At 43.4% G+C, this 71,942-nt stretch overlaps 2 protein-coding genes and 1 long non-coding RNA gene across 10 annotated transcripts in view; 2 read left to right on the forward strand and 1 right to left on the reverse strand.

The window, feature by feature from the left end:
• Cdc37l1 (cell division cycle 37-like 1) overlaps positions 1-23,756 on the forward strand; it is a 28,898-nt gene extending 5,142 nt beyond the window's left edge. For 2 of the 7 annotated variants that reach the window (XM_017589034.3, XM_039108842.2), the window contains 5 exons: positions 3,099-3,189; positions 9,898-10,013; positions 10,475-10,597; positions 17,931-18,095; positions 20,645-23,756. In XM_017589034.3, the coding sequence (XP_017444523.1) occupies positions 3,099-3,189; positions 9,898-10,013; positions 10,475-10,597; positions 17,931-18,095; positions 20,645-20,656 (507 nt within the window). In that variant the 3' untranslated portion in view covers positions 20,657-23,756. Of the gene's footprint in view, positions 1-3,098; positions 3,190-9,897; positions 10,014-10,474; positions 10,598-17,930; positions 18,096-18,877 lie in introns of all 7 variants that reach the window. The other 5 variants (XR_005503952.2, NM_001011941.1, XM_017589033.3 and 2 more) reach the window with 5 other exon arrangements.
• A 3,484-nt stretch (positions 23,757-27,240) lies between these two features.
• Positions 27,241-54,918, reverse strand: Ak3 (adenylate kinase 3). Of its 2 annotated transcripts, NM_013218.3 has the most exon segments (5): positions 27,241-29,569; positions 32,904-33,022; positions 33,835-34,007; positions 44,081-44,200; positions 54,130-54,412. In NM_013218.3, coding segments are annotated over 5 exon segments (684 nt in total). In that variant the 5' UTR covers positions 54,281-54,412; the 3' UTR covers positions 27,241-29,448.
• A 14,675-nt stretch (positions 54,919-69,593) lies between these two features.
• The window catches only part of LOC120100015 (uncharacterized), a 15,485-nt gene continuing 13,136 nt past the window's right edge, over positions 69,594-71,942 (forward strand). Inside the window, exon 1 of the long non-coding RNA XR_005499635.2 lies at positions 69,594-71,942. This exon is cut by the window's right edge and continues 1,624 nt beyond it. This is a non-coding gene — a long non-coding RNA (uncharacterized LOC120100015).

A 71,942-nucleotide genomic window follows, 5' to 3' on the forward strand; every position in this document is an offset into this window, starting at 1 on the left:
AGCCTGACGAGTGAGGACTTCCTGATGTTGTCGGCTTCGTGTTGATTTTGTAACACAGGACTTTGTAAATACAGCCCTTCAGTTTACCAGCTTGAGTTTAGTAAACTCAGGTAACAGTCTGTTTTGTTAATTTAAATTTTATTATACTGGATTACATAAAGCCATTTTCATGCAAGTATACAGTTTACTTTGAATGTCCGGCCCTCTGCCCTTCCATTCTCCTTTTCCCACCTATTCTCTTGTTAGTTGCCTTTGTGCCCCTAGATAGTGTCACATGTTTCTATATTGTCTGTTCTTAGTGACTTTGTGCATCTATAGAAACACGATTGTGTCCAGGTGCAAATCACTTTTTTTTTTTTTTTTTGGTTCTTTTTTTCGGAGCTGGGGACCGAACCCAGGGCCTTGTGCTTCCTAGGCAAGCGCTCTACCACTGAGCTAAATCCCCAGCCCCACAAATCACTTTTTTGAAAATCATAATCTCATTCTTTTTTGTGGCTACAAAATTTTGTGTGTGTGTGTGTGTGTGTGTGTGTGTGTGTGTATGTATATATAGTGGTATATATTTAATCTGACTTTATTCATTCAGCTGTTGGGCATCCCTATTAGCCCCTTAACTAATAAAATAATGTTGCAGCAAATTCTGATGTGTGAGCATCCCTGATATGTCAACTGGCAGTCTTTCAGGTAAATACCCGAGGAGTATAAATAGCTGGGCCATATGGTGGGTCTATTTTTAGTTTCTTGAGAAACCTACATACTGACATCCACAGTAGCTGGGCTCTCTTACATTCCGTTAGTGTGTAAGTGTGCCCTTCGTCAGCACCCTTGAGCATTTGTTATTTGTTTTCGTAGTGACTACTATTCTGATTGTGGTAAAATAGAATCTCAATGCAGTTTTGATTTGCATTTCTTAGGTGGCTGGTATTAGACATTTTTCCATATATTTTTGGCCATTTGTATTTAATTTTTGAGGGTTGTCTGCACACTCCATTAACATCCATTATTGAATGGATTGTTTGATTTCTCATTATTTAATATTTTGATTCTTTGTATCCTATAGTTAAAGATATCAGGGTAAGTGAGGTGGTTCAGCAGGTAAATATGCTTGCCACCACGCCTGATGACCCGAGTTTGATCCTGAGGACCCACATGGTGAAGGAGAGCTGCTTGCATATTGTCTTCTGACCACCACACATACTCTACGGCATGTTCACACTCGCATGTTCACAGAGAAAGGGAGAGCGCTCAAGAGGAAGGGAGAGCGAGAGCTGCACTCACATGCGCATACACATCTGTACTCATGCAAACTAAATGAATAAATAAATAAAAGTTTAATCTTAAAATAGGTACGAGACATCTGAGGTACAGCTGACAAGTTTTTATCTCATTTTGTAGGCCGTCTCTTTGTTTTTGCTATGTAGAGACTTTGTATAGTCTCTTCGGTTAATGGCAAGTGTCATTTTTTGAGTGACTGGAGTTCTGTTCAGCGTCCTTGCCTATGTTGTCATCTTGAAGTGTTTTCTGTACTTTGTCCTTTAGTGATATCAGAGTGTCAGGTCTTTGAGGCATTTGAATGAGAGATAAAGATCTCGATTCGTCTATGTGTGGCTATCCAGTTTGGCCACTACCACTTGAAGAAGCTGCCTTTTCTCTGATAATTTATTGTTGATATCTCTGTCACCTGTGACTCTCATTCTCATTCACAATTGAATTGGCGTCACACACAGTGATGCTTCTAGTGTTTTAGCTCAGCTTGTGTAGGCTCTCTGTGGTGTTTTGTGTTTCTATTTGAATTTTTTTCTTCCTGGTTTCTAGAAGAAACACATTGGGATCTTGATGGAGATCACATTGGATCTATAATTGGTTTTGGTATCATAGTCATTTTCACAATATTAGCTCTTGTCCATCAACAGTGGAGATCTTTCTATTTCCTATTCTTTCTTTGGGTTTTTTCTATAGATGTTTTTCACGTCCTTGCTAGAATTAGGTTTATTCCAAAGTCTTTTGTTTTTGTCTCTTTAAGGCAAATTATGAATGTGATTTTTTTTTGTATTTATTTCTCAGCATGTTATTAGTTTATAAGCTACTCATAGAGATCTGTCTATCTGCCTCTGCTTCCCTCCCAAAAGACATGTGACACTGTGCCCAGGGATACATGCCTGAATCTTGTAAAATATACACCAGATTCCATTACTCCATACCAAACATACCAGAAGTGAAGTACTTTGTTAATTTTGTGTGTGTGTGTTTCTTCCACATTGAATAATATGTTCAATATTCAATCTATCGCAAATTTTGTCTGCACCTCTGCTTTTTAATGCTTCTACTATTGCACGTGTACATTTGTGGCTAGGGCAGCATTGACCTAGGTAAAAAGTATAAGGTACTTTTATTTTGAAATACAAGCTGGCAGGGAGCTAGTTTATTTATTTCATTTCTGGCAGTGATAATGTCAGAGAATACTCTGGAAAACTGTTGTGTTAGTTTTGCTGGTTAGATGAGAAACTTCTTGGTCTGTTTTGTGATTTATTTATTAACACGTGCAAATTCTTCCTTACTAGAAGTTTATATTTAGTCTTAAGGAGAATTAAACTAGCCTCCCAAGAAAACATTTTTTTAGAAATGCAATCAGGTGTATTTTTTGTTGTATCTCATCTTGAAGAATTTATAATAAATCTCTGACTCTTATGTGCTTGGATTGCTCAGTTTGCTTCTGTCAAGAAACTCAAAGATTAGGCCACAGTTGCAAGTATTTATTGGTAATGAACAATGCAGATATAAATTACACAATGCAGATATATAAATTACACATGCAAAAAATCTTTCTATTCCTGTCTTTGATAGGGTAATCAGGTTAATAAAAAGATTCATTCAGATGTTTTTCTGTGTGATCTCTAGATAAATTTGTATTTTTAAATAAAACTAATGAAACTACCAAATGAGAACATTTAAATTGTTAGTGATGAGTTTAGCAGATTAATTTCCTGATGTATAGTACTATGCCATATTCTTATAGCATCATGTCTATAGGAAAGATTGTTAAGCATTCATTATTTGAAGGGACTTAAATATTGATTTTTGTCACTAAATTTTTCCAGAGTTTTATTAATCAAGATAAAAGAAAAACAGAAGATGAAGATAAATCACAATCATTTATGCAGAAATATGAGCAAAAAATCAGACATTTTGGTAAGTCCACTACTTAAGTTTCCTTCTTTATCGTGTTAGGTATCATTGGTATGTAATAATGAATCTGTGAAGCCCCAAAACTCCATGTGCCAACCCCACTTCTTCTGTGCTTCTGGTAGTGTCGCCAGGTCTGTTTCTGACCTTTTTGTGTCAGGTTGTGAAGAGAATCAGTTTGTTAATGCCGCTCTCTATAATGATATCACTTCTTTGTATTTCTTGACTGTTCAGGGATTTTTTTTGATATTTTTTTAAACATTAAAAGTCTATGTATCTGTCTCTTGTGCAGTGGTCATGAGAGGTCAGGTGCACGTGTGTGGAGGTCAGGGCACAGCTTGCTGGAGCTCTTTCTAGGGATTGAGCGTCTGTCATCAGGCTTGGTATCAGGTGCCTTAACCACCAAGTCATTGCTCCAGCTCCGAGTCTCGTTTTCCCTTTTTGCAGGTTTGCATGCGATGCTAGGTAATTCGTAGTTCCTTGACATGTTGCTCGGATAATAGAACAGAAATTATACACAAAGATGTAAAGCTACATCTTCATTTGTATGTGTTTGTGGCTGTAAAAGTATATGCCACATGTATAGAGGCCCATGGAGACCACAAGATGGTGTCAGATCCCCTGCAGCTGGGGATCTGGGTGGTTGTAAGCCACCCAGTGTGGGTGCTGGGATCTGAACTCAGGCTCTAGGAAAGCAGGAAGCACACCTGATGGCTACACCACGTCTCCAGTCCCGGAGCTACTGTTTGTATTGGGTAAGGAGGGTGAACTTGACTGAGTGAAGGATTCCCAGAGGAGGTAATGTCTGAGCTGGTTTAGGAGGGGCAGATTTTCAGATTTTCCATAAAGATGAGGCAACAGCATGAGAAATGCAGAGTCAGAAAATATATGCACGGTGTATCTGAGACTTAAGCAATGAGATAGTGGGGTTGAAAATGCTTCTTGGAAGTGCGAGGAGTTGAGGTTCACACTGTTTCTTATTCAAGTATTGTGTGAATGTGTGACGTGGTTCTTGTTTATGCTTTGTTAATCAGTGGCATGTTGAAACCTTTTTCCATCTGTGCTCCCTCAAAGAATTTCCGCTTCAAGGAGAAATTGCACATTTAACTCAAGAATAGTATCCAAAGAAAGTTGGGCATGTTGACACATGCTTGTAATCCCAGCATTGAAGAGGCTGAGGCTGGGGGAATCTCAAGTTCAGGGTTAGCTGGACTATGAGCCTCTGTCACAAATAGCCAAACCAAAACAAAGACTATTGCCGGAAACACACACATTCACATTTCTACATATATAATTGTGTTGTCTCATATATAGAAATAAAAGGAATAAGCAGCCCTCTTTTGGGTAGATATTAAAGTCTTTAAACCAGGAAGGGCAGAAGGGATAGGAACAGTAATTTGCAAATGAGTCCTGTGTTGTCAGTTGCCATTCCTACCTAGGCCTTGTCACCAAGGCCCCTGTGCTCTGCAGGAAAATGATGTGCCTGCCGTCCGTCCGTTTGCTGGTGCTTCTTTCTAGGTACACATGACATTTGATAGAAGAGTGGCACTAGTGCTACTGTGTTTTGGGTTTGATTGTTTTTTGGGTTTTTTTTTGCCTACCTGGCATTCGGTATGCCAGTTGTTTTGGAGTTGTCCCCCCAGTAAGTGAGAATAGAGATAGTGCCTGTAGTACCTTCTTTCGTTGTAGAATGAGCACTCCCGTTAAGTGGCAATTCTGTGTGGGAAGACATTCCAACTTCACAAGATGTTATAATCCACCTTGACACCAGGACTTTTCTCACAGTGTAAAACTGAGTTTGAGTATTCCATGGTAAGACCAATGAGTGCCATGAGTTTGTATTTATCATGGATGTTGATATAAAATAAGTAAAAATAGTGTACACTAACCAATTCATCTAGTAGATCAAAAAAAAAATGTATTACTGGTAGAAGCATGGTAAGGAAAGAGGACCACTTTCAGCTCTAGAATGGACTTGTTCGTGTGAGGGATTATTGATCCTTCTAAGAAGAAATTGGATCAATATACCAATATATTCAAGTTGCTATATGGTGGCAGAATAACTAATTTTGTAGAATATGGTGCCATATTGAAGTTTTAGCTATTTTTTTCCCTTCTAGACTAGGCTACCGAACATCTCTGATGAGAAGAGCCCATGCTTTTGAGGTTGTGCTCACCACAACCCCTTCGTTTATCAAACTGTTGTGTGTTTAATAAGACGGCCAGGAGACCCACGGATGATCACTAAGCGCTTGTTTACCACTGCACATTGTGAGCTTCCAGCATCTCACCTTGTAATACTAACCAGACCCTTGCTGTCTTCAAATCCAACCAGACTTTAGCCACTCCCAGATCACATTGTGCCTGTTTCTTAGTGGAAATGCACATGGGCTTTTCACTGTGGAGGAGATAACCTACTTGCTGAAGCACATTGGATCCACAGAAATGTTCCTAAGGTAGTAGGCTGCCGAACTTTTCATGTGTTTTACTTTCCACTCTCTGGCATGTGTGTATCATATGAATAGACATCTGGGGGACCTGCTATTTCTGCTTGCCAAGTTCCATCCACAGAGTGGACTAGTTTCCAGTTACATGGGATGGTGAGGCAACAAAACGTATGTTTACAAAGTGGTAGCACATTGATAGAGGTCTGAGGCAAGAGTCTAGGGTTTGATGTTATCTGCCTTTGGATAAAGCAAATATTTCTTGCTAGTGTGTGCATATTAGGAAAGGAGAGGAGTGTTTGCCAGACTGAGATATGTTGATGAACTCTTTAAAAGAACATCTGTAACGGCAGCTATAATTAAAGCTTCCAAGCGAAGCTTTCCAAACTTGGATCCCATTCTCATCTCTTGAAGGAGAGGGCCTGGTGCATGGGAACTGTGTATGTCAGCTGCAGGGACTTCACACCAATGTCCCGTTGTGCCTGTGTTCTTCATAGTTCTTCCCAACTCTCCGTTATGCTATTGATGACCCTTTTTCCTGTTCTTTACCCTTATACATAGATGAGATTTACAGTTAATGGTCAAGGTATCACTATTGCAGTGTTGTGGATGATTGAGATCTGATTTCCCTCCACATTTGTGTTATTAGTTGACTCATGCTTTAGAAATACAAAATACTGGTGCAGACACAGAGCTCTTTTATTTACTCTTAAACAGTTCCCACAGTTGTTTGTATCTTTAACATCACTGGTGCTGTGCTCCTCAGAGCTGCCTTTTGAATCGTGCAGTGGTTTTTCGGAGCACATCATTTTCCCTTTCAGCCATAGTTAGCTTTGATTCCGCATTTTCTGAGTCTGTGTAGGATGGTCACTGACACTTTATCAACCACTGCAAACATTTGCACAGAAGCTGTGTTCTTCCTCATTTATAATACCTTCTTTGCATTCTAAAAGCAAGTAGTTTTTAACCATTTTTTTATAAAAAAAAGTATGGAGTACTTGGATAAAATATAAAGTGAAATGAATTGGAAATTAAATGTATTATAGGAATTAAATTGCCTCTGATAAAATTGCAAATTTTTTTAATTTGAGAACTTTCCAAATTCTTTACAACAAATATACTTCATTTCTTTTTTTTCTTTTTTCTTTTTTTTTTTTTTTTTTTTTTTTGGTTCTTTTTTTCGGAGCTGGGGACCGAACCCAGGGCCTTGCACTTCCTAGGCAAGCGCTCTACCACTGAGCTAAATCCCCAACCCCATATACTTCATTTCTATTACCTGAAAAAATATTTAAGGTCTTATTCTAACAATTTCGTGATACCTTAATATTAAGAGATATGTTTATATTTTTTCTTCAGAGAAATGGAAATGTCAGAGAAGTTTGTAGAGAATACTTGATAGGGTAACCTGAAACTTGAGAAGCATGATAAGGTGACAGAGAAGGATGGATTTGGTTTTAACTAACCTGACTTTGTATGTAGGTATGGAGGGGGAAAAAAAAACCGGTTACCTGGTAATAGATGATAGAAACATGAGAAATATAGGGTTCAGCAAGTAAGAAATAGTCACAGTCTCCCCAGGGACCTTACAGCCTAGCTAGGGCAGTTTTAGCAGGTAGAGTTAAAGTAGGTAGTATAAAGTATCAAACTATAATAAACTTAATGCAAACCATGTGTGCTGGGAGCAGCTTTAAAAATCAAGTAGACTATTGAGAAATGATGACATTTAGATGTTTACCAGAGAGACACATGGTTTGAAATATATAATTTATTTTAATTTGTTAAAGTAAGCTATTCTGAGCATTCAGAGGAATTGGTTGGTAGTCTTAATAAGTATTTGTTATATGAGTGAGTTATTCACTATTGTTTCAATACCTGCTTCCAAGTATTGACTATGAGAGGCTGCACTGTTCTAAGTGCTTTTTATGAATGATGTCTTTAATTCATAAACATTCTTCACATTGGGGACTGGTTCAGCCCTACGCTATGGAGGACGGCACAGACGTGTATGAAGGACTTGCCCAAGTGGAAGCTGAGGTTCAGAGTGAAGCTGTTTAGCTCTAGAGTCTGTTTCCCTTTCTGTCGGCCTCAATTGTGGTACTCTGTTTACAGATTTCAAAATTATGGTAATTTCAGATATGTTCTACTCCTGTACCTGGATTCTCTTTAAACATTTCCCTATAAAATCCCACACAGTTTCTCTTAAGACCTGTACGGACCACTTCTCAATTTCATACTAATTCAAGATCTAATTTACTTAGTTAGATGCAGTCCTTGTCCAGTCTCAAGTGTTAAAGTCTTAGGTATTAAAAAGATAAAACCAAGGGGTTGGGGATTTAGCTCTGTGGTAGAGCGCTTACCTAGCAAACGCAAGGCCCTGGGTTCGGTACCCAGCTCCGGGGGGAAAAAAAAAAAAAAAAGATAAAACCTCAGTGTGTAATGTCACCTCTGTGGCTGTTAACAAGTGTTATTCATCTTTTTCATATTATCTTTAATTCAGAATCCAAACGGACAGGGTGCTGCCACAATGAGGTAATGGATGAATGTAGATAGAAATAGAAGGGATTACCTCCTCAGACACAAGCAAGCCAGCAAAGGGACTGGGAGATTGCTCATCAGTGCTCCACAGGGGTGCATGGAGCCCTGGGCTTCATCTCTCAAACTGTGTAAATCAGGCCCAGTGGCCCAAGGTCCCATAATCCCAGCAATGGAGAGATAGGAACAAAGCCAGCCTGGGTGCCATGTGACCTTCTCGAAAGAGAGTATGGGGAAAGGGGGTGGGTCAAGGCTGTGGGTCAAGGCTGTGCATAGGAGTCATTTATGTCTTGCCAGCTCTGACTGTCAGCATTCATAAATTCCTGGAGAAGTAGTTTAAAATAAATTTGCATAATCATTCTGTGTCTCAAAATCTTAAATGACCCAGTTGTCAGAAAAATATGTTGCAGACTTAAAGTCCTGGCACTTGGAGCTGAAGCTGGAGATGTTTAAAGATTGAAGGATTATTGAGTTGTATAGGGAAACTCTGTCCTCCTTGGGATTTTTTCTTAATTTAAAAAATACAATGCTGAAACTGCCTACAACCCTTTTCTAAAGACAGTGTGTTTTCAGTTGGTTCCCATATGTTGCTGTGTATTCTCAAGTAAGGTATTTATTTGTCTTTGGTTTTGATCACATGTGCGCATGTGAAATTTAGTATGTAGGAATTCATTTTGTGCTGAAAGCGAAGTTTTATTGTCAGACCCTCAGGACAGTCCTGTGAAACTTACATGATGTCTTAATAGCATTTGTACTGTTTGCTGCTATGTGTAGATCTGAAGCCTGGAGCTTCTGGCCTTGTGATACTCAGTGCATACAAGGGTAATCCTGAACAGCATTGCCAGTGCCGTGTTACTTGGTCGTAGTGACTTTGTAAATTAGCTAAAGATGCAGATGTACTACTTGGTACTATTTGGATTCATTTAATATCTTGAAATAAAATGGCAGCCTTTCAAATATGTTCAACTAATTTTTAAAAGAATAATTGTTTACTGTCTGAACAGACAGCATTAGTAAAGGCTAGTATGACTAAAATGACAAGTATATCAGGGATGATAATACTGACTTACTGTTTCCAGTTGATAAAGTTTCCTGAAATGGTAAATTTTACCATATCTTGGATACTTTAAAAAATAAATTAGAGATATATAGTATTCTGAATTTTTAATAAGCCCTTATATTTGCCAAGTATAGTTTCTTGAAATCATGCTTTTTAAGATTTTTGTACTGGAGATTGAGCCTCAGACCTGATGCATAATAAGCAAATACTTTACCCCTGAACTATGTCCTAGTCTTTTTGTTTTGTTTTTGAAACGGTCCTGGATGGGGCTGTGTGGCCCAGACAGCCTTGCCTTTGCAGTCTTTGCCATAGCCAGGCAATAGCAGACATTCTTAGTCATCGCTTTAATCAAACCATCCTGTTCCCTCACTAAACGGTACTGACTTATACAAGCTTTAACCTTAAGGGAAGATCAGGGTCTCAGTGTGTGTGAGACTTTGGGTATTCCCATAAAAGACGAGACTTGAACTGGCTACTCTTCATAAGCCAGACTCATTATCTGAAATAAATCTTGCTGGCCATTGCTTTCAGAAGTTCAGCTCTCGGCTTGCCCTGTCATGTTATCACACTGCTCTGGAACTATGAATTGTCTCTGAAGAGTAACATTTAAAATCCGTTTCTTGCCTCACTGGAAGAAAGGAAATATTTGACATTTGTGATTCAATTCTTTTTCTACAGGTATGTTGAGTCGATGGGATGATAGTCAGAGATTTTTGTCTGACCACCCGTACCTTGTATGTGAAGAAACTGCTAAATACCTTATTTTATGGTGTTTTCACCTAGAAGCTGAGCAGGTATTGTATGAACCTTGAATGTCTGGAAGCCTTAATAGAATTCTAGTTTTTATTGTATTTTCTTAGATTGTTTACTTTAAATGGAAGGAGGAAGGTTATTAGAAAGAATTGTAAAGTTGTATTGTTTGTTTCCAACCTTCGAGCTCCCCCAGGGGTTGTGCTTGCTTGCTTTGCTGCCTCTGATCATCCTGCTCTCAGGACTGTGATCACTCCTTGCTTCATTACTAGTTAGAAAGTCAGGTTTTAAATTTTTCATAAAGCAACCGCAGTATGAACTCAGCCTAAAGTATGTATTCTGGTCCATGTAGCAGTAAGATGTTTACTTCATGTTCATATAATATTTTACTTAACAGTAAAGAGAATAAAATTAAAAGTACTCTAAAAACTCAAAATTTGCATCAGTACCAAATCCGTGTCTTTACAGGAGTGTTTCCTTGAACTTAGGTGCATGTCTTTTTCAGAAAGGCGCTCTAATGGAACAGATAGCACATCAAGCTGTTGTGATGCAGTTTATTATGGAAATGGCCAAAAACTGTAATGTGGATCCAAGAGGCTGTTTTCGTTTGTTTTTCCAGAAAGCCAAAGTAAGTAGTAACTTGGTATCGTTAAGTGAGAAGGTTGGGCTGTGCTGAGCTTTGTTCTGGGTGCATCAGGAGGCTGCTTAGCCAGTAGATTGCTAAATGCTGTAGCTTTCTTGTGAAAGGAAATGTCTAGTGTTCGTACTTACTTAGTATATATAAGCTAGTAAAGAGATTACATAGTAAAAGTTAGTATTTATAATACAACATAATTGTATTAGTTAGGGTTTTCTTTGCTGTGAAGAGAGGCCATGACCACAGCAACTCCTATAAAGAAAGATATTTAATTGGGTCTGGCTTACAGCTCCCAAGTTTTGTACAGTATCATCATGCTGGGAAACATGGCAGCATGCAGGCAGACATGGTGCTGGAGGAGCCAAGAGTTCTACATCTTCATCTGTAGTCAACAGAAGAAGACTCTGTACCACGAGCATAGGACACCTCAAAGCCTGCCCATTCAGTGACGCACTTCCTCCAACCAGGTACAGCTCCTAAGAGTGCCACTCCCTATGGGCCAAGCATTCAAACACTTGAGTGTCTGGGGCCATCCCTATTCAAATCACTACAATAGTATTGAAATTTTCATGTTGATTGGCACTTAAAGAGTAAGAGGCCATCAACTTGATCCATTATATAAACAAACTGAAAGAACAAAACCACATGATCATTTCATTAGATGCTGAGAAAGCATTTGACAAAATTCAACATCCCTTCATGATAAAAGTCCTGGAAAGAATAGGAATTCAAGGCCGATACCTAAACATACTAAAAGCCATATACAGCAAACCAGTTGCTAACATTAAACTAAATGGAGAGAAACTTGAAGCAATCCCACTAAAATCAGGGACTAGACAAGGCTGCCCACTCTCTCCCTACTTATTCAATATAGTTCTTGAAGTTCTAGCCAGAGCAATCAGACAACAAAAGGAGGTCAAGGGGATACAGATCGGAAAAGAAGAAGTCAAAATATCACTATTTGCAGATGATATGATAGTATATTTAAGTGATCCCAAAAGTTCCACCAGAGAACTACTAAAGATGATAAACAACTTCAGCAAAGTGGCTGGGTATAAAATTAACTCAAATAAATCAGTAGCCTTCCTCTACACAAAAGAGAAACAAGCCGAGAAAGAAATTAGGGAAACGACACCCTTCATAATAGACCCAAATAATATAAAGTACCTCGGTGTGACTTTAACCAAGCAAGTAAAAGATCTGTACAATAAGAACTTCAAGACTCTGAAGGAAGAAATTGAAGAAGATCTCAGGAGATGGAAAGATCTCCCATGCTCATGGATTGGCAGGATTAATATAGTAAAAATGGCCATTTTACCAAAAGCGATCTACAGATTCAATGCAATCCCCATCAAAATACCAATCCATTTCTTCAAAGAGTTAGACAGAACAATTTGCAAATTCATCTGGAATAACAAAAAACCCAGGATAGCTAAAACTATCCTCAACAATAAAAGGACTTCAGGGGGAATCACTATCCCTGAATTCAAGCAGTATTACAGAGCAATAGTGATAAAAACTGCATGGTATTGGTACAGAGACAGACAGATAGACCAATGGAACAGAATTGAAGACCCAGAAATGAACCCACACACCTATGGTCACTTGATTTTTGACAAAGGAGCCAAAACCATCCAATGGAAAAAAGATAGCATTTTCAGCAAATGGTGCTGGTTCAACTGGAGGTCAACATGTAGAAGAATGCAGATCGATCCATGCTTATCACCCTGTACAAAGCTTAAGTCCAAGTGGATCAAGGACCTCCACATCAAACCAGACACACTCAAACTAATAGAAGAAAAACTAGGGAAGCATCTGGAACACATGGGCACTGGAAAAAATTTCCTGAACAAAACACCAACGGCTTATGTTCTAAGATCAAGAATCGACAAATGGGATCTCATAAAACTGCAAAGCTTCTGTAAGGCAAAGGACACTGTGGTTAGGACAAAACGGCAACCAACAGATTGGGAAAAGATCTTTACCAATCCTACAACAGATAGAGGCCTTATATCCAAAATATACAAAGAACTCAAGAAGTTAGACCGCAGGGAGACAAATAGCCCTATTAAAAATGGGGTTCAGAGCTAAACAAAGAATTCACAGCTGAGGAATGCCGAATGGCTGAGAAACACCTAAAGAAATGTTCAACATCTTTAGTCATAAGGGAAATGCAAATCAAAACAACCCTGAGATTTCACCTCACATCAGTGAGAATGGCTAAGATCAAAAACTCAGGTGACAGCAGATGCTGGTGAGGATGTAGAGAAAGAGGAACACTCCTCCATTGTTGGTGGGATTGCAGACTGGTAAAACCATTCTGGAAATCAGTCTGGAGGTTCCTCAGAAAATTGGACATTGAACTGCCTGAGGATCCAGCTATACCTCTCTTGGGCATATACCCACAAGATGCCCCAACATATAAAAAAGACACGTGCTCCACTATGTTCATAGCAGCCTTATTTATAATAGCCAGAAACTGGAAAGAACCCAGATGCCCTTCAACAGAGGAATGGATACAGAAAATGTGGTACATCTACACAATGGAATATTACTCAGCTATCAAAAACAACGAGTTTATGAAATTCGTAGGCAAATGGGTGGAACTGGAAAATATCATCCTGAGTGAGGTCACCCAATCACAGAAAAACACTCATTGATAAGTGGCTATTAGCCCAAATGCTTGAATTACCCTAGATGCCTAGAACACATGAAACTCAGGACGGATGATCAAAATGTGAATGCTTCACTCCTTCTTTAAAAGGGGAACAAGAATACCCTTGGCAGGGAATAGAGAGGCAAAGATTAAAACAGAGACTGAAGGAACACCCATTCAGAGCCTGCCCCACTTGTGGCCCATACATATACAGCCACCCAATTAGACAAGATGGATGAAGCAAAGAAGTGCAGACCGACAGGAGCCGGATGTAGATCGCTCCTGAGAGACACAGCCAGAATACAGCAAATACAGAGGCGAATGCCAGCAGCAAACCACTGAACTGAGAATAGGACCCCCGTTGAAGGAATCAGAGAAAGAACTGGAAGAGCTTGAAGGGGCTCGAGACCCCATATGTACAACAATGCCAAGCAACCAGAGCTTCCAGGGACTAAGCCACTACCTAAAGACTATACATGGACTGACCCTGGACTCTGACCTCATAGGTAGCAATGAATATCCTAGTAAGAGCACCAGTGGAAGGGGAAGCCCTGGGTCCTGCTAAGACTGAACCCCCAGTGAACTAGACTGTTGGGGGGAGGGCGGCAATGGGGGGAGGATGGGAAGGGGAACACCCATAAAGAAGGGGAGGGGTTAGGGGGATGTTGGCCTGGAAACCGGGAAAGGGAATAACACTCGAAATGTAAATAAGAAATACTCAAGTTAATTAAAAAAAAAGAAAAAGAGTAAGAGGCCGCACTAGATTAAATTGAAACCCATTGAAATTAATGTGACTATTCTGAGTACCTCATCATTTACTCATTTAATGTATAAGGAGTATTTACTAACATAGAGCATTTCCATTTTAGTTATTAGGATGCAGTGTTGAGCAAAACAGACACGGCATCTTCCACATGTACAATCACTGTCTAAGAAACCCAATTGTATAGCTGGGTGATGGTGGTGGCAGCAATGGCAGTGGCACACACCTTTAGTCCCAGCACTTGGGAGGCAGAGAGAGGTGGATTTCTGAGTTCAAGGCCAGAGAGAGTTCCAGTACAGCTAGGGCTACACAGAGAAGCTCTGTCTCACAAAACAAAATATAACAAAACATAACAAAACAAAACACAGAAGGAAATGAAAGAAAAGAAACAAATTTTTTAATTAAAAAAAATTGTAGAAATGAGGTGAGTGGATTATGAGCTGCATTCTGAGATCAGCTCCGTACGGGCTACAGTAGAGGAGGAGGACAGGGAGGAAGAGGGAAGAGGGAAGCCAGCAAACAACCAGATACTTCACATTCAAGGGATTGTGTTCTCGGAATATTATGTGGCTAATGTGTGTGTATATGTGTGTGTGTGTGTGTGTGTGTGTGTGTGTGTGTGTGTATATATATATATGTGTGTGTGTGTGTGTGTGTGTGTGTGTATGTATGTATATATATCATTCTTAATAGTCTAAGAAAATGTTTGTGTTACAAGTTTTAAAAAAGATGCATGTTGATATAAACATAAGAAACTAGATATGTACAGAAAGATTACTGGTTTTGTGTTTTCTGAATCACTAATAATGAAAAGTTTCCTAAAAAGCAAAGCAGCAAAGCAATGAGAATTGAGCTCCGCCAGTGGAAGTGCACATTAGAGCAGTCCTTTGGAGATACTTGTAGTGGAACTGAGGCCGTGCACATCTGGAGAGCAACACCTGTTTGAGGAATGTAACATAGAGAGCTTGTTCTCAGCTTGTGCTCAGGAGCCCTGATAGTCAGGAGCCCTCAGTAACAGTGCCCTCCAAAATACTGCAGGGAGACTAGTGGCTACATTGACTCCTTCACTCTTGAGGTGAGTGTAATTGATACTGATTCAGACGAGTCACCTGTTATCTTCTCTTGTGGATATCACTGTTCCTGCCTTTGCAAGGAGAGGGAGGGGGTACTTTAAAGAGAAGTTTTTGTCTTTTAACTAGTATGCATTGCATGTATACAGATTTATTTATATATGCACTGTGGAAGCCAGAAGTTGACAATGAGTATCTTCCTTTATCATGCTCTATCCCATTTTCCAAGACGGCCTCTCAGTGATCTTGAAGAAGAGCTCACCATTTTGGCTAGGCTGGCAGGCCAACAAGCCCCTAGGATCTGTTTGTCTCTGGCTTAACTCCCCACCTCAGTGCTGGGGTTACAGATGTGTGCCATTGTGCTGGGATTTTACATGGAACTGAGGATCCAAAGTCAGGTCTTCATGCTCCAGAGTATGTGTCACTGTTGCCCGGACATATCACATTCTTGGACTCTACGGGTCACTTTCTGAGTGAGTTTCCAGTAGTCATGTTTAGCTCTGGCAAAACATAATAGTGTAAAATAAAAGTACACTGCTAGTGGCAACATGTAATAGACTTGTTCCTGGGTCTTTTTAAGTTTCTTTTTCAAAACTTTGAACATAGTAAATATTGACCGATGTTACCCACATAAAGAGAAATTATTGTACACATGAATTTTCAACGTAGATGAGCTGTGAGGCTTGAGAATTATGTCTCAGCACAACTCATATCTCTGTACTCACTGCTGTGCTGTTTATAGATTTGTTTATAACAGCAGCCTACCCCTAAGAATAAATCGTGTATTCATTAATCAATTCATCACCATCATAGATGAAAAACAATGAATGAATGAAGCAAGCTAGGTGTATAGTCAGTATCAGTTGCAAAGATATATTTTATGAGGCTGGTAGTTTTAAATATATTTTATAAAGCATTGATAAAGGCAGAACTAGGCAATCTGTTTTTGAGAGCTGCATGTATGAGGGAAAGTAAGACAAAGGAATGGCTGAGACACAGGGGAGAAGAACTCTTGGGGACTGCTCTCTGCAGCAGTGCTGATAGTCTGCCTCCTGACTTCTGTAGGGACACAGTGGGCTGTTTTGCTCAGTGAACTGCATATACATATATTTTATACATTTTAACATATGTAACTATAAGTTAAAAGGAAATAAACCAGAAATTTAACTTTGATTATTTTTGAGTATAGAATTGTTTTCATTTTTTCATAATACTCTGTGATGAACATTTCCCATTAGAAACAGACAACAAAAAACTAATTTTATTTTTAAGTGTAAAAAAGACAGTTACCTTAAATGCTCTAATCTCTTTGAAGTTGTAATCTAGTCCTTCAGTTTCCTACAATCTCATCCTACAGCTTCCACTAGACTTTGAATGAACAAATGACTGGGTCAGAATTTTAGTTAGGCTTGTGCTAACTAAATTTTTACTTGATTCATAGACGCAATAGAAAGTAGACCTTTTGGTGATGCCTTAATGGATGTGTTTTAACTAATACTTAATTTGGTAATGGGACATTGCCACACTACATTTTAATATTTATCTTTGATAAAACAACTGAAAACTATTAAGGTCTTTAACCTTAACAGTTTTAATATTAAAAATTAGGCAGTAATGTTTTGCAGGGTGTTTCTGTCATGTTTAAAGTATTTTGTAAGGGTTAGCTTATTAAATCCTTCTGCACTGTAGGCTACTTCATTAACAGTACCTGTAGGCCTTAGGGATGCCGTGGAGGGAGCAGTCGCACTGCCATCAACAGCAGGTACTTGTGGATGCAAACACTGCACTTAGCATAGATCACACAAGTACTGCTAGTCCTAGAATATGATGCCACACCTAACTGAGCAAATTATTCAAGTAGACGGGATATCCCAGAACATAATTTCCATTATTTATGTAACCCAGAACTAATCTATAATCTCAACCACGTTGTGCAACTTGAACTCCCTTTACAAGGTCTTTGTACCACCTGAACTGAAAGCCAGCATACTGTTAGCACAGGGCATACACCCTGCCAGCTACACATAGAAGAGATGTCTATAAAGAGGCCTTTGTCAGTAGAGAGGGGCTTTTCATGGAGAACTTAAGACTCCTACATGACTGGAAGCCAGAAGAGTCCTTCCCTCAGCCTAAGTTATGCTTGTTTCCAGATGCCACATGCTGGCTGATAGGGCACTGAGGATACAATAATTAACTTGAATGCTGAGGACATATATATAATATATATATATATTAGGCAGATATATATATATACACATACATGCATGCATGCATACATACATACATACACATTTACAGAGAGAATCTAAAGAGGCCTGAGATGCACTAGATGCTGATGCTCTCCTTCCCTAGTTAAGTGAGAGGGAGTGAGCATGAGAGGCTGGTGTGGTTGATTTGCAATGCTAGGGGCTGAGTAAGGGCCTTGTGCTGCCAAGCAAGCACCCAACCACTGTGGTATGTTTTATTTTGAGGCAGGGTCTCATAGTTGCCCTATTGTTCTTTGTAAATTCACTGTGTAGCCTACCAGGCCTTGAACTTGGCTTTCACCCTGCCTTCACCTCCTGAGTAAGTGGTCTTATTACCTGCACCACCAGGGCATTCCTGTGGTGTGTATGTGTGTGGAGTATTGGTTCCTGTCAGGTAATTTTGTTGAAGCAGAAAGGAGCATGAAGCAGACGCTGTTGTTAGTGTTCCTGTAAAAGAAACAGTGTGCGTACTTTGCAAGGAGACCAACCGTTCTTCACTGCCTCTGCTCCAGCCCTGCTGTGTACTTTTCAGAATTGACTCTGTGTCAGTCGTCCAGAAACATTGTGTTTGTTTGTTTTCATGTTCTAGGCAGAGGAAGAAGGTTATTTTGAAGCATTCAAAAATGAGCTTGAAGCTTTCAAGGCAAGAGTAAGACTTTACGCTCAGTCACAAAGCTTTGCACCTGTGACAGTTGAGAATCATGCTCCCCATTCTGGTGTCGGGTGCATAGGCTCCGCAGAACCCCTACCACAGGTGAGTTGCAGTGGGGAGCACTCATTCGCAGATTAGCACATAATTGTGTGCTTCAGGACTATTGGGACATAATATTTTGTGACCACTTAAAATTTTCTCCCCTCAAAAAGTAAGGGTGGACATGGCAGAGGCAGAGTAATGTCCGAGTTTGAGGCCAGCCTCATCTCTATACTGAGGTCCAGGATAGCTAGGGCTATGTAGAGACCTCACCTTGAAATTAGTTGATTGATTAATTGATTGATTGATAACCCTCAGTCTTATTTCATGCTTTGGCATTTAGTCTCATCTATCTACTAGACACACCAAATTCTCACATTTTAATGTGGAAAGGATGAGCTATACTTAAAAGTCTTTAGGTCAAGTGTCACTATTGGTCATCTCAATTAAAAACTCAAGGTGGCTCCCCATAACATCTCAGTCTAAGTAAAATGACACTGGGCAGTTTGCTTAGCTTGAGGCCGACATGTGAGTGGTAGCTAAAGAGATCTCTTATGTGGTTTTTTTTGTAATTACTACCTTGTTACGGAGCCCTTTTTGTGTGTTGTCTATCCAGTTAGTAGTAGTCATAGTATTGGCAAATATGTTAACCTCTTCAGAATCTGCTGCAATATCAAAACAAAAACTGCCATTATCGTGAACAAAAGTCAGTGAGAGCAAGAGGGAGACGACCACTCATGTCTCTGATAGGATATTTGAGAGCTGTAAGACATTTCACACAGACCCTGCCCAACGTGACTTTACAAGTAGCAGTTTCATAGAACCCAGTTATCTTTCATTTCCAGGCTCCAAGATTTTAAGACCAGCTTTAGCCAGTTTATTCTCTTGTCTACATTGGGACATGGAAAGTATCATTCAGAAGACAATATGAGGAGAGTCCTGTATTTATCTTTAAGCCTCATAAAATGGTAAAAAAAAAAAAATGAGATTTTCAATTTCTTGACCTTATGTCAGTATAATTTACCATTTTAGTAACATGTATTTAAAAGTTATTAAATTTACATTAACACTTTAATCTAATATAGTATATAAAGTAGTAAGGAAAGCAGTTGATCACATTTAACTCAGCCAAAAACATTTTTAAGGCTATAAATATCTACATACTGGCTTTAAATAATTACTAGTGTTCTCCTTTAATTAGACACATCAGGAATAGCACCCTGAAGGATGCCGGCAGATCTCTTCTTTATTTTTATTTTTTTAAGATTTGTTTTATAGGTATGAAAATATTTTGCCTGCATGTAAGTGTGTGTACCACATGTGCACCTGGTGCCCATATAGACCAAAAGAGGGCTTTAGATCCCCTAGACTGTTCCTCGCAAATGGTTGTGAGCTGCCGTATGGGTACTAGGACTTGAACCCTAGACCTCTGCAAGAGCAGGAAGTGCTCTAAACTGTTCAGCCATCTTCCTAGCCCCCAGTCAGTTCTGTAATGTTATTTAAATACAGTATTGAAGCAGCACATGAAAAAGCAGTTTTTCTTAGGGAGTTTTATGATATTGAAAGCAATAAATAAACCTAAAATTAGTCACCTGATGTGTGCAGAGAAGAAAGAGACTTCTAGGATGTCATTGGTTCTTTACATAAAATGAGAACATAATACACATTACAATATAAGCAACCTGTATTATCAAGAAGATGCTTCTGCTTTGAGAGAACTGAGTTAACAGCTGACAACAGTGGCCAGGCCTCCTTGATATTTGTGGTAGAGAAGGCTGGAGTCCTAGAATTTTGTCATTTGCATTATTTCTATTATGGGGAATCTTCGTAATTAATCAAGGATAACAGACCAGTTGTTCCCTGCAGGGTGAGAATTTAAGCTTCCTGACCTAGGTAGCCTCAGGGGAGGCATGCTGTTAGGGGTCTTTCTAGTTGCCTAAAACTGTGCCTAGATGAAGGCAGTGGGGATAGGAGAGGCCACCTGAGGGACCAAGATGACAATTTTGAGGTCTGAAAACAATGTTCTACAATAATGGTATAATGTTTTTATATCACTTTATGGGTTATATAATATGTTGACATGTATCATTTAATCTTTGAAAAACGCTATGATTATATTAACCCATGTTTCAGATAAGTAAGTTGAAAATTACAAGGTTAAATTACTTTGCCTAAAGCCAACACAAGTGAGTGGTGGGGCTGATACTCTAACTTTGACTATTTTTACCCACTCTTGAGTCTTGTGAGTCATAAATGACAAGTAGTCAAGTGCTCTTAGAGAGAACTGTGTACGGGGACCAGGAAAGGGCTGAGAGTGCTGGTGGACACATGGCAGTCAGTGGGGTTTCAGCCTCAGTTAGGGCAGGGATGCTGATTCCCTTTGGTTTTTCAAGTCTCCATGACTGTTGGTCAGTGAGCTCTGGAGAATCTCTTCAGCCAATACTTGATACTCAGAATTCTGTCATGATAGAGTAGTTACAAGTTTGGTCTTAAAGGACCCTGGAATCTATAATGGGTGTCAAAAAAAAAGACAGCGGAAGTAGAGTGATGTCATATAACAAGAGTATTATTGTTTTATAAAGCTTAGAATCTGGTAATGCTCTTGCTTTTAGGGTTTTGTATAGTGAAAAGAGTCCTCTGAAACCCAACCATCACTGCCAACCTGAGCTCTGATGGGCTCAACAGCTGCTTCTTGGGTGAAAGGGGCAGCTGCTTCACCCTCCCCCTCTGGCCTGGCGTTCTTTTATTTTCCTCCTGAGTGACACTAACCCGAAATAGAAACAGAAACAACATAGAAAGGACTCCTGGAGACAAGTCGGACCCAGCGTTTGCCTTTTACTAAAGAAACACAAAGTGTTGTATGGGTTTCCTCCGTAAGTTCTTGTTTGTTTGTTTGTTTGTTTGTTTGTTTGTTTGAAGCAAGTTTGACTGTTGTAATCAAGGTTGGCCTTGAACTCTTGATTCTCCAAGAATGCTGGATCCTCTTGACTGTTAGAATTATGGGAGAGAGCCATTGTACTTGACTTAGAAAGTATTGTATTTTATTAGGATTAAAACAAAAACAGTTCCCCTGTGAGATGAGGTATTTAAGACATCGAGCTCCAGTCACCTTTGTATATGCTTGGGGGAGACTCAGGCAGCTGGAGCTCAGACTAAAGGCCAGCCTGGGCCACACAGTGAGAGCATGTGGCAGCGGGGGAAGGAAAAACCTATCTCATTCGGATAACTTTACTCGCTATTGTTTATTAAAAACAAATGACATTATGTGGTAAAAGTAAAAAAGAAAGAAAAACAAAAATCCAAGTTGCTGGAAAATGTTCAGAATAACAGACTAGAGAAAAAAAATCACTTCAAAACGAGGGCATTGCCATGTAATGTCTTGGGTTTAAAATCTTAAACTCTTTTCCATGGAAAATTTTAAAAGTGCATTTAACTTTGCATTAACAACATTTTATGTTATCTATTAGTTTTAGAAAATAAAATCTGATTTTCCTTCAGTTTATTTTACTCAGGCGGATCTTGCCTTTATACAATACTTTACACTTATAATACTTAACTCTTGTAGTTAGATAGTAATCTTAACATTGCTGGCTAAAAACTATTTTAACAAATGTAGTTTTTGATTTTTATGAGTATGAGTGTTTTGCTGCACATATGTCTGTGCATCCTGTGCATACAGGGCCCACAGAGGCCAGAGGAGGCTGTCAGACCCCTTGGAACTCAAGTTTCAGATGCTTGTGAGCTGCTGCATCTATGCCGAGAACTGAACCCTGGCCCTCCGCAAGAGTAACCAGTGGTCTTAATGCTTTGTCATCTCTCCAGCCTCCTAAAGGCATATTTATTAAATATAATCTCATGAGGAAATTTAACCTTGTATGGTTAAGGAATTAAATGATAGTTTTGTTGCATTAAAAAGGAGGTATGTAACACTTCTGCTCACACATTGCACTCTGTCTTTATCACCTCTCTTGGGATAAAGAATAACATCCTATCTTTAGTTCTTCAGGTTTCAGTCTGTGTGGACTCCAAAAACCCACTTTCTTTCCTAATTTGCCGCGCTGCAGAGGAATAGAAGGTGAAGCCATGTACGCAGTTGCGTGTGTGGTGTGAAGCTACTTTTCAAGTGTTGTTCCCCGTCTGTCTTTCTTTCTCTCTCCCCCAGAATCCAGATTCTCTTCAGTGTTGTCCCCCTGCCCCTCTGTGCAGTGTAGACTCAGTGGTACATAAAGAAGACGACGACAGGATGATGGACACTGTGTGACTCAGCGAGACCGCTGAGCCCAAGGACTAGTTTGTTACGAGAAAGGAAGAGCCTGCCTATTTTTTGACACTTTTATGGGTGCTGCACTTTATTTCTGTTCGGTTTTGATGGGAGGGAAAGAGAACTGAAATGTTTTGCAACTTTTTTTATGTGCTGCTAGGGTTTTTGTTGTGTTGTTGTTTTGTTTCTGAAGGGAAGGTAACCATGTGTTGCAGGAAGTCGAACTGGACGGACTCTTCCCCCACCCCTCAGTTACTAAATTTGCCTTTAACTGTTCTTAGTTTGGGAATCAAAGTATGAAAATGTGCACAATGCAATGTTTACAAGACTGGTTGGCTGAGGAGACATCTGCTACATGGTCTTTTCTACATGGACATATACATGTCCTCTTTCTCGGAAAGAACTGAAGCTAAGAGTATGCTGTGTCCCACTGCAAAGTTCAGCTGTCAAATCTGCTATTCATCCCATTAAAGCAATAAATCAGAGTGGTGACTACTTACCAAGGAGCAGGCTGGGCGGCACGGATGCTACTTTAAGATATCTACATGTGTATTTTCGGCACCACCAGTTAACTCCTTGTCTACTATAAATTTGATATTAAAACATTGCATCTATCCCTAAAGTAATCTTAAAACTATTCGAAGTTGAGTTTGTCCTGATGACTGTTTAAATATTAAGGAGGATAGTGAGTGTAGAAAACAGTGCGGTTTTCTGTTTTTCCAAGAAGATAAAATGCAAGGTTACTCTAATTTACTTGACACAGTCTGGGACCTCTCAGGGAGTAAGTTAAAAGAATAGTAAGGGCTGTAAGAACATTCAGGAAGAGTAACGTCCTTGTTAAGTCACAGTTCCTGTGTTTCTTGTGGTGAAGCCTTGAGAAATGAAGAGCTGAGCTGCCAGCCATGCCTAAGGATTTGATAACAGTCCCTCCCCTTCAGTGGCGGTGATGGTCTCGCTCTCTGCTACTTGCTTCTAGCTTGGTTACTAGAGGATGCTTCTGATTTTTACTTCTTCCTGTGTAATTCATTGCAGATCCTCCAGGATGTCTGATGATTCTTTTATTTAGAATTAGATGACAGTGCCAATTATGATATCCTTATTATTTGAGGATTAATCTTCCAGCATACAGGAGCACTAGCTTTGGTTATTTTCAAGTGTAATCTTTGGCTCAGTGCCCACTTCAGTTTGTAGCAAATATCTGGAAAGTGGGTACCTGGGTTTGGGAATGCAGGTCTCAGTTTGGTAAGGAAATCATGCTAAGCAGCCTTGGGCGCTCAGAGCTGTGACCTCTGCCCCGGATGTCCTTTTCAGCTGATGGGGCACCTAATACTGTGGACATGGACTGGAATTGTTGAATCATGCTCCTGTAATGTCACAATCTTCCTAGTTTTCCCAGAATAAAAGTCTTTTTGTGCTTTTGATATAAATATATATACTCTATAATAAAATGTCTGACTAATTTATATGGCAGTGCTCACTGGCTTGTAAGTTTCTTTTTAATCAGTGACCTAGTCATGGAAGATATTTGTTTTATTTTTTTTCTCTCTTCCTTTTTCTTGTGTGGAGCATGATCTCCGTTTCCGTCTTGAAACCAAATGGACAGAATAGAACAAAATAAATTCCTGATTTCACAGAAGTAGCACTTGACTGACCACTTTCCACTCAGACCTCACCTCTGCTCATGACTTGTCTATGGTCACCCAAGTGGCTGAGGCTTTCATTTTGTCTCCCATAACTTAAACCTCTTAATGGCCAAACAAAAAAAGTGTTAGCAAAGGGAGTATATAATTTTAAACTTTATTTTGGTTTTCTTTCCTAAGACAAGAATTGATTTAAGGAAAACTTTTTTAATACTTGGCTGGAACTTTTTTTACTGAAGGGACCACTAATGGATGTCATAATTTGCACTTAAGGATGGTGACTTAATCATTGGTAGGACTTTAGTGTTGAGGTCGTGTATTAGGCTGTGTGTGGTAGTGCACGGCTTTAAGCCCAGCATTTGGGAGGCCGAGGCAGCTGTATCTTTGAGTTCAAGGCCAGCCAGAGCTACATAGAGACAGTCTCAAAACAAGACAGCTGTCTGCTGGAGCCTTCTACTTCCTTGATTTTGAAAATGCCCTCTTAGTATTGAGCTAGCTTTCTCCAGCAAAAATAAATTTCCTCTCTTTTCTTAAGTAATAAAGAATAGTAATACTTAGCAAACATATAACTCATACTTAAGGTTAGAAAAATTTCCCTAATCTATGAGAAATTCAAACTGATTAATGAAAAATAGTTGACATCAAAGTATTTAATAAACACTGGTGTGGTGTTTTGGTTTTTTTTTTTTTTTAAGTTTTAAATTTAATGTATATGAGCACACTGTAGCTGTCTTCAGACACACCAGAAGAGGGCATCGGGTACCCATTACAGATGGTTGTGAGCCACCATGTGGTTGCTGGGAATTGAACTCAGGACCTTCCAGAAATCAGTGCTTTTAACCACTGAGCCATCTCTCCAGCCCCCAAAGACTGATTTTATTTTAATGAAATACTTAGATTTGGTTCAGTTGGTAGAGCTCTCGCCTAAGATTCATTGAGCCCTTGATTGCATCCTCAGCACCACATAAACTGGGCATGGTGACACATATCTGTGGCCTTAGTGTGGGGATGTGAAGACAGGAGGGTTAGAAGTTCATAGTTTCCCTCAGCTTCATAGCAAGTTTCACAGCCAGCCTTCTGGCTAGATGAACTCTGACTTAGAGACAGAGAAAGAACTAGCCGTAACTACATGTATCTTATTAGAATTATTACTCTGAATTATTACTCGCTTCTAATTAAACCATCTATGGTTCTTTCAAAATTTTTGCTTAAGGAGTTTATAATAGCCTTAAAATTCTCTTCAGAAACATTAGGCCTTTTTTTAAGACTAGCATTCATATTATTTTACAAGAGGGCTGTGGAAATGGCTCTATTGGTGAAGCTGTGTGGTGCCAAGCCTGACAACCTCTGGGACCTAAATGATGGAAAGAGAAAACCAGCTTCCTCAAGTTTCATCCAACCTTCATACATGCATAGAGCATACACATACAAATATTTTAAGGTTTTTCTTTTTCACTTTTTGAAAAATTTTTAAGTAATTTAACATGCTTCCCCAAAGAGCACACATCTCTGTTAATAAGCAGCTTTCCTTATAGTAGAAATATCAGCAAGGTATTCTCAGCTTAACCCTGGGGTATTTTCAGAGATAAGTAAAATCAATTTACTATTCTCAGAGGGAGTCACGTTTCAGTTCTTAAATTGGGGCGGAGCAAAGGTGGTACTTGTCTGAAGTGGGGTTGGGTTTTTGATTTCCATTTTTCCAGCATACCACTCACATCTGAGCAAGAAGACCCTTAAATCCTGCAGCACTGTTTCCCCGCTGTAATGAGTATATTTATACTATCTCATAGGTTATCCAAGAAGCTGTACGGTATTAGTTTGTTTATAGTGTCAGTTAATGGGGAATTACAAAGAGAAATACATTTTAATTATAGATTGTCTATAATTAACAAAAATGAAAATATTCTCATAGGCCTTAAAAACTAAACATTTCTAAGGGTAGATTATTTTGGAGTCCCTGCCTCTTTTACTTGGTTTCTCATGTTACTCTCCAGATACGTGAACTCCTGTGGGAAAGAATAAAGCTGGCCAGTCTATACCTGGTATGACACTACTTGGTGTTGTATACAGAAAAACCCATGGTCATTAGGGAGCTGTTAAATGTATGGGCTATGGGCTGGAGAGATGGCTCAGTGGTTTAAAAACTCTGGCTGCTCTTCCAGAAGTCGTGAGTTCAGTTCCCAGCAACCACATGGTAATGGCATCCGATGTCCCTTCTGGTGTGCAGATGCACATGCATATAGAGCACTCATATATAAAATATCTTTTAAAATATTGAAACAGTGGGGACCAGAGAGATGGCTCATTGGTTAAGAGCACTTGGCTGCTTTGTCAGAGGGCCAGAGTTTGACGTCCAGCACCCCCACAGCTGATGGTTCACACTCTTTCTTAACTCCAATTCCAGGAGACCCATGGCTGTCCTATAGCCTCTGCAGGTACCCATACATGTGCACATAAATAATAAAATCTTTTTGAAAACATTGCAGGTGAATGCTAGAGATTCAAAAACCTTACTGGCTTTTATTAATGCTTTTAAAGCCCAGCTAGACTATTTTAATTGTTTAAAATAAAATAAAATTGAATCCAAGCTGTAGTTCTGAATGGAGGATTTGTGAGTGAGAAGACAACAGTGTTCCTGCCCAGGGACTTCAGCTCCATGCATATTCCATGGGACACAAAAATAAAACTCACTGGCCGTCACTGCATTCTGCTTCTTTTTGTTTTGTTTTGTTTTTTGTCCTTTTTGTTTTTTTCGGAGCTGGGGACCAAACCCAGGGCCTTGCGCTTGCTAGGCAAGTGCTCTATCTGCATTCTGCTTCTTAACAGAATGTATTCAGAATGTTTTGTTTTGTAAATTTTGTGTGTACGGGTGTCTTGCCAGCCTCTGTGACTGTGCATGGTGCCCATGGAGGCAGACACATTGGATTCCCCGGAACTAGAGCTACAGATGGTTAGCAGCTGCCGTGTGGACGCTGGGAACCAAACCCAGGTCCTCTGGTAGAAAAGCCAATGCTCTTTCCTGCTGAGCCACCTCTCCAGCCCCTGCAACGATCTTCTTAATCAGTGTCTGTCTGACACCAGCCTGTCTATCCAGCAGCAGAAGACAAGTTCCCTTTGTTTGTTTTAATAGAAAAGACTGGAAATGGAAAACCTTGGTTGATCTGGTAACAGGTGGGGGGGGGGGAGTGTTTGTTACTTCATGTTCTCTAACCCTCTTTAACCTCCATTATCTTGTAACAGTGTCTCGAAAGCCTTTTGACTATGTTTCAAAAGCTGGAGATGAAGATCAAAATGCAAACAGCCTGAGTAATGTTTGAAGACCATTTATTAGAAAGAAACCAGTGAGACATTGTGGCAGCAGACAGGAAGGGGGTTTAGGGCCCTGTGAAGGGCCGGGGGCAAAGGGCAACAGCCACAGTGCTGCTGCCACCTGCGGATAGTTCCAGGTTTAGGTACTTGACAGCAGCGTTTAGAAAGTGGTTATCAACAATCCAGATAAGGCAGTAGAGAAACACTGACAAAGGACAAAAGGTTCATTGTAATCCTAAGCCTAGTCCATTTTGAAAGATCAACAGTGAAATTTAAACATCAGAGATTCCTTCCCACTCTCAAATATATCAGAACCATTTGTTGGCATTTGTATTTTGAGTGTCTGAAATAAAGTAGGCCAAAATTTCAAAGGCTCGAACAAGGGCTTGATTCTTTAATTTAGCACCAAGGAAAATAAACAGTGGAATTGTCCTTTTATTAAACTTCTCATATTTTGTCCCTTCAGGCCACAATATGTAAGGACAGGTCCTTGTCCCACTAAGGAAACTAAAGTGACTGACATTTTAAAATAGGTTCTCAGAGTTGATTTAGTGGTACACACCTGTAATTTAAGCACTCAGGAAACTAAAACAAGAGGACCATGAATGATGAATGTGAGGCCAGTTTGGACTATAATAGTCTCAAGCCAGCCTGGGCTACATAGTAAGACCCGCTTCAAAAACTAAGGACTTGGGCTGGGTGTCATGCTGGTGCACACACCTTACACCTCAGTACTTGGGAAGCAGAGACAGGTGATCTCTGAGTTTGACGCCAGCCTGTCTACATAGTTCAGGAGAACTAAAACCAAACTGTGTCAAAACAAAACTGAGTCATCACCACCAACAGCATCAACAAAAAGGGCTGGAGAGCAAGGACAGAGTAGGATGTTTGCCCAGTGCACAGGCTGGATTGGATGCCAGCACTGTAGGTAGATGAGGAGGCTGCTTGGATGGCACCTGAGGAGTTGTTTCCCTTTAAGGTAGGGTGGGAAGCTGTAGCACACAGTGATCCCAGCACTTGAGAGAGGCCAAGACAAGAGGATCTTGAATTTAGAACTTCAACCCAGGTATAAAATGTCCGTAAGGGAGTTCCTTTACAGTGCTTTTGAACCCACTGTGCAAAATCCTTCTGTTACTACACCTGTCGATTGGTCTTTCTGTCAAGGGGCTGTCCCCATGCCCCATCTACTTCCGCAGTGGCAAACTGCCATGGGTATTGTGTCTTACCCTTTAGTTTTCTGTTTACTGTCTTGCTCATCAAGGCAGGCAGTCCATTTGGATCAGAGTGGGAAACTGAGAGGTATGTCCTAAAACATGGTCCTCCATCTGAGTGGCATGTGAAAACTTAGGACTTCATTCCATTGTCAGTTGCCAGTGCTCCTCCTAGAACCTAGGTCAGTGAACACAACCACATACCTCAGTCCACACATGTTTGAAAAAGAGGACGATCCAGATCCAAGTCATGTGTTCCTAAGTGCCAGTGGCTGCGTTTTCATAGAAGACTGGGTAAGTAGAGGGTGCACAGCCTGGCCCCTGTGCCCTGGCTCTTGCTGTAAGGCAGCAGTGAGTGTGCGGCTAGCGGCATCTGTAACGCTTGTAGCTTTCTTTCTGGACTCTATAGACAGCATCTCCCAATACCACATCCCCGGGCTAGAAAGCATCTTTCTCGATCGCAGTGGGCACTGCCTTATGCAAAAGCCTCCAATGAGATATTTAGCTGCCTCGAGTGACATGTAATTTTTTTTTGAACTTTTCCAGAAAAACATGAAAATGTGATCAACCACTCTGACTAACTGAACAAAGGTTAGATGATTACCAGTTGCTCTCTCTCTTTTTTTTTTTTTTTTTTTTTTTTTTTTTGGTTCTTTTTTTTTTTTGGTTCTTTTTTTTTTCGGAGCTGGGGACCGAACCCAGGGCCTTGTACTTCCTAGGCAAGCGCTCTACCACTGAGCTAAATCCCCAACCCCACCAGTTGCTCTCTTAATTGTGCTCTGAGTTTGTTTGTTTCAACATGTCTGACGTTTTGAATTGCACATCCATGGAAGACAACTAGATAAACACACGGTCAGCCTTAGTTTCTGACTCATTAGGCAGAGCCATTAGGACTAAATCATAATTTTCAGAGAAGTCTTAGGAAAAGAGCTTCGAAATACAGAGGCGAGGGGAGGAGTGGAGGAGGCCCTGCTTCATCCCGCCAAGTGCCTTCCTCAGGGAGTAACAGAGGCTTTTTGGATGGTTTCTGGAACTTTCATTTGCAGGAAGGAGTATACGTGGGGCCAGATCTTGTTGGTTTCTGTTCCGGAGAATGTTTCCAACACCCCTTTTTTCCTAAAGATGAAAAACAAAATAGGTCGGTAGACTACACAGGTCTGAGTGTGCCTAATGTGCTTTTGTAAAGTTCATGTGAGTTTAGATGTCCTGTGTGTTTAGGTCTCTGATCCAGAGGTAAGAAACTTGGCTGAACATTGCAAAATCTAGACTGCAGTTCATGTTTTATCCTGTGGCGTAAAGGATGTCAGCTGTCATATTGAGACTGTGCTGTTCGTTAAGCCTACGTATACTAATGCCATACATCATGCCTTAAGCCTACGTATACTAACGCCATACATCATGCCAAAAGTCCAGACGCTCCTCCGTGCAGACACACTTGTCTTCTTGGTAGGTACTTAGCCTCAATCCCCAGGTTGGCAGGTTCAAAGCAGAGCCCATCAGCCACCAGGACATCACCTTGGCCTTGTTTTCTCCATGGAAGTCTCTAATACTCATTATCCCACCTTTGACCAAGCTCCCCTTTCCCTCTGCTCCACCTTCCTGACCTGTTTCTTCTGTTAGGGTTCTCCATTTATCCTTGCGGATTGTCTGGCTTGTCACTAAACAGACCAGTGGTTGAATATTTATTTTGTTCCAGTGTTTAGTACGGGAATGGATGAAATGTGGTGCTCAGAATCCCAGGATTTGCTTCTCAAACCTCACAGAACCACCTTAAGGTCCTGAACTCCCGTAACCCACACACATTTCTTGGGTGTGCACACTGGTTTGCAAGTTACCCATGGGGCAGATAACACTTGATTTATTACTTCCAAAAGCAGGCTGTGATGGCTGTGCAGCCTTTCTCACTGGGCTTTCACTGGGACAGAAGGGTCCTTTTATTGACACCTTCTAACATTTGTGTGGTTAACTTAATAATAGCGACTGCTTTCTAAGTAGACAAGCATGTGCTACAGAGAACATTTGCAAAGGCAGTATTTGCATAGTAGAAGCCCTTGAGCGGCTAAATTCACAGGCAGGTAGAGCTTTCAGGAGAGCAAGCCTTGAACAGGAGAGCAAGCATTGAACAGGAGAGCCTCTGGGAGACTCTTTAGTGCTGAGCTACGATACCAGGAGTGCGTCATTGCCTAACTGTTCACTCCTCAAGCTGTGCCAAGTGAACGTTGCCAATTGTAATTTCTCTGTGATGAAATGGAACCAGCTACAAAAATTAGTCTTCCAAAGAATAAGAACATCACGTTTCCAAACAGATGAACATTCCATGGCTGGGAAGAGTAGGACAACTGTAAGCGTTTAAATAACAGTACTGGCTATTGTTAGAGGTAGCTTCTTTTTAAGGCTCTCCCCATTTTCCTGTAAGCCCAGAGGTAAGTCTGTGCATGGGATCTTAGGCAGAAAAGCTTGAATTTCTGGCAAGAAGTAGCAGACACCCAAAAAGGAAGACCCCCGTCTTATCCCCACACTCCCCAGTCCCTGATTTCTGTAGCTTTTCCGAACTTGCCACATTTTGACAGAGCTAATCCCTGCGGGCACTTACTCTCTTCACAGTCCCTTGGTGGTAGTTTTTATCTGGCCAGACACAAAGCATCCTCTGTTTTGTGTCCTGTGGAGCAGTCAGGCTGACCACACTCAGTACACGAGGTTCTAGTGAGCTTTGTTCCCACAGCCTCTCAACAGTGCATGACTGGAGCTAATCACTATCAGCCCCATGGCTTTCGCTGGGAAGTTGGAGGTGGGGCGGAATGTCTCTCCTCTGTTCCGTTAACTGAGCTGGTGCTGAGCTAAAATCAGAAGACATTGCAACCTCTGGTGACTGAAGCCAGCACAGGGAATGGACCCGATAGGGCTGAGTTTTAACTGCAGTGCTTAAACTCCTAGGCCAGCGGGCTGTATTTGGACCCCTCCCCTAACACCATTTGCTTAAGCCGGTGTGAGGGTTTCTGGTAATGAGCATGTGTTGAATCTCATTGCATGATAAATCTTGTTGCCCAGTTCTCCTCATTATCTGTGCAAAGTGAGTTTCGTGGGAGCTCATAGGAACTGAGTCTAATTGTCTGCCCCAAGGACCTGGCACGGTGCCAACAGAGTACCCAACATTGATTCTGTAGGTAGCTGAGGATTCTTCAAGCCCCTACTGGTTCTAAAGCAATATACTATATATATATATATATATATATATATATATATCTTTGACTTAAGTAATGAATCCGTGTCGTAGAGATGAAAAAGCCTTGCCCAGGGTCATAGAGCTGTCAATCTTGAGAGGCAGACTCCATATACAAACACAAACTTAAAAGTAATGGCTGCTGTAGCAAGTGAACTGGCAACTCTTGTAACTCCACCCTCCAGAAATAAACTGTTGGACATATTGGGACAGTTGAGAAGCTGGCTTCAAATTTCCTTGCACACTTAGCCTAACACAGCAGCAGTGGCCACCACAAGAGCAGCTAATATATGTCCAGTGCATATTGTGCATCCAGGACAACTTTAGGAGTTACACACATAGCCTCCAACCTCATCCACTTTTCATGAAAGAGAAGCCAGCCAGAGAGGTTTAGCAAGAGGCAAAGGAGAGCTGGGGTTTGAACCTGGGCCTCTGACTCTGGCATCTATTTGCAGCACCAGGTACCGCTCTGTACAGCACGTGCCGTCTTGCCCCTGAGTCTTTCGGGATACAAGGAAAGCAAAGAGCAGCAGGCATCCCCTGGAAGAAGGAAGGGTTGAGGAGACCAGACTGTTTCTTGGCCCGAGTCAGGTGGCAGCTCTAATAGCTCTCATATTCTCTAGGATCAGAAGGCCTTGAAGGACAGCTAAGGATGTAAGTGAGCTTTCAAAGCTGTCTGACCACACACGTGCTCCTGGGGCTTGGCTGCCATTTGAGAGTCTCTGCTTAAGTGTCCTCTCTTGGCACACTTAGTGGGCACTACTGTACTTAGTACCCCAGCACATGGCAGGATGTGGGTGGAAGTGCAGCCTCCAAGCCTGGATATGGACTCGTCCATGTCAACCCTCCCAAGCCCCACGAGTGACAGTGGAACTGGCAGTAGCCCAGCCCCACAGCAGTATGAGGTTCCCCGACTAGTGGCCGTTCTGTTTCATCTGAGTGATTTGCAGAGCAAAATTTTACTTAATAAAAGGCTTACTCAGTCTTCATGAAAGAGGAAGATACAGCCTTTCTGGCAAATACCAGCAATCATGCAGGAAGGAGGACAAAGTCACACAAAAGCAGGGGACTGAAGCCCTGCCTACTTTCTGGTCTTCTCTTCTTTAGAAATTTCCTTATTGCTTAAGCCACCTGGGATCAGGCCCTCTGATGGCTTAGTATTCTAGCTGTAACGTATGGAAAACTATACGTTATGTATGGCTGTGTAGGCTGAGGAACGTGAGCACTCACTGGTAATACTGCAGGACCGGCTCTGTCTGGGCTTCATACGCCTTCAATCTCTTGATCACCGTCTCTGGTTTGTCGTCCTCACGCTGAATCAGAGGTTCTCCCGTTAGGTCATCGATGCCCTAAGCAGCCAGCAGAGGAATGTCAGCTCAGCAAAACGGTATTTAAGCAGATAGCTTCTACTGAAGCACCAATCACAACACATGCTGATGTCCCAGTAAACAGGATCCAAGCTAAAGGCAGAGCTTTGGCCATTCACATAATGCTGTATGGTGTGGATTTGGAAGCCTCTCCTCCCTCCCCACCCCACCCCCGGCCCCTCCTAGGCCCAGGTCCTCAAGGGTTGGCTCCCAGGGATGGGATACTGGAGGTGGTGGGAATTCCAACTGCAAGCCAGTGTTGTAAATCCTCACTGCCTCTGCCCTTCACTCACTCTGGCACTGAGTAAAAAAATAATAAACGCTTTTTTTCTGTGTTAGGTTTCTTACTGCTGTAACTAATACCCGAGAAATACAACTAGGAGGGGAACAACTATTTATTTTGACATAGTTTCAGAGGGTCCACATCTTGGCTGCTTGGGCTCATGAACCTGGACTTTAGAGCATCATGGTTGGATTGGGGATGCAGGTGGGTAGGTGGGGTTTTTTCACAGAGTGCACAAGCAGCAGAATGGGGAAGGAACTAAGGATCGTGCGTAAGCTGCAGACACCCCAGTGACACACTTCTTCCAGTTGTGTACCACCTCCATCTGGAGACTAAGCAGACCACACATTGAGCTGTCAGGCCCTTTCATATTTCAGCCACAGCAGTTCTGAGTGACTAGCAGTCCTGTTAGAGCAGGAGCACACTCTTACCCTATCAGTAGTCTTGAAAGTATGACAAGTTGACAGAACTATGTCTGTGAGGGTGGACGCAGCTCACTGTAGTCACTCACCACAGTCTTGGGAGGGTTGAATTCAATGTTGTAAACTCGGCCACTGGCAGGATGAATCCAGCGAGCAGTAAGGCGTAGTTTAATGACCTCAAAGGGCACGTTGAGATTTATCACTGTGTCTATCTGATAAACTCTATCCAGGGCTTCTGCCTGTGGAAGTGTCCTTGGAAATCCTTTAGGTGAGGGGAGTAGGAGAGGGAGGGGACGGGAAGGCAAGAAAGAAAAGGTGTTAGGCAAATTGAACCCAAGGAAGGGCAGCAGGCATGTTGATCAGAGCAGTGATATAACACATTTGCTGTCTACTTGACTGGGCTGTCCAGTGCTTAGATATTTGGTCAAACATTTTGAGAGTGCATGTGACAGTATTTCTGAATAAACAGCACATTGCCCTCCCGTGGCTGGAAAGCCTTGGTGAAAGTTGGAAGCCTGAGTAGAGGAGAAGCAAGAGAAGATTGTCGGCCTGCCATCTGACCAGAATCTTCATGCTTCTGAGCCAAACTGAACTCAAGACAGGGTCGATGGCACACCTGTAATCCCAATACACGGGAAGTAGAGACGAGGTCCCAGAGTTCAAAGCCTTGGCTAAACATTAATGGAGTTAAGGGCCAGTAGTCTGGGCTACATGAGACTCCAAAAACAAACGAAAGGAGCTCAAGACATGGCTTGGTGATTTAAGGCACTTGCTGTTCTTGCATAGGACCCAGGACCCAACGTGGCAGCTCAAAGCCATCATAACGCTAGTTGGAAGGATCTGGTTTGACCTCCTGGCCTCCAAGGGCACCAGGGGTGGCACATGGGACACGTACATAACATGCAAGCACAACTGATAAAAATACATCTCAAGTGAAGGCAGTGTGAGTCACTACACTTGGTTCTCTAAAACAACAGCCAAACAAACACAAAGCCAAAATCTACAAAATAACAAAACCAACACAAAGTACCCTCAGTCCAGTGGTTCACAACCACCTGTGACTCCTGCTCCAAGGGATCTGACTCCTGGCTTTCTCTAGCAGCCTGCACACATGGTGAGTTCACACAACACAAATTTAAATAAGGAGGTAGAGAGGCAGGCTGATTTCTGAGTTTCAAGCCAGCCAGGTCTACATTAGGAGTTCCAAGCTAACCAGAGCTGCACAGTAAGACCCTATCTTTTAAAAACAGCAAAAACAAAAAGCAAAAAACAAAAAAGGATGAATCAGAGGACATTTTCGGTTGCACTCAAAACCTCAGGAAGCTGTGCTGAGAATATGACAGCAAGGTACAGGGCAGCATGCAAAGCAGTTCCAGTCTGAACATCCCTAATCCAGACGTCTAGATCCAGTGACATCACAGAGTGTCCGGTTTGGGGTTTAGGGTGCTAAAGAATGCTCAGCTGGCATGTGGTCTGAGATGTTTGAGAAATGGGATACTCAGCCAGCGCAGCTGAAATAGTTTAAACAGTGTTGTTCAAAAATAGAAACGCAACTAGAATGATTACTGACTCCCCAAGTACACTGGGGAATTTGAAATAATATTCTGATCCCAAATTTTTTACTTTGTAATGTTATGACGAGGGACATTCTGTCGAGAACACTTGGAAACGCTAAAACATTTTTTCAAATGTGATAAAGGTTAGAATGCATTTGCAATAATTTGTTGGAGCAAAAGCACATCTTGCTAACAAACATGGAGAACTTTGTTCATGACGTAGACCTTATAATGTGATAAAATGACAAGAAGCCTGGACAGAGGGAAAATAGCCTCCAAATGGAAAGTAATGGCAAGAGGTTCAGCCTGTAACTTTTATATAGCCCCAAGTTGGGGAAAAACAAGCACCTACTATAAATTGTGTGATGAAGTAAGTCATCTGAGAGAAACCATTTTAATATGCTTTATTAGAATTTTAATAGAATATCAATGCACAGAATGCTTTCATGTGCCAGAGTCTGAACATTATGTGTTTTACAGGGACCATTTCTCAAGTGCCAATAGGCATTAGACAAGTGCTGCTGTTACCCCATTTACGAGTGAGGGAGGAGGCAGAGCAAATGCCCTGCTGTGGCCCCTACAGCTGTTCAGCAGTGGCAGGGAAATGTGAAGACAAGCTGCCTAACCCAGCACCTACTCGTGTACCCAAAGAGTTTGCACTGAAAAAACCCTAACCAAAATACCTCGCTATTGACCCAGTTCTTCCTACAGTGTCATACTGCTACTCTTGCAGAGGACCCAGGTTCCGTTCCCGTCACCTACATAGCACCTATGACCACTGGTAACTCCACTTCCAGGAGCTTGGATGTCCTTTCTAGCCTCTAAGGGCATCACACATGTGGTACACATACATAGGTTCAGGAAAAGCACTCTACACAATTTTTAAAAAAAAATGTTTTATCTTTAGTAACTCAGAACAAAACATCCATTAGGATAAAAGACCTGAATCAAAATACCCTAGGACAGGAGAAGAAACATTCTTTTCACCATCATTCCAAATATTGAAAACCCAGCTGCAACCCAAGCTGTAGCCAGATCGGCCTTGGTGAGTTGAAGTACATGTTATTGAGCCTGTGCATAAACTCAGTCACTACCACCATGGCCACTTTGTTCATGTGCCCATTGAGCAATGGCAGAGGATATGGAAATATATATATGGCTTATAGGCAATGATCCAGGTAGTCAAACAATGGTTGTCAATCCACTGAAGGTTCAATAATCTAATAGTTCAGTTCATGAGGCTAGATGTCTCAGCTAGACTTCAGTATATGCCAACTAGGTTCTAATGCCAGTGACAGAATGGACTTGCTAGTGGGAGAGCCAGGGCAAGCAGGCAAAGGAGAGGAAGCTTCCTTCTCCCAAGTGTTTTATATAGGTTGCCTGCAGAAGATATGGCCCAGATTGAGGTGGATCTCTCCACCTTAAATGATCTGGATTAAAAGAGGGTCTTAGCGGGTTGGGGATTTGGCTCAGTGGTAGAGCGCTTGCCTAGGAAGCGCAAGGTCCTGGGTTCGGTCCCCAGCCCCGAAAAAAAAAAAAAAAGAAAAAAGAAAAAAGAGGGTCTTAGCACTTCAAATGAAACAAGGGAAAAAAAAATCCCCTGCAGGTGTACCCAGCTACTTGGAATTTAGTTAATCCTAGATGTCCTCAAGTTGACAACCAAGAACAGCCATCACAAGTCCACCCTTTCTCAACTTGGTCATGTTTAATTTCCAAATGAAAACGACCAAGTCATAATGCCTAAATATAACTATCCCACACACAATCACTAACACATTATATATTTAACCAGGTCCATCATACAACTGCAAACACATTATAAATTTAAAACAGGTGGCAAATGTCCTTTAAGGGACATTCTTTTAGTATCTCAAGACTTTAATATGACAACCAGTGATAATCTCTCGATTGATGGTATATGACAAAAATGGGGGAAAGAAAACAAATATCTGTATAGACACATTCTTAATAAAATATTATGGAAGCATTCGTGTCAGTTATCCTCATTTCTGTAACTGGTCACGTGGCCTTAGGTGGTATTTATTACTACCTTCCTTTGCTGCCCATTCTATTTCCTCCTCACTCAGCAGTCTTGGCTCTTTTCCTGGAGGAGTGACCCATACCTCCAATCCTGATGGGTCTGTGTCCTTTGTCATCCTGCCCAGATTAGATTGTTAGCGTGCCCTTAGCTTTAAACACAGGACATGGGAACACCAAGAGAACCCTAAAGGATCTCCTACATTCCAGACATCATCTTCCTAACCTCTGTTGTAGAGAAGCAATCCAGTTTTCCTGTGGAAATATGGATCAATCATCCCTCCTAACAGTTCTTTAGCCTGTTGGTTTAAGGGCATCAGAAACCCAAAGTGGCCAGGGGAAGTCTGAGCTTCCAGGTCACTGGAAGGCTTATTGTGTCTCCTGGCAGGAGCACTCCCCCTTCTGGAACCACATCTTCTAGGCCAGGAAAACTGAAGATCATGGAAAAAACTTTCCTAGTGGGTCACCAGGGGTGATAGTGGGCCTCTTCCCTTTTCTACCCCTTGATTCCTGGACCTGTGGATCTGGCATGGGAGAAACCATACCACATATTGGACACTGATTCAAAGCATATACTGCCTCTGGAGAACCCTGTCCAACCATCTAGGCTGCTGCCACCTAGTTGGCATTGTTGTGTATTCAAAAGGCCATTCCATCTCTCTATCCTCCTAGTTGCTTCAGGATGGTGGGAAGCATGGATTCCATGGTCATGGACCCACTGTTGCACTTCTCTGGCTGTGAAGTGAGGTCCTTGATCAGAAAATATATTGCCTGGAATACCATGATGGTGGATAAGGGATTCTATCAGTCCTTGGATAGTAGTTTTGGTAGAAGCATTACATGCAGGAAAGGCAAATCCATAACCAGAATAAGTATACTCCACTAAGAACAAAACATTGTCCTTTCCGTGGAGAAAGTGGTCCAGTGTAGTCAACCTGCCACCAGGTAGCTGGCTGGTCACCCCTGGGAATGGTGCCATTATCTGGGGCTCAGTGTTGGCCTCTGCTGTTGGTAGATCTGGCATGCAGCTGTAGCCAGATCACCCTTGGTAAGTGGAAGTCCATGTTGTTGAGACCAAACATAACCCCCATCTCTGCCACCAGGGCCACTTTGTTCATGTGCCCATTGAGCAATGGCAGGGATGTCCTGGGAAAGAGGCTGACTGTCCACAGAACGGGTCATCCTATCCACTTGATTATTGAACTCCTCCTCAGCTGAAGTCATCTTTTGGAGCATTACACAGGACACAGTAGCTTCACATCCTTCATCCATTTGCAGAGATCTATCCATCTTCTTCCCCAGATGTCTTTCTCACCAATTTTCCAATCATACTTTTTCCCAACTCCCTGACCATCCAGCCAATCTATTGGTGACAGCCCATGAATCAATGAGCAATCACTCATTTAGCTACACCCTCCAAATAAAATGTACAGCCATATGTACTGCCCTAAGTTCTGCCCACTGTTTCCCTTCACCAGTTTTAGGGCTGTCCCAGAAAGGGTTGTAATGCTGCAGCTATCCATTTCTGGGTGTGTAATGTGTCCAGTTCTGCCTCTATAATGTGCAGAACCAGGTCCCAGTCTTTTCTTCCTTAGTCAACCAATCACAGGGCACACGCCATGAAGCAACAGATGCATGTTTAGCATTTGGGCAACTTCTTCACTTGATTATGCCTTCAAAACCTGCTTGGGCCAGATGTCATATGAAAAGCACTTTCATTTGATAATGGATTACTGCTGTGCACGTCCTACTTTATGATCTGGTGAGTAAGATAACACCCAACTCATGATGGGCAGCTCAGGTCACATGGTAACTTGGTGGCCTACTGGCAAATGTCCAGTTCTCACTAAGGCACAAATAGGCCAAAAGCGCTCGAACACTCTCACTCTCTCTCTCCCTCTCCCTCTCCCCTGCTCCCCACCCCCAAAGGGAGAATAGTTGTCTGAGATGATGGTAGAGCCTTGCTCCAAAATCTAAAATCTCTTCTGTGATTCACCTATTGGGCCTTCCAAAGCTCCAAACAGCATCCCTATCTGCCACCAGCACCTCAAGCACCATCAGGTCCAAGTGGTAGGGCAGCCTACACACCAGCCTAGTCCTGTTGAAGAACCTTCTCCTGTTCTAGGCCCCACTCAAAATTAGCAGCTTTCTGGGTCACTTGGTAAATGGGCCTGAGAAACAGACCCAAGTGAGAAGTGTACGATCTCCAAAATCCAAATAGGCCCCTAAACATTGTGCTTCTGTCTTGGTGGTGGGAAAGGCCAGGTATAACTCAAACTCCACCTTGGAATATCTCTGCATGCCCCACACCACTGGACTCCTGAGGATTTCACTGAAGTGGAAGGCCTTTGAATTTTAGTTGAATTTATTTCCCTTCCTCTGATATGCACACATATTACCAACAAGTCCAAAGCGGTTTATTGCAGGGTATGTGATCACACTGTGAACACTAAAATTGTTACTCGCTGGGGTGGGGGTGTTTCTAGCTGTCGTGTGGCTCAGCTCTTAGCACACACCTTTAGTCTTTCTGGCTGGAATACACACACACCCTTCGTACACACCTTTAATATCCAAAAATGAAGGCAAGGTTAGTTTGTAGAAGGAAGCACCCATGTTTAAAAATGATGTCTGATTGAGTGGGAGGAAAAGTAATGAATCAGAGAAAGATTTGACAGAATGAGTCAGAGATAGGATAGGTCAGAGGTTGTGGGGAAAAAAGGGAAGCTGTGTAAGAGAGCAGTGCAGAGAGAAAGAGAAAAAAGGGGCAGTTTTACCTGGAGAGTTTTACAGAGACAGGTTTAGGAGAAAGCAAGCTGGACACAGGTGAAGACAGAACAAGCCAGAGAATGAGGAACCAGAAGATTAGATTGCCAAAATTAGTATGAGGCCAAGCAGAGCAATTCAGAAGAAGCCCAGAGAAGCCAGATTGAATCAGTCAGTGTGGAGAGGAGTTCTGAGGCAGATCAGCTGAGTTGAACCAGCCAGCCAGAGATCAGAAAAGACAAGAGAGGGGTGAGATTATTCAGCAGTGAGTCTCCGAGGCTGAAAACATTCTAGGCTTACATTAGATTGTACAGAGGCTAAATGCTACCAGAACTGGGACTAGGTTAGCAGACAGAGGCAGTAAGCCCTTGGAGATGACCATTAACAGGCGAATAAGAGTGGTTGCTACCTCCTACTCACTTGGTCTAATCAGCATACTGTTGTAAACCGGTAGTGATGTTCTGTGGACGGGACATACAATCAAGATCCTCCCAAACTAAGTTAGGACCCATGGCTGGAGAGTTAACCTGTCCAGGAGGTAAAACTATAAAGATAAACGACTGGCCTTGCAAATGACAGCAGATTTCTTCTGCTGGTCCTTGCGAATGGGTGTAAAGAAAACATCACATCTGCTAGATCAAGAGCTGCATACCATGTACCAAGAAATGTCTTACTCTGTCTACTGGCTGGTTTTTGTGTCAACTTACTCAAGCTAGATTCATCAGAGAAGGAGCCACAGAAGAGGAAATGCCTTCTTGAGATCCAGCTGTAGGAGCATTTCCTTAATTAGTGATCAGTGGTGGAGGGCCCAGCCCACAGTGAGTGGTGCCACCCCGGTAGGTGGTACTGGTTCTATAACAAAGGCTGGACAAGCCAAGGGACGCAGGTGAGTAAACACCATCCCTCCATGGCCTGTGCATCAGCTCTGGCCTCCAGGTTCCTGATGTGCTTGAGTTCCGGGTCCTGACTGCCTTTGGTGATGTACATTGATATGGAAGTGTAAGCTAAATAAACCCTTTCCTGTCCAACTTGCTTTTGGGTCCTGGTGTTTCCTGGAAGCAACAGAAATCCTGAGGCAGTCTGCTTGAGTAAGGATACCATATCTGGCACCTCAGCTGCAGTTGGAGTCACTACTTGATCTGGTTTTTAATAGGTGTCATTCTCCATAATCCACCTGTCTTCTGCACTGGCCAGATAGGAGAGTTAAAAGGACATGTAATGAAAGCCACCACCCCTGCATCTTTCTAGTCCTTGGTGGTGGCACTGATTTCTGCAGTCCCTCCAGGGATGTGTTACTGTTTTGGACTCACTGTTTTCCCTGGTAGTGGTAATTCTTTTTTTTTTTTAAACATCTTTATTTATTATATACATTGTAGCTATCTTCAGACACACCAGAAAAGGGCATCAGATCTCATTACAGATGGTTGCAAGCCACCATGTGGTTGCTGGGATTTGAACTCAGGACCTTTGGAAGAGCAGTTGGTGCTCTTAACCACTGAGCCATCTCTCCAGCCCCGGTAGTGGTAACTCTTAAGGCTTCCGTTTACCCTTTCCAACCATTGTACTCCTCAGTCCACAGGTGGGAACAAGGGGCTTCCGGTCTGCAAACAGGCTCACGTCTGGAAACGGTTCATGGTCCAAGACTCCCTTTTGCCATCATCCAATGTAGCCTTTCTTAGTGGTTTGAGAATTTTTCCAGTTATACAGCTCAAACAGAAATGCAGTAGATGTCTTATCTATTTCATGCCTGTAAACCCCGTGATTGATTTGCCAGCACCAAAGGACCATATGAGTCATGCCACCATAAAAATCGCTTTGCCTGTGCTGATCATCCCAGGTCAGGCCTTCATGGACATTGCTTTGTCTGTGCTGCCCATCACAATAACTACGATCACCTTGCTTTTGGCCACTCAGTGCTGCTGCCTGACTCCTCTTACTTTGGGTCCCAGTTAAACCCAGTATGCATTTAATCCATACAACTCAATAGGCATCTCCATCCCTAAGGCCTGGCACAGGGAAAAGGGGTGACAGCAAAGCGCTTTAAATGTGCTGGTGCCCCTCTCACCATTTTGCATCTCTCAGGATTAGTGAGGGGCCTATCTTCTGGCCCTTCCCAATGTGAAGGATTAGGTTTTACACAGCGTACCCACCCTAGCATTCTAATTTTCCTGAGCCTTGAAATCTACTCTTCGACACTGGGCCAAAGGCACCTCTAACTTCCTTTTAGTAAGTTATTTTTTGAGAAATGCTTCAGCCAACCATTCAAATAAATGTTGACATCATTTTCAATTGTGCAAGCTTCCATATTTAAACCTAGAATCTCTCACTCAGCGGGCCCAAGTCAACAAACTCAGCCTGTTTCAGTTTTATGTTCCTTTTACCATTATCCCACGCCCTTAAAATCCATTCCCACATATATTCCCCAGTCTTGTGCATGACTGAATTAGCAAGTTCATTGAGCAGTTTAGTAGTGTGGTGTACCTCCTCCCAGACTACACTTTATCTCCAGAAGCCTTCTTAGCCTTAAGTCTTGTTCTAGGCCTACACTATATTGTAGGTCTAACTCAGCTGCGTGGGTTTTGGTTAATTCCAGATATTGTCAAGTTGGCATGCAAGAATAGCCATCACGGTATGTGTCCCTCTCTGTGTATGTGCCACAGTTTAGCTAATAAGTGTCATTTCCACAAAGCTTATGTGTTGAAGTCTTGGTCTCCAGTTGGCAGATCCAGTCATTGAGAGATGGCTGTGACTCCATTCGTGATTAATCTCTAGGTGCAGTCAATGTGAGAGGTAGGACCTGCTTGCAAGTCACTGGGGGCGTGCCTTTGAAGGGTATACGGTCCCTAGCTGCTTCTTGTCTCATCAGAGTTTCCTGAACACCATGAAGAGAACAGCCTCGACTCAGTCACACTCTCATGAGACAGCGGGCTACATGCCACATAGACTGAAAACTCTGTAGCCAAGGACCCAGATAAATCATCCCACTTTCCAGTTGTCTCTCTGAAGTATTTGTCACACCGGCAAAAGAACCTGACTAACATAATATAGAAAGAAAAACAATATTAGATATTATTTGGTAGGGAGAACAAAACATCTAATAGTGAGTGGAAGTGTGTGTGTGTGTGTGTGTGTGTGTGTGTGTGTGTGTGTGTGTGTTTTCATTTCTATAGAGAATGCTTCTTTGAATTAAAGAGAGGCCATTAAAAGTAGTGCTGTAGAAGGGTGTGATCATTGAAGACTCCCAGTCTGCTTCTCTTATACATTTTCACCCGCTTTAGTTTTTCTAAAGGAAAAGGCATTGTTCCAGTACAACAAAGAAGAAATAAAAAACAAATATTCCACATTCCAGGCCCTTCCCCGGGTGCCTGCCTTTGGCCCAGTCCCCAGATATGCTCCACTGATGGCCATGGGCTGGTCTCTTGGAAAGTATGCCACTTCCCTGTGCTGGGCAGTGTCTATACTCAACCTTCAAGCACCTCGTTCCTTCAGCTAAACAGGCCCACACAGGCTGCCTACCACTGGGAATGCCTCTGAATCCCAGCATCTCAGAGAAGCAAGCCTTCATTTAACCCGAGAATAAGTGTTGACCCATGTATCCATCTTTTCTATGAGAAAAAGAAGCAAGCAGCTACCTGCTCTATCACAGGCTTGGGTATAGCTTAATTGGTAGTGTGCCTGCCTAGCATGCAGGTGGCCCCAAGGAATCACGACACCACATAAACAAGCTTGTCCCCAACCCCTTCCTGTCATCCCAGCTCCTGGCAGACAGAGACCAGATCCAAAGCAGTTCCTCCTTAGCTCTACTGCAAATTGAGGGATGTGTAATACCTTCTCTCAAAAATAAAATAAGTTGACCAGTTAACTAATTAAATTTTAAAGAGACTCATAAGTGAGACTGACTGTCCGTCGTGCCAGCTGCTCATTCTCCTACCAGCACTCATTACGTCAGCTGCTGAGATGCTCAGGGCACTGCACTTACCGTCCAACAGCCAGCTACACTGGGTAAGGTTTTTCAGCTCATGGAGGGCCAGCCGAGTCATGACATCATCCGGGATGAGCTTTCCTTGGTCAATGAAAGTCTTGGCCAACACACCGATTTCTACAACAGAGGGAAAAGCCAGTAAGTGTGTTTACTGTGTCTTGTTCCAGATCTCAGGAGTTAGTTATCTATAGGATGCTTCTGGGCCTCAGGTCCATGGGAAAGTGTGTTATCAACAGCTCTTTTTGCTACAAGCATAGGTTATGATGGATGTGTAATACCAGCAGGCGGGAGAAGGAAGATGAGTTCAAAGCCAGCCCTGGGTACATAAATGGGTTTGAGGCCAGTTTGTGCTACAGAGGACCCTGCCTTAAAACAAGCAAACCAAAGAGAAGCAAAGACAGCAGGATTACCCCACATTCAACACCCACGTGGTCTGCAAGGCCCAGGCAATCCAGAGCTAAAGAATTAGCTCTTATCACAAAAGAACAACAAAACCAAAATGGGAGTGGTGTGGTGGTGCAGTCAGAAGGCCACCACAGGAGGATTTCTGCAAGTTTGAGGCCAACCTTAAATACACGGTGAATTCTAGGCAGCCAGAGATACACAGAAAGACATGTCTTAAAAAAACGAAAACATCAAAAGCCCTAAGAGGCAGGAAAAGGTAAGGGTGTAAGTTTAGCTGAGTTTTAAAAGTGGTTGCTTAGCATGAGCGAAGCCTTGGTTAGCTCTCCAGCACAGACTGACCACAGTGAGTGAACAGCCTGTAATCCCAGCATCAGGTTAGTAGAAGCAGGAGTATCAGAAGTTCAAGATCAGCCTCAGCTATACAGAGAGTCCATGGCCCACCCAGACTACAAGAGACCCTGTCTCAATTTTTACAAAAGTAAGGCTATTTCTCATCATGTAGTGTATATGACAATATAAACGAATGTTTGCATGTTTCATTTTCCTATAGCTTCTAAAAACTTTTTGTAGGAAAAAAACTACAGAAGGGCTTGTGAGGATGGTAGCTTAGTCCGTAAGCACTTTCCTCGGAAGCGTGGGGACCTCAGTTCAGTCCCCAGAATCCACAGAAAACAGGAGCTGCTGTGGTGGCTTGAACATGTCTACGGCAGAAGCAGGTGGATCCCTGGATTTGCTGGTCACAGAGCCTACCTCACTTGGCAGATCTCACTCCAGGCCAGTGAGAGGCCCCACCCCAAAGAACAAGTGGACGATAGCTACACTCTGAATTTTAACCAGGAATGTATCAGTACTGTACCACCTGCCTTTTGACAAGCTACCGTCAAGTTTACAAAACAATGTCCAGGAAAGGACCTGTTTTCTGAGGGTGTTCTCCAAACTCATTAAAGTAACTCTCTTTGGGGGAGGTGGGTTGTGGATCTGCTATTCAGAGCACTTTGCTGCTACTTCAGAGTTCCTGAGTTCTGTTCCCAGGACCCGTACTGAGTGGCTTAAAAAACACCTGTAACTCCAGCTCCAGGGGATTCAACGCCCTTTTCCGGCCTCCAAGGGAATTGCATTCACATGTGCATGCACACACACACACACACACACACACACACACACACACACACACACACACACATGAAATTTTAGAGTAACTAAATAAAATAGCCTTTGGACAGTTTCATGTGCATGACACAGATCTCATATGTCTCTTGACTACTTTTTTTTTTTTAAATAGATGTATGGGTGTTTTTCTGCATGTATGTCTGGGTGCTATATGCATATCTGGTTCCCAAAAAAAGCCAAAGGAGGGCCTTAAATCCCCTGGAACTGGAGTTACAGATAGTTATGAGCTGCCATGTGGTGCTGGGAATCAAACCTGGTCCTCTGGTAGAGCAGCAGTTCTCTTATTAGCTGAGCCATCTCTCCTGGCCCATGAATATTCCTTTAAATCTCACCCTACCCCTACATAGTTATTATAATACTTCACGGTATTGAGTACTTCATGAGAATTACATTTAAAAAAAAAACACAAAAATCTCCCTGGGCCATCGTTCCTCCCTCCCACCACTATAAGCCCTCTCCCCTTGAGGATGATGCAGCTTAGAAGGTTTCTTCTTCCAGACCTATCTGTCCCCAGCTACCTCCTCGCTGTGCTTCAGGACAGGATTTCAGCCCAGTTCCACAGGTCTGCCAGTGGCATGATGCTTGCCTAGCATGCACACGGTCCACACGGTCCACACGGTGTGTCTTCATCTTACCTCTTCCCTTCTGCGCTCGCCCCTTCCCTCCAGGACACTCACACGCTGTGACCCTCCTAACCTTTGCACAATTCCCTTGCTCCTTCTTTAGTTAGATAATCTGATTCATAACTGTGTGGTTTGTCCAGAATAAACAAATCGAAAGATACAGATGTGTTGGGTGGCCAGACGTTCATGAGCCAAAACTCATTATAAAATCTGATGCCCAGAGAAACAGTGTTGAGAGGCAGGAAAACCTTTGAGAGGTTTGGGTCCTAACTCCACCCTCGTAAAGAGATTTATGATGTCGGATGAGTTCTAGGTGACTACTTATTGTGGTTTCTCTCTTCTTCATGCACACATTTGCCTGCAAGGTATAACATAGCACAAACCCAGGTACAGCCCTGAGACTGTGGGACTTCCAATCCCAATAACTATGTGCTCCATAAACTTCGTTTTTTTATATATGAATTATTCAGTGTCTAGTCTTTGATTATAGCAATGAAAACAGACATTATTTTAAAGGACTCTCTCTTAGCATTTCCATTGCTGTGAAGAGACACTATGACAATAATAAGGCAATTCTTATAAAGGACATTTAATTGGGGCTGGCTTACAGGTTCAGAGGTTCAGTCCATTATCATCAAGGCAGGAAGCATGACAGTGCCCAGACAGGAATGGGGCTAGAGGAGCTAAAAGTTCTACATCTTGTTCTGAAAGCCAACAGGAAAAGACTGTCTCCCATGTGGCTAGAAGGAGAGTCTCAAAGCCCACCCCCACAGTGAGACACTTCCTCCAACAAAGCCACACCTAGGAAGGTCACACCTCCTAATAATGCCACTCCCTGGGGCAAGCATATTCAAACCACCACAGACTCTTATATATAAGACATCCTCCCCTTCCTTGGTAACCAGAAGTTCTTTAGGCTTCCATATACTGCAAGCTCCCCTCTCTGTCTCTGTCTCCCCCATCCCTCTTCTGAAGCCACAAGTCTGCATTCTGCTATGGACTGAGCTACTTCAGCCCGAAGTCCATACACTGAAACACTAACCTAACCCTAATTCTCACTATATTCAGATTTATTTCCTTTGAGAATGTAATTAATGTCCAATGGGGTCATAGGGTGGGGTCTCAATCTGACAGAAACTGTAAACTCCCAGGAGACAGTGGGAGTGCCGAGCACAGAAGAAAGGCCATCCGGGGAGAAAGTGAGAGGGTGGCTGGTTACCTGCCAGAAAGGCAAGCCCCACCAGGAACCAGCTCCCCCAGAGGCTTCATCTTGGACTCCTAGGCTCCAAAACCTCTGCTATGTCAGCCATCCAGTCGGTATGTTGTTATGACAGCCACTGTGACCAGTACACACATCCACGTGCCTGCCTGACCCAGACCCCTACCCTCACTGTGAGCACCTTCAGTGGAATCTCTACTCTGTGTCCACCTAATGGACCCACAGACACTGGGTGGGTGGATGGATATGTGGTCAGACAGACGGCTGAGGATTCTCTGAGTTCTAGCTGTGGTGTTGTTTTTTTTTCTTTTAAGAACACCTTTTATTTTAGTCTTTGGCTTTTAGCGTATATAAGCTTTGTCTCCTGGTCATATCCACCCTGTTCCTTAACACCCCCTCGGCCGTTCCCATAGTGATGGTAATACCTCCAGGTACTTCTACCATGTTCTCCCAGTTCCGTGTTCTCCTCCTGTTCTTGCCTTGTAGTCTGCATTAGTACCGCCCCTTACACTGTTGACTGATCATTAGCTGTGGTGTTTTATTAAATGATCTACAAAGAGGGGCCGTGTGTTGTGGGGGATGAAGGAGAACAAAGAACAATGACACATGCATTAAAAAAAAAACAAAACAAAGGAAACACATTGTTTTCTATACTAAAAATATAAAAAAAAAACCCTAACAATTTATCAGAAGCTTACCTTTTGTGGTTGTAGTCATAATCCAATCTTTTGGAGTGTTTGTTTGTTTGTTTAAGATTGCTCTGAATTATTTAGATACAAAATAATGGAAAAAGAGAAGCTAATTCAAGCATCATTACATAATGAACACATTTTAACATAATCACATAATACAATAAAAGGTAATGAAGTACTAATACTACAACATGAGAGAACCCTTAAAAACCTAAACTGGGAACAGTGGTATTCACCTCAAGTTTCAGCCACCTAGGAGGCCAAGGTAAGAGGGTCACCTGAGCCCAGTTCACATCTGCCTGGGCTACACAGTGAGACACTCTGCAAACAGCAGACACAGCTCAAGGTCAAAGACGCTTACCATTGAACCGTACAACCTTACTGGACCCACATGATAGAGAGAGACAATCCACCCACCCCCAAGTTGTCCTCTGACCTCCACATACATAGTATGACACACATGAATGTACATATACACGCACATACACATACTTGGAGGCAAGAGGCCACACCTCAAATCTCTCCTCCCCAGCCTTCCCCAAACAGCCTAAGAACATGCTATAAATAAATATTACTATGTTAAGTGAAAAAAACCAGGGAGAAAACCCCACAGACAATGATTTCATTCCTGCGACATGTTCAGAATGTGGGAATTGAAACATACAGCAGGTATTGCCTGAGGCTTGGGTGGGGCAGGTGGGGATGGGAGTGTCTCATAGGTATGAGGGTTTTTTTTTTTTTTTTTTTTGTGGGTAATAAAAATGTTCTAAAATCAGTTGTGGTAACAGTTACCTAACTCTGTGACATACTAAGTGCACTGGATCTTACATACACTTTAGATGTTGAAGGTACATGAATCATCTCAACAAGGCAATGCTGGGAGAGATGAAGGGCACTCCCAGACAGCATACACACTGTGAGCGGCCTGTGCTCCCACTTCCAGAAAGGCAGTGCTTCCGGGCCTTGCTAGTGATATGAGCCCTGAATGCAGTTCTCAGATCCTGGTGACCCCAACCATAAAATTATTTTGTGGCTACTTCATTACTGTAGTTTTGCTACTGTTATGAACCGTAATGTAAATATTTGTGTTTCCTGATGGTCTTAGGTGACCCCTGTGAAAGGGATCATTCAACCTCCAGGGCGTCTTGACCCACACAGGTTGAGAACCATCAGACAGATTAGCATCAAGCTTGTTTGTTTAGTTAGTTTTTTTTTTCTTTCTTTTTCTTTTTTCTTTTTTTCGGAGCTGGGGACCGAACCCAGGGCCTTGCGCTTGTTAGGCAAGCGCTCTACCACTGAGCTAAATCCCCAACCCCTTAGTTAGTTTTTTTAAGATGAGGTCTCTGTGTGTTGCCTTGTGCCCTGGAATTTGCTCTGTCACCCACAGGTTGAGAACCATCCCACTAAGGGAAGGCAGATTAGCATTAAGTCATGTGTGCATGAAATAATTTTTATTTATTTATTTATTATTTATTTATTATTTATTTTGGTTTTTTAAGATGAGGTCTCTGTGTAGTCTGGAACTTGCTCTGTAGACCAGGCTGGCCTCAAACATATTAAGATCCAACTGCCTTTGCCCCCACAAGCGCTAGAATTTTATATATATATATATAAGTACACTGTAGCTATCTTCAGATACACCAGAAAAAGGCATCAGATCTCATTACAGATGGTTGTGAGCTACCATGTGGTTGCTGGGAATTGAACTCAGGACCTCTGGAAGAGCAGTCGGGGCTCTTAACCACTGAGCCATCTCTCCAGCCCCCACAAGCGCTAGAATTAAAGTCATGTGCCACCACTGCCTGGCATGTGCATGTAATGTTTTACAAGGCTCTCATGGCTAAATATTCGTTTCAATTTTTTTTTTAATTCCAAGCCAAGCAAACGTATTGACTATTACAAATTACCTTTATTAAAATAACCTCTTCTACCTCAATCTGAGGTAGTTCTCCACATCTAGTCTCATGGGTCTACACAATGATACTTGGCCATATGGACACTTGGGGGCCCAAGACTATCTACTGAGTTAGGCTCTCCCTCCGAACAGAGGATAGCGAAGGAGATTTAAATGGCCAGCCCTCTGCTCTGGCATTACAAATAAAGCACCCACCAACGAGCAGACCAGACTTTGCTGCTTACACTCTCAGCTTACTATGTCTGCCTTAGATGAAGTGTCACTGTCTCCCTTAGCAACACCGTTTAATCAGTAAGCTTAAATATCCACAAAATAATAAGCTAGCGTTTCTTGCAAATATGTTTTGAAATAATTTTTTTTTTTTAGAAAAAAAAATCTACTTAAAATTACATCATGAACCTCAGTTTGGGAAGTCCTGAACTGTGGAAAAAAATATATACAATTGACTCTCGGGGCCTGGGTTTCCACCCCGGTACCTCAGAAAATGCGGCTTATTTCCATTTTGGTTGTTGTGTATATGATTTGACTCTCACCCTTGTCTAGGCCCATACTAATGATTCTGTATCGTGGCCACTTCAGGATATGTGCTGCCTGGGTGAGTACAGAAAAGCTGTTTATCACTAAGGGAATTCTTCGACCTCTGAGAACTCGGTTTTCTCATGAGAGGACTGGGAGGATTCCGGTAACTATGTAAGTCTCAGACTGTAGCTGTCTGACTGCTCTGTCCTGGTTAGTAATCTAAGGTGCCCAGGTCTGCTACTGTCAACAGGGCAACTGGTGTTTCCAGAGTCGTTATCTCTTCTGAGAGGAATGTTTTTCTCACATAGACTTCTTGTCTTAGCGAATACTATTCACATCTGGCATTTTCAAAGTAGGTAACTGACATGATCACTGCTGGAAGGAACGGATCCTATCACCATGGCCACCAAACGCATTCTACACTGTGTAGTCAGGGTTATAAAAAGCACTTTTATGAACTGATTGGCAGTTCCTGGAAATTCCACCCCTGGAATTTACTCCAAGGAAAATAAGCAAAGCTGCCGCCAGCTCTTCGGATGCACAGCGCTCTTTATTACAGCAAAGGATGGGTGAGAACAGAAATCCAGTAAATCAGGCTCTGGGGAGCCAGCTCCGGGGTACAGTGCCTGATGAGCATGCACAAAGCTTGAGATTCGGTTTCTGGCCCTGAAGGAGATGTAACAGTCGATAACGGGCAAAGTCTAAATTCACTGTGCAGCCTGGGTGACATTGAATCTGAGATGATACATAAGCATGCTCACAGCACACGAGCAATAAGGCTAATAACAGCAGCTCAACCGACCGCACACAGCGCTACAGAGGGGAAGGAGAGAGCACCAGAGGGCTAATGACCGCCTCTCCTGGTGAGGCGTTTATACAGAATGTCAGCTCCCCTTCTGTACTCTCCAGGCTTTCCTTCCTTCCTTTCCCGTTTGTTCAGTCATTTGTTCATTCATTCCTTCGTCTCTTCCTGCCTTGTGACTTAGCATCAGAAAACACGAAGCACATTTTCAGATTTTGTTTTCAGTAGTGGTTTTTTATTTCTTTCTTTCCAGATTATATCTTCTTTGCTTGATTCTGTGGAAAATATCCAGTCCATTCACAAATATTTATTGAGAATATATTCTCAATATATAGAGAGAATATAGACTATATTCTTAATATAAATTTGCAAAGGACCTACACAGGATCTGTCAGATACCACTTAATAAGACTACGTAATAAGCCATAACATCTGTGGGAAGAGTCTCATGACCCCTCCCAAGCTTTGGTTTTTGTGCTTACTAAGGAATTGTTCATACAAGTGACCCTGACATCCCAGGACCTGCCCGTTCTGGATTTCAAGTGTCAACTAGATGAGCCAGGCTCAGTGGAAACCATCCCAAGGGGCCTGGCTGGGGCTTCTCTCTGAGATCTGTAACTTTTCCCAGCTGAGCAAAGACTCAGCTGCCTGTGTGTACCTTGAACTTTGACCTGCAAAGACTTCCCTGGTGAACTTTAGTTCTAGGAGGGCCTGGCGGATCCAGATCCTTAGTTCCAACGCTGATGAAACTGAGGCAGGAAGATTGCTACAAACTCAAGACTAGCCAGAGCAACTGTGTGAGACCCTGCTAACACAAAAACCTACTGAGTGGGCAGTTGAACAGCTCTGTGTGTTTTCTCTCCTCCGTCTCTCCAGAGGCTTTCTGTGTTACAGAGTTGCAGGTAGTGGTCAGCTTGATGCTTAACAGGTGTTAAAGTGAAGCAAGAAGCATGGTTTCTTCGTTTTTCAAAACTTTATTTAGATGCCCTTTCATTTACTCTCTTCAAATGTTTTCCTGTCAATGAGCATTCTTCGCCACCCAGAGTCAGGCCAGCTCCGAGTCAGTAGGCAAGTCATCCCTAAAGACTTCTTCTGTACTTTGGATGGCAGCGAACGAACCCGGGCAGTCTTCAGGACTTGGGACTGTTTGCAGTAACTAACACTGCAATCTGTTGCCCTGAGAACATTTAGCAAGAGTCAAACAACCTTTCGATAATAAAGTTTAATTAACTGCGACCTTTATTATTTCTTACAGTCAACACTAGAAGAGAATAAAAACATACTCCAGGGGCACAGAGGATCCAGCTGAAGAGACTGGAAACACTGGGTTAACCACTCCCCCCTCATTTGAATGTTTTTTAAACAAACAAACAAAAACCAAAGCAACACCCTTTCCTAGACATTAGCTATACACCCACCAGGAGGGAGTGGACAGGTAAATACATCCCGGTAGATCCAGCAGACACATGGTAAACAGTACAGTGGACATCGTCTCCATATGGGATGACCGGCTGAATGCCGAGTGTGAAAACACGGATGTAAAGTAAATATATGGTAACTTGATACACTGAGGTTGTATGAATGAGCTTTACACAAAGACATTTCCAGAAGGAAATACAATGTTTCGCTCTGAGGAACCAGGCTGAGGTAGGACTAAGAGAAAATTTTGTTTTTTACTTTTTTGTCTTTCCTTCTCTCCCCAGCATTCTCATATTCTCTCTCTCTCTCTCTCTCTCTCTCTCTCTCTCTCTCTCTCTCTCTCTCTCTCTCTCTCTTGAACAGGTATTATTTCTGTGTAAATAAACTTCAAATGAATTTCAAAATAGGCACTAGTTTGTAATTGAAGGTTAACACTGTTGTGGAGAAACATCTGGTGTAAGCTTTTTAAAAATAGTTTACAGCTGTTAGTTGACTGGTGCCTGTAATCCCAGCACTTACTAGGGAGGCTGAGACAGGAGGATGTCAAATTTAAGTTAAAGTTAGCCTTGGCAACATCGAATGACACTGTCTCATAAAATAAATTTTTAAAAAAAAAACGCTTTTCTTAAAAGTAGAACTTACCACAAACCCACCCATTGTAAAGTGTAGTTTGTTGACTAGATTTTTGTGCTGAGTTAGAAGAATTTGGCAGGAGAAACACAGCAATCGTTTATGTAACTGCTACAAGGATAACTTTAATGCCTAAGAAATGTCTGGGAACATCAAAATCTAAGCCAACCTTGTGACTGCAATGAAAATAAGTAATACTTGACCTTGCAGAGAGAAAGGTCAGAATTACAAGATCCCACGGAGCTTACCAAGGGCGGGAGGGGGGAAAAAAGCTAACATGGGCGAGCCAAAGCGTGCCTTCTGTGTACAAGGACACGTGGAGAGGCAGGCACAGCTACCCCCCCCCCGTACCCCCCTCTCGGATGGACCCCACAGCAGCTGCCAGCCCGGTCGAATGAGCTTCTCAAAACAAAGCCAAGGGCTTTCCTTCAGTCTTTGAACTTCCTAGTCCCTCCCCCCCACACACACACACACACAACCCCTCGCAATCTACCCGAAGCTGCCCACGGAGGCCAGAGGATTCCGGGCGCAGCGGCTCTTTCCCCAGGCGAAGTCGGGGAGCACTGTACCCGCGTCGCAGGACCCTGGACCCCGGCCCGCAAAGCCCCGCTGGGACGATCGCACGCCGCCAGCCCTCGGTCTCGGCTCCCACCTGTGCCCTGCAGCATGTTCTGGCGGAGCAGGTCCCCGCTGGAGAGGTGCTTCAGCTCGAAGTGTTTGGTGATGCGTGACGACACGGTGCCCTTACCGGAGCCCGGGGCCCCCATGATCACGGCGCGCAGCAGCCGCCCCGATGCCCCCATGGTGGCAAGCGGTGGCCGAAGCTGCGCAGACGCTGAACTGCGGCCTGGCCTGGGCGCTCAAAGGCTCTGAGGCCCTGGCCCGCTGGCAACTGCAAGCGGGCGGTGGCCAGGGCGCCCGGCTCTCCCGGAAGTGAGCGACGGCCACCGGGGCCGCCCCGCCGGCTGCTGCACCGCCCCTCCGCGCCCCTGCACCCCACTCCCTTGGGCTCCACCCCGCGCTTCTTGGCATTCCCGGACCCTCGTGTCCTGTGCTGCCTGGTCCCAGCCTGCAGGCTGCGCCCGTCTGCATTCTCCCCAGTAGACAACCTCTAAGCACCCCCTTCTACTTCTAGTCTCTCGCTGGCATCTTTGGGTGGCTGGATTTCATTTTTTCTCTGTGTTCATCTTTTTCACCCTTAGTCTTTTCTAAGAGCCAGATTCTGTCCTGCTCAGACCCCCAAAAAGGAAGCAGGGTGGCCCATGTTGTATTCCCTCTGTTCCCCCTGGTTCATCAGATGTCCCCCCACCTTTTCACACCAATCCTCCCTTGACCTTCTTTTTTCCGCCCCATTTCCTTTTCCTCCAGGGGTAACCTTGAACCCTCCTCATTGAAGTTTTTATCAAATGAAGTATGTGTCTCCGGAAATACACTTTCAGAACCAAAAGTATCTTCCACTGTTACTTTGTTACTTCCGCAGGGGTCAAAGGTATTCATTGCAGAAGCGTTACCCAGTGCCTATTGTGTGCCACTGTTCTTAGAGGCCTCTGAGAATGCTATGCTGAACAAACCCGAGTTTCTGCTGCTGGTGGTTTGTTTTCTTGCTTGCTTGTTTGTCCAGTAGTGGAAGCAAAACGAGTAAGGCCTTTTGAAACAGCACTGTGAATAAAAACAACAAACCAGCGGGTAGTGGTAGCATAAGCCTTTAATCCCAGCTAGAGGCGGGCAGGTCTCTGGATTCCTGGCCAGCCTGATCTACAGAGTGAGTTTCAGGAGAGCCAGGGCTACACAGTGAAACCCTGTCTTGGAAAAACAAACAGCTAAACAGAAGGTGTGGGAGGGAGCAACGAAGCCCTGGCATTGGCTCTGGAAACAGAATGAATACAGAGGGAGAGTGACATAGGAACAGAAGCCGAAGAGAAGCGATTGAGTCGCAGTCTATCTGCAAAATGGGCGCAGGAGATTAGCGTGGAGTCGAAAGGTATGTGAGTTGCCTTACAAGACCAGCTCCAGGAAAGTGTTCAGTGAAAGCTGCCCACTGTCCATGTGCTGGGCGCAGGGAAAACAGAAAGGTGTCTCTAAAGGAAACATCACGTGTGTGTGTGTTGTCGTCACGCCCCCCCCACCGTCCGTGCCCCAATCACCCCACCCCCACCCCCGGCTGCCAAATGACTGGTTCAAAACTACTTGCAGTTTCTAAGTAAACATTATTTGGGGGTGGGGCAGAGGGAGGTTTGCTTGCTCAGAGAGAAGACTGAGTGAGTGGCAAGGTGAAGCAGACAGCCCGGTACTTAAGCAAATGAGCTGCTCTCAAGTTGTTATGACTGCACAAGAAGGAGTAAAGGTAAAGAAATTACAGTCAATGCCTGTGTGTGGAGTTAGGAAGCGAGCATGAGAGTACCCTGAGGAAAGGAAAGACAAGGAGGCAGTAAACGAAAGACTGGCAAGGTCTGGGCAAGAACAGGTTATGCAACACCAGAACCAGAAGACATGATGGTGGCAAAAAGCATTTCCAATCTCCGAAGTTGGAAACATTTGTGATTTCCACCTTGAAAATAAGTCTTTGGAAATTTCAACTATGGGGGTTCGTTAGGGGTGGGGGGATGTTCAAACAATCGTCAGGGTAGGGGGTGGAGCAGCTACAACACACATACAAACCTGAACAGAAAGACATTGCTTGTTCTCTTGGAGCTAATGTTCTACTGGGGAGAGAAAACAGAAGCAAACACAACCACTATATAAAATGTGAGGTGTTTAGAGACTGAGGGTGGGAGGAAGGAGAGAGTGTGGTCACTTTAACAAGCCCACAGGAGCTTGCCAACTCCGGCTTCCCTCAAAGCTGTTGATTACAGAGGAGTAAGAGGTTGCCAAACTGGCACGTCTCCTGGCAACTGGGCTCGGGGCAGTCATTTCGACACACACAGGTATGTATTTGAGTCTTTGTTTTCCTGTTTAGCTTACACTATTGATAGCGTTGGAACACCAAGTTAATTTGATTTTCAATCTAGCAAGGGTGCCTGAACTACCTACAGCCAAACGTTTATACAGTTCCATTTGTATTGAAGAAAGCTCAGTGTCTTGTGCATAGTAGGCATTCAATAAATGTCTGTTGATGAGACACTAAGGATCACTGTTCTGTCACATTAAACTCCAGAACAGTTCAAGCCCTTAGGATGTACAGAGTGGATGAGGGATTCTAGGTATGTGGTGTAGGTCGAAGTGTCTCCCTAACTATATGGAGGTGTGGCTGGTCCTAGGTCTCAGTGCCTTAGAGTGTGATCTTATTTAGAGAGGAGCTGTTACAGGAATAGTTAGGGAAATCACGTTGGCGTGTGTGTCAGTCATCTTCTGTACCAGATGTGATATGAAGACATGAATAGTGTGTGGTAACGGGCAAGAGTCTGGGGTTAAATGGCTGCGAGCTGAGGAATACCAAAGAGCAGTGGCAACACCAGAAGCCTAGAGAAAGACAAGGCACTGTTCTCTCTCAGAGGCCTTAGAGACCCCCGAACCCTGGTAATGCCTTGCTTTTGGCTCAAAGTTTCCCAAACTATAAGAGAAAGCACCCTTTCCCTTTAAGCTCTACATTCCTGGCTGTTTGTTACAGCAAGACCTGGGAAATGAATTCCATTCCAGAAACCTGAGTGTGTGCAGCCTGTCTCGGCATGAGCTAGGTGAGTTAGAATAAAGGCTAGATGGGTCAGTGTCTGGGGAGCCCCGGCTAGCGTTGGAGTTGGAAAAAGACAAAAGAACCAGGAAGAGGAGGGTGTGTCTGGTACCTATTGCAATAGAAGCTGCCCCAGCCTTTGCCAGCTTAGCACAGTGTAATTTAGCTTCTCCCACTGGTTCCTCGTGGCTTACTCACTGGACTGGACAGCTAGAACAGACTGGAGAAGTGGGTGTTTGTCTGTCTGCTCTTCAGTCTCCTGATCTGCAGGTGTCTATGGTGTCTGGGTTCCTTGAGGGAAGAGTGTTGATATGTAAATCCTTCTTACTTCTCTTCCTGCCCGATTCTTGAGATACCTCATTGGCCAAAGCAAGTCCCATGGCCAAGCCTGGGTGTGTGTGTGTGTGTGTGTGTGTGTGTGTGTGTGTGTGTGTGTGCCTGTGTAGACACTTCATAAGAAACCAGTAACAAAATAATCTTGCTCAAAGACTCTTCATTAATTACCTATTACAACTTAACCAATTATTCCAAAATTTAGCAACTTAACACACTGGTAACTATTATCCCATAGTTACCAACCATCAGGAACACAGACAAAGGCCCAGCTTAGGTGCCTCTGGCTCAGGACCTTATAAAATGCTACAGCAAAGATATTGGCTGGAACTACTCTCTTCTCCAATCACAACCTAGAGAGGATTTACCTCCAACTCCCTGATGTTGCTGTTGGTAAAGCTCAGGTCCTTGGTGATTTTTGGCCCAAGAAAGCCATTTTGAACCTAAACATGGTTGGATATAGCTTGGTGATAGAGTCTTTATCTAGTGAGGATGAGGGCCTGGATTTGACTTGCAGCAGCATCACAGACAAGCACACAAATCAGAACAAAGGAAATACATTGCTATTCCCTCGAGCTAACGTTGCACTGGGGAAAGAAGATGGACATGAACACAAAAACACATGGAATGGCAGATGTTTAGAGGTGCCACAGAAAAATAGAGGAGAGGAGGTGTGGGGTTAGGATAAAGCTGCTGCTGTTATATAGAGAAGAGGGGTAGAGTCATATAGGCTAACATTTAGAGGCCACGAACAAGCCGTTTAGATAAGCGGAGGAAGAACGTTCTGGAGAGAGAATGGAAAGATCTAGAGTAAGGGTGCTGAGGGGAGGAATGCTTGGAAAGCCGTCTGGAGCAAACAAGTGAGGAGATAACCAGAGAGTACGGGAGAGTCCACACACAGGGCCTTACCAGCCTCTGGGGCCAAGTGCAATTGTCTAAAAATGGCCGAGGCTCGCACCCGATTTAGAGACCCCATGCTCTTCTCCGTGCTCTTCTCCTGTGCTGTTTCTGTCACTTCTCCACTGAAGACGCCAGTCTGTGTCCCCTCAACCTCTGAACGGGGTGGGCTCATATGTGACTGTTCTAATGAACCGAGTACGGTGGAAATGATACTCTGACTTCTAAGGATAGGCCCTGAAGGATGAAGCGACTTCAGTTCTCTGACCTGTGGCTACGACACTCAATTTGGAAACCTGCAGTAGCTGCATAAGGAATCTGATTACCCCCAGACACAGCCATGTAAGATAGCCTAGCCCATGTGGAGAAGCTACATGAGGAGTGTGATACTTCATTCTCTCTGTTTTGACTTCAGCCATCTGGCAGCCCCTGTGCAAGCCACCTCTAGATAAAACCATCCAGCTGAAACCTCCCCAAATGCCCTGTGATGAAAGAAAATGACCGCCATGGTCCTAAGTGTTAACGCAAACCAGAGGTGGCTCGGTGCAGTAGTCGGCACAGGTCACGGGAACTGGGTACCTGAGTTCATCCTCTGGAAATGATCTCAAGCTCAGCCAGATGGGATGAGACCCCCCTTAATCCCAGCACTTGGGAAACAGAGGCAGGCAGATCTCTGTGAGTTCCAGGCCAGCCAGGACTACATAGTGAGATCCTGCCAGACAAGATGTGCCCACGGACACTAGTGGAATATTTGTTATGGGACAAGCCGCTGTTTCATGTTTGATTTGGGGACTAACTCTGCAGGAGGGGACTTGTGCCTGGTACTGCCCAATCTGGTCAAAAGCCCATGGCCAAGGAGGGTCTAGGCCCTACTTGGGGAAGCTACTGCTGCTCGTTTGGTAAGTGGGCATGCCATCAGACTGCCTTCTAAATATGCTTGTACTCATAGATTAATGGTACTCTCAGCATGGGTCAAAGAAGTTTCTTTGTGCAGTGAGCAGCAGTCCATGCCAACACGCGTAACTACTTAAAAGTGCTGAGAACGGGTGTGTTGGGTGCTTGCCTCTAATTATGACATCTCTAGCAACCTCCCCAAGGCTCAAGGAACATCACAGAAGAGAGGAAATAAAGCACGTCAAACTGGAGGATAGAGAGGAGTGCTACGAAATGCTGTCCTCTGGACATGACATGACCATTGTGCTCATGAACTCATAGCCGCTGTGTTATCTGCATAAAACCTGCACAAGATTCCAGGATGAGCTGAGAGGAGGGGCCATAAGCCTCTACTCCAGCAAAGAAAATATTAACAGTTAATGGCAACTGGGGGAAGGAGTACAGATAGTGGGATGGAGGGCGGACAGAGGGCTTCCTAGTAGGCTGTCCATACTCTGGCGAATGGCCCAACCCCCAGGTACATTCAGGCAATACTACTTGGGGTCTGTAGGGGTCATGAAAGTAGGAAGGGGTCATGTTATTGGTAGGAGCCTGGAGAGGTAGGAAAGGGATACATTCAGGAGTCACTGTAAACATCTATAACATAATCAAAGCACAAATTTTAAATAGTTCCCCCCTTTTTAAAAAAAGATTTATTTATTATATATAAGTAAACTGTAGCTGTCTTCAGACACACCAGAAGAGGGCATCAGATCTCATTACAGATGGTTGTGAGCCACCATGTGGTTGCTAGGATTTGAACTCAGGACCTCTGGAAGAGCAGTCAGTGCTCTTAACCACTGAGCCATCTCTCCAGCCCACCCACCCTTCCCCCATTTTTGGACAGTTTCTCTGTGTAGCCCTGACTATCCTGGAACTTATTCAGTGGACCAGACTGCCCTTAAACTCAGAGGTCCACCTGCACCTGCCTCCAAACGCTGGAATTAAAGGTGCATGCCACCCCCACCTGGCTTAAAACATTCTTAAACAGAAACAAACCAAGAAAGCATCTCATAACCTCACCCGTGGGAGAGTGGAGGCAGGCGTGTCCCTGGAGCTTGCTGTCTGGCTACTTGCTGAACTCCCTGTCTCAAAAACGAGGTGAACAGTGACTGAAAAATGGCACCTGAGGTTGCCTCTGGTTCCATCACATATCTGCACACACATGTCCATGAAAACACACATGCACACACACGCACACACTCAAAATAAAAGATAGAAAATGTTCAGGCTAGAAGGATGACTCAGCGGATAAGAGCACCGGCTGCTCTTCCAGAGGTCCTGAGTTTAAATTCCAGCAACCACATGGTGGCTCACAACCATCTGTAATGAGATCTGATGCCCTCTTCTTTGTGTCTGAAGACAGCTACAGTGTACTTATATATAATAAATAAATAAATCTTAAAAAAAAAAAAAGAAAACGTTCTCTTTGAGGACAGGCTTCTCTGGAGATGGAATTGATACAATCTAGAATCTGGGTAGGAGGGACAAAGACTGTACAGACCAAAGGAGGGGAGCAGAGCAGCGGAGGCAAACCCCCCAAAGTGCGAGATCTAATATTTTACATTTGCAAAAACAACAGAAGGGGAGCCTAAGAAATAAGAGTTTTGTCATAATGTTTATTTGAAAGGATATATAAGTAAAAATATATAGGCAATCACTAAAATATTAAAAAAATGAACAGAGATTATGAAAACATTAGAAATTCTGTAATGCAAGGTAGTGTTAGCACCTTTGGCCCTTTTTTGCGGACTATAGCATACTGCCTGAAACTAGATAAGTTATAATGAGAAGAAATTTGTTGTCTCACAAATCTGGAGGTTGGGAGTTTCAAAAGCAAGATGGCTGGATCTGGCATGGGCCCTCCTTTTGTGTCTTGCTGTGGTAAAAGGACTGACAGTCCACAAACTATTGCTCTTTATTAAGTCTTTAAACTCACCAATCTCCAGCGTCGTCACAGTGGCAAATTAAATTTAACATGAGTTCTGTAGGCAAAACCCTTCAAACTATGGGAAGCCTTCTGCGATTTCTGCACCCATCTGAGAACTCCCATTTGCCTCAGATACAAAGCACATCCATCCCACCTAAGTGGCTTCAAAAGCCCTAATCCATTTCAACTTCGACTTCCCCTCCAGCTTTGAACCTATGACATCAGACAAGTGACATGCTTTCAAAGCTTAGTGTTGAGACAGAGATGAGCATTCTCATTTAAAAAGAGAAAAACAGAAAACTTTGAGTAAACCCAAAACTCCACAGAGCAAGCCCCATGAGCTGTCAAGGCCTAAAAGCAATCTTTGGCTCTAGGTCTCACTGTCACACCATGGACCAGCAGCACATCGAGGCTCTGGGTGGCTCTTTTGGTTGCAGTTCACACACCTCTGTGGGCTGGAGTCAGGACTGTGGCTCCTCTAGAAAGTCATTGCCCATCTGTGGTTCCATAGTTCTGGGGCCTCAGAGGGAGTCTAATTCCACAATTCCGCTAGGAGTTCTCCTAGTAGAAGCTCTAGTCTGAGATGCTGAAGCAAGCTAGAAATTCAGAAAGAATTCTGGGGACATGAGAAGGGCCCAAAGCTCCTGACTCCAAAATCTGGTCTACATATCTCACTGGCTAAGAGTCAAGAACCACAACACAACTGATGAGGTCAGGAAGATTGCCTACAGAGACGCCACGCTGCTTCTCGGAGATATCTCAACAAGAAAGTTCAGGAAAACAAATGCATCATCGCTGTTTAAGGCAGAACATATTCTGTGACCTTTGAGCTTAACCTTATCAGCGCTTCACTCTGATCCTTTAACCTGAAAGTCCCTCCCATAAACCTCCTTAGGATTGCATATAAATGAGGAAATTCTTTAAGACAAGAGAAAAACAGAAGCCAGTTCATTTTCTACCTTAATTTTAAAACTTTTCTAGGTTTTAATACCAGTTAATCTTTGAACCCGGTTCTAAACTGGTTGTAAATTACATCCTTTGAGCAATGCCACTTCCAAAGCCACAAGATCAGATACCTAGGCTCAGATACATACAAATGCATACACACACTTAGGACGCTTCTCTCTGAATGCTCATGCTTAAATTTAAAGTGCATACTACCATTGCCTAATAAATCCAACTCTATTTCATGCTGACTCCTATTGAAACACTTTGGGGGAGGAGGGCAGCAAGGTGACTCAGCAGGTACAGGTTCTGACTGCCAAGTTTCACAAGCTGAGTTCAATCCCTGAGACCCACACGGTGGAAGGAGAGAAGGGGTGTCACTATTTGTCCTCTGACCTTTGGAATGTAGATGAGGAAGCTATGCCTTGACAGCTTTCGCAGCCTGTGATTCAGAGGTTTGCCATGAGCACGTCCTCAGTTGTGGCTAGGGCTACATGATGAGCCCCAGCTGGTCCAGGAGACTCAGAGCAGAACGCATTGGGCGTTGTCTTAGTCAGGGTTTCTATTCCTGCATAAACATCAGGACCAAGAAGCAAGTTGGGGAGGAAAGGGTTTATTCAGCTTACACTTCCACATTGCTGTTCGTCATCAAAGGAAGTCAGGACTGGAACTGAAGCAGGCCAGGAAACAGGAGCTGATGCAGAGGCCATGGAGGGATGTTTCTTACTGGCTTGCTTCCCCTGGCTTGCTCAGCTTGCTTTCTTATAGAACCCAAGCCCACCAGCCCAGGGACAGCACCACCCACCATGGACTGGGTCCTCCTACCTTGACCACTAGTTAAGAAAATGCCTTACAGCTGGGTCTCATGAAGGCATTTCCACAACTGAGGCTCCTTTTTCTGTGATAACTCGAGCTTGTGTCAAGTTGACACACAAAATCAGCTAGTACAGGCAGGGAACCAACCATTCTGCTCACAGGAGCTTGGTACAGTTAACCTGTGATGGGTAGGACACTGGTCACCTCTGTGCTACTGTGGGGGGGGGGGGATGGAGGACAGGTGGTGGTGGTGGGGTCATTCTCCCAATGCAAGGCAGCTTAGCAATTGGCTTCCTTCTAACCTTGGTAGAGCTCTTCGTCACCCCAACCCCACTATGCTTTTAAGCTTACTTTTCCATTCTTCCCTTGACTAGGCCGGTAGTTTGCTGCGCTTCTATGGCCTGCCTATTTTATTTTATTTCATTTTTCTGGCTTTATTTATTATTTTTATTTATACACTTTACATCCCGCTCACTGACCCTTCTCCCCATCACCTCCAAACACACATACACACACACACACACACACACACACACACACACACACACACACACACACACACTCCTTCCTCCTCTCACTCCTCCTCTGAAAGGGTGGAGCTCTCCCCCTCCCCCCAGCACATCAGGTCACTGTGGGGCTAGGTACATCCTCCACCCCTGAGGCCAGACAAGGCAGTCCAGCTAGAACAGATCCCACAGTCAGACCACAGCTAGCCTGCTTCTCATTAAAAGATAAATCCCAGGGTTGGGGATTTAGCTCAGTGGTAGAGCGCTTGCCTAGCAACCGCAAAGCCCTGGTTTCGGTCCCCAGCTCCGAAAAAAAGAAAAGAAAAAAAAAAAAAAAAGATAAATCCCCCAGCGATGGTGGCCAACGCCTTTAATCCCAGCACTCAAGGGGCAGAAGCAGGAGGATCTCTGAGTCTGAGGTCAGCCTGGCCAAGAAAGAAAGTTCCAGGACAGCCAGGGCTATGCAGAGAAACCCTGTCTTGAAAACCAATAAACAAACAAACAAATTCCATATTTAAATCGCTTTTATTTTCTTCCGTTTCACTCTGCAAAGTTAAAGGAAGTTACACAGCTCCCGGTACACCACGCCCAGAAGGCTCTTTTTGGCAGGCCTGGGACAGAGATGCGATTCAGCCAAGTTCTTTGCCACTCCATAAAGAGGAGGCACATCCTTCTGTTTTCAGTATACCTCAACGTGTGGTATCGCATGCAGTGTCTCCTGTCCATATTTCCAACCACTTAAGGAATCTCCAAGAAGAGTAGAGGTCCCCGACGCCCTCCTCTTCTACCCAGGTCTCATCAGGACCTTTACAGCAGGACAGGCTTTTCCTAGTGTTTACCGAAAACAGCCCAGCCTCCCCCATCCAGTTCCACGTGGCACGTGTCTGCTCCATGCTACCTCTGTTCTCCTTAGCCCATCTAAGGATCTGAAACTGGGCTGTTGTGCTTCAAATAATTTGGTGGCCCACAGCTCTGGAGGCGGGGGAATCCAAGATCAAAGTACACAAGGCAGTCAGTGGATGGACAAGGTGATAGCCATGAAGTTTGACAGGGCGGTGGAGACCACAGGCTCGCTCAGGCTCGCTCGCAAGCCCTCTTGAAGGCAGCAAGTACATCCGGGAGAGCGGAGCGTCCACAGCCCAGCAGCTTTGGCGTCTCCTTTTGCAAAGCTGGTAGTCCTAGCACAGAGAGGCTGATGTAGGACAGCCTTCAGTGAGCCTGTGCTACCGGCAAGCCTGACTCAAAATAAAATTAGATGGTGGCACACACCTTTACTCCCAATACTTAAGAGGCAGAGGCAAGCATATCTCTGAGTTCAAGGCCAGCCTGGTCTATATAGGGAGTTCCAGGAAAGCTAGGACTCTGTAGAGAGACCTTGTTTCAAAAAAAGAGAAAAAAGGTTGTCATGGTTTTTTTTTTTTTTTTTTTTTTCCTGGGACAAACATTCAATGCACGTGAATAAATGCATAGGAAATTCAAAAGTTAAACTTAATTTAATCTAGAAATTTGATATGTGACAATGGCAGTGATATCTCATAATGACAGGGAGGGGAGAGACCTTAATAAACCCAGGGGTAAGAGGCAGCTAACAGAAAGAAATGGTCTTTTGGGATTTTGGAGGAAGGGGAGGTTTTTGTTTTGTTTTGTTTTTTGTTTTTTGAGAAAGGTTTCTCTGCATAGTCCTGACTGTCCTGGAACTCGCTCTGTAGACCAGGATGCCCTTGCACTCAGAGATCTACGTGCTTCTGCCTCCTGGGTGCTTGACTAAAAAATAGTCTTATCTCGTTCTCCATTATAAGATGAATTCCAGTCAAAGACCATATATTTGTTCACTTTTGTTGTTTGTTTGTTGGCTGTGCTGGGGATTGAATCCAATATTGTTCACATGGTGGCAAGCATTCCACAAAAGAATTCTCTTAATTGGTGTGTGTGTGTGTGTGTGTGTGTGTGTATGTGTGTGTGTGTGTGTGTGTGTGTGTGTGTGTGTGTCTGTGTGTATATACCTGGGAGTATATGTATACATGTGTGTCTGTCTTAGGGTTTCCATCGACATTATGGAGAAAACTGGCATCCTCAGGCAGCTAGGAGGAAGCTCTCTTCCATAATGGGTGGAGCCTAAGCATAGGAGGAGACCTCCAAAGCCCACCCCCACAGTGACACACTTCCTCCAACAAGGCCATAGCTCCTAACACTAACACTCCCTATGGGCCAAGCACATTCAAACCATCACAGTGCCTATGTGAGTATCAGTGTGTGTCTATGTGTATGTGTGTGTCTGAGTGTGTGTGTCTGTGTGTCTGTATGTGTCTGTGTGAATGTATATGTATATGCAGGTGCTTGTGCACACACAGGAACATGTGAGGAAGAGGGCAGTAGGTGTCATGCTTTATACACAGTCCTCTGGCTCCCAATAAGCAGCTCTAGCAAGACTCATGTCTATACCTACTGCAGCGCTAGGATTCCGGCCAGCACGTAGCTATTCGGGTTTTTATGTGGGTCCCAGGATTTGAACTCAGAACTTCATGCTTACACAGTGTTTGCTAACTAAGCTATCTCCTGAGGCCCCTTAAGTTTTTTTTTTAAGAAATGAAATTACAGAAATAGGAAGAGAAAATATGATTAAGTTCCTAAGAAATATCTATGGGTGGGGGAAATGGTCGAAGCCAACGAAACAATGTAATTTTTATATAGCAAAACACATCATGAGAAAAATCAAAAGACACGAAAATCTGAAGGGAAAACTTCCAATTTATGTTATAGAAAAGGGGTTAGCTATCCAGGGGCATGGTTCTGGTAGGGGCAGTTTATAGTTTTCCAACTTCCACAGAGTAAATAGTCCCACCACAGTCAACTGCAACCCAACATCAACCCCACCAGTGCCAGGAACAAAACTTCTGGAGATGTAAAAGCAGTCTTGTACTCCAGCAGGCCAGGTCCAACACACTGCTGCTAACATCTCTAGACAGGGCTTTTAGAGACCAAAAGAAAAGGGAATGTGGCTGTGGAAAACAGGCCAGACGACAAGCCATCCACAGTCCAAAGGAAGAAAAGGAGGAGAAGGGGAAGAAGATAAGCCAGCAATCAGACAGGAAGGAAGGAAGGAAGGAAGGAGGGAGGGAGGGAAGGAAGGAAGGAAGGAAGGAAGGAAGGAAGGAAGGAAGGAGAAAGAATGAGTTCTTGGGGGTAGGGGGTGGGGGTAGGTCAGTTGTCAGAGAGCTTGCCTACGGTGCATGAAGTCCAGGGTTCAATCCCTAGTGCCACATGAAAACAGCATGGCGGACACAGAAATAAAGGGGGTCAAAAGTTCAAGGGCTGCAACCGGAAAAGATAGCCTCTGTGATTAAAAGCACTGACTGCTTTTCCAGAGAAAGAGGACCCAGACTCAAATCTCAGAACCCACATGGTGGCTTACAACCATCTAACTCCAATCTCAGAGGAGCTAAAGCTCTCTTCTGGGCTCCTTGGCACTGCACGCACAAAGTCCACAGACTTATCTGCAGGCAAAAGACTAATAATAATAATAATAGTAACAACAACCACAATAGCAACAATAACAATATTAAATAAAATGGGGGATGTTCAAAGTAATATTCAACCACAAAGAAAGAAATGAAGGAAAGAAGGGAGGGAAAGAAAAAAATGTAAGATAAAAATATAAGGTCATATATATGTATATATGGAGTTCCATATATAGAGATATGGACCTAGGTGGCTCAGTGGTTAAGAACACTGGCTGCTCTTCCAGAGGATCAAGGTGGTTTCTGAGCACCCTCATTGCAGGCTTGGAATTCCAACTCTAAGGAGTGTACTGCCCTCTTCTGGCCCCCAAGGGTACCTGAACTCCTGTGCACACACTCATACATGTACGTAAGTAAAAATAATAAAAATAAATATTTTTCAAATGATGCTCAGTTACGTTCATAATAAAATAAATGCCAGTTAAAACTGTAGTCGAGTAAGGATAGAATGGGAAACTAGGGACATGGGAGAAAATCCACCCTCACTTTAGATTCTTATCAAAACCACTCACCAGCTGAGAATCAAGAATTCCAGCGCCATTCACGTTTCTGTTGAAGGCTGCCGATCGAAATGAACTATTTCTTGTATTTAAAAGTATTTTCAGATGAGATCGTTGAAATAGCAACGAACAGATTGTAGAGCACCAGCCTGTGTGAACTGCAAAGATGACCTTTTCCTTCCCAAATACTTTCCGGAACTCTCACAAACCAGACAATGTTGCAACGAAAGCATTTGAACTTCTTCTGATCCAGGCTTTTACCTCAGTGGCTGCAATCCTTTCCGGAGCATCCGGGGAACAAACCTGTAGTCTTATTAAAATTCTTCAGTGACACCTCAAAGATAATGTCAAAAGTCACCCAAATCTGGCCCATGAAACGGCTCAGCGGATGAGGGGGCCCCTCTTGTAGTCTGAAGACCTGATGAGTTTGACCCTCAAGATCCACATTCTGACCTCCACTCACACTTCAGCACAGGAGCGCCCCGCCCCCACCCAGCCCCGCCCCCACCCCAGCCCCACCCCCATGCATTAACTTTTTTTAATCACTAAACTCCGGCACATCACAGCTGGTGTAAAGACAGTGGCTCCTTTGAGAAGGAGACGCCCACATTCTTGGGTGTGTCTGTTTCTTTCTCTGAACTGTCTGTTACCCCACACACGTACTTGGTTTAATCTATATTTAAACATCTCTTTTAGGGCTGGGTAGCTCAGTGGTGAAACGCATGCCTCACATGTACGGAGCCTTAGGTTTTCTCTCTAGGATGATGGGGGAGGGGAGCTCTTTTAATAACTGCAGCTCTGTTTTGAACCGGCTTCATTCTGAGATTGTTTTCTGCAGCTTGACCTAGAGGGAGAGAGGCCTCTGAAAACAACTGCCCAGGCTCCAGGAAGCAGGAGCTTGGTGCTAAGACTCAGCCCAAGACCTGCCGCTGCGGACAGCGAGTTACATCAGGTTAGCTCAGACCTGAAAGTGAAGGGCGCCATGTGCGGAGAATGTAGTGGGGAACAGGTGCTCACATTTTATTAATGGGAATGAAAACTGGTACAGTACACAGAGAGGGAGATTTGACAATATCCAGTGAGATTTCATAGATACTTATCTGTTAACCCTCCCCCCAAAAATACCATTTCTAGGACTCTGTTCTCAAAGATACTCAGTGAACTCAGCACATTGGTGCAGGTTTGTAACTAGCACTCAGGTGACTGAAGCGAGAAGACTGAGAGCTCAAGGCTAGCCTGGGCTACATAGAGAGTGCCCATCTTTGAAAGAAAAGAATTTTGGCAAAAAAAAAAAAAAAACCAAAAAACAAAAAACAAAAATAGCATCCTTAGAGCCATTCAGTGAACAATGCTTGAGACAGTGGGAGACTTGTAGGGGGGTGAATTCCCAAATCTATTCATCATAGATGGCTGTAAGGGATCTATTTATATAACGTGAAAACAGGTGAGAAATATCCCTGTATACCTGTGTGCACCACACATACATAAGTAGTGAAACAGAAAGACCCTAGAAAGCGAATGACTGAATGCCATGATCCTGAAAGGGAAACTGTTATCGACCAGGCACTGGGGAGATGTCTCCATGAGTAAGAGCACCAGATATAGAAACCTGAGGACCTGAGTTCAGATCCCCAGCACCCATGGGAAAGGATAGGTTTGGACACGTGCACCTGCAACCCCAGCACTGAGGAGGTGGGGACAGGGCGTGGAGACAGGTTGATACTGCCTGCTGTCCAGCCAGCCTAGTGAAAACCAGAGAGTTCCAGGTTCAGCTTCCTTTTGATGTGTTGATAAAAAGACAAAGAGGCGGGGTATGTTCTGTGGAGGTCTAGGGGAAGGGGGTGCCTCTGTGGGCCCACGATGAGACATCCCTTCCCCCTGAGGGACCAGCCACACAACGGTATAGTATAGAATAGAGTTTATTCAGGACATGGGGAAGGGAGTTAAGAGGGTAGTGGGGCAGAGAAAGGAAGGGGGGAGGGAGGGAGAGAGAGAAAAAAGAGAAAAGAGAAAAGTAGAGGCTGGCCATGAGCACGTGGAGAGAAGGGGGGAGGGGAATGGGGAGAAAAGAGACAAAGGGGGAAGAGGGGAAGAGCAAGAGAGTGAGGAGGGGCAAGCAGCCCCTTTTACAGTGTCAGGTAAACCTGGCTATTGCCAGGTAACTGTGGGGGTGGGGCTTAGACAGAATGCTAACCCCTTTATCTTAAGGGAATAAGGCAGAGAGCAAATGAGGAAGTCACCTGACATCCCCATCTGGCCTCTGTGCACCCATAAAAGCATGTGCCTACACACACACACACACACACACAGGCACACCCATCTACACATCCACATACACAAAAGACTGTTACAGACTATCTTGAGCTATTTTTAGTCCTTTTGAAGGCCATGTCTGACCCAGGATGTATTCTTAACAGATCACTAGTTTCCAACAATCCAGAAGTTAAGACTTTATCAGAGCACGCCTGAGACCTATAACAAAGGCTTCCCTGCCTTGGTGTCCTACCTACCTGTTGTCTCCATCAGTGTATTTGGTAACTGCCTTGACTTATGACTTTGTTCCACCACTAATAAAAATCATGTAACCTTTTGCAATGGGATCCATCTTTCTTGTCTACTTGGATTAATGTGCCTGTGGAATTAATGTGGTCTGTGGTCACTCATATTTGGTTCCACAATAAACTATCCCATTTGAGGCAGAACCGTGTTTTGTATCAACATCAGGAGAATGGAGTGAGCGGTTTCTCCATGCCGCTCTTAGGGACTAAGAGTGGACATCTAGAAGAAGTCTGTTTATGACTCCAAATAGCCAAGGACATATATCTGTAGAGAAAGTCACACGGCAGACATAAAAGGAACTCCAGAGATCTGATCAGATCAGATGTGGGCAGGGAGTGATATTCAAAGAGAGGGCTAGTCTGGAGCTTAGGGGTAGAGCCATGCTCATTCCCTGGCACGCAAAACCAAATACAAAACAAAGAGTCTTAGAAGGGCAGGGACGCAGCTCAGTGGATGAAGACACTTGCTGCCAGCACTGATGACCTAGATTCAACCCCAAGGTCCCACAGGGTAGAAGGATGCTGAGAAAAGGACCTGTAGGACTTATACCTGTTTCTTATATTCAAAACAAAGTCAACCCAGGATATGAATGGGAGCCCAGGGCTGACCTGCAGCCAGAGTTAAAAACACAGCAACAACACCCACATCACCCACATCATACTCACACCCCCATCTCACACTAGCGATCGAACCCAAACCTGTGAGCTGCCTACAACTGCTCTGGGATTTTGCTGGGCAGAGCTGGACCTGTCTTCATGCCTATAGTTCCTTAGTCAGTGGCTCTCAACCTGTGGGTCTCCACCCCTTTGGGGGTTGCATATTCGATAGATAACCTGCATATCAGATATTTACATTATGATTCACAACAGTAGCAAAATTACAGTTATGAAGTATCAACGAAATAACTTTATGATTGGAGGTCACCACAACATAAGAAACTGTATTAAAGGGTCACAGCATTGGGCAGGTTGAAAACCACTGCCTTAGGTGTAGAGAGGACCTAAGTGGGAGCCTTTTGGAGGTCTCTTCACTTGGTAGCTGCCTTTCTTCAGGAAGCTCCTCTCCTCTGGCTTGGGAAGAGCGCCATCTTCTCTCTAGATGTCCTAGAAGTTTATCCTGGGTGTAAGCTCCCATCCGTGTCTCTGGGTCTGAACACATCTCCAGCAAATTGCAATAGCACTGGGCAACAGCCACTCTTGCCTCAGGGGCACACAATGAACCCATTTGTTTCCTGGCTGACAAGTCTGTGCTTTGGTGGGGGCCCCCTCTGGATTGAGGGCAGGTCCATGCAGGTCTGCCTTGAAGTCTTCTTGAGTCTAGGCCCAGACGAGAAGAACACTGATAAATGTCATCAGCGACAGTGAGTTGGCCAAGCTTCCTTGGCATCCTCAAAGCCTCACCTCCTGTCACTAATGGGACATTGGTCAACAGCAGCCATGGACTGAACAGAGGAAGATATTCTGGCTGAACTAGTGCAAGGCTTGGAAAAGGATCATGGAAGCATGGGTCCAAAACATGTGGGAGTGGAAGATTGGGGTTGGAGCATGTCATTTCAATGACAGCAGAAATCATTGTAAATAATGTGTTATCAGAATAGGGGCTACAGTTACATTCATAAAATGTGGTACATGGCCATATAATTGTCCCATTATGTCTAATTATTCATAATTCATAAGTATGTCTAATTTGTTATAAATAATTTCACGAAGCGATGAAATGGTAGCTAACATTTATTGAGTATTCTGTGTTAGGCACTTTAAAAACATACTTGGAATAAATGAACTCACTTAAGACAGCACCCCTGAGAGGGAGATAGTATTACAATCTACATTTCACAGATGAGCCAACCAAAACACAATGG

The sequence above is a fragment of the Rattus norvegicus genome, chromosome 1, assembly GCF_036323735.1.
Source record: "Rattus norvegicus strain BN/NHsdMcwi chromosome 1, GRCr8, whole genome shotgun sequence".
Lineage (NCBI taxonomy): Eukaryota > Metazoa > Chordata > Mammalia > Rodentia > Muridae > Rattus > Rattus norvegicus.

Coding starts and splice junctions, on each gene's coding strand:
- Ak3 (XM_063282585.1), bottom strand. CDS start 54,280: ATGGGGGCATCGGGGCGGCTGCTGCGCGCCGTGATCATGGGGGCCCCG. Junction 52,606..53,970: donor GCCTCCGTGGGCAGCTTCGG/GTAGATTGCGAG, acceptor AAATGTTCTCAG/GGCAACAGATTGCAGTGTTA.